General features: G+C 38.5%; 1 protein-coding gene across 2 annotated transcripts; it reads right to left on the minus strand.

Moving 5' to 3' along the window:
- Nucleotides 1-7,849: 7,849 nt before the first annotated feature.
- On the minus strand, nucleotides 7,850-55,370 carry EMC2 (ER membrane protein complex subunit 2). Of its 2 annotated transcripts, none has more exons than XM_050891956.1 (11): nucleotides 55,326-55,370; nucleotides 47,697-47,810; nucleotides 44,196-44,260; nucleotides 39,784-39,869; nucleotides 36,858-36,915; nucleotides 23,172-23,257; nucleotides 22,949-23,008; nucleotides 20,382-20,463; nucleotides 19,117-19,227; nucleotides 16,583-16,687; nucleotides 7,850-10,439 (listed from the first exon to the last, which is right to left on the minus strand). In XM_050891956.1, exons 1-11 carry the CDS (start codon nucleotides 55,363-55,365, stop codon nucleotides 10,353-10,355), a joined length of 894 nt encoding a protein of 297 aa, XP_050747913.1. In that variant the 5' UTR covers nucleotides 55,366-55,370; the 3' UTR covers nucleotides 7,850-10,352. The 2 variants fall into 2 exon arrangements, with proteins under 2 accessions (XP_050747913.1, XP_050747914.1); XM_050891957.1 differs by lacking the exon at nucleotides 55,326-55,370 and adding an exon at nucleotides 53,434-53,454.
- Nucleotides 55,371-72,089: the final 16,719 nt, after the last annotated feature.

The following is a 72,089-nucleotide window of genomic DNA, read 5'->3' on the forward strand; positions in this document are numbered from 1 at the left end:
TAAGCAGTGTATTAATTTCATGGTGACACCTATGAGCAGGGATTTTTTGGGCACAACAGATTCCATTGATCTTATTTTACATCTGAGAAATCTGAAGCAGAAAAATCCTAAATTACTGAATTGCATCATGTTGCAGAGCCAAGTCAATAACAAAACTCACAAAGTGGCAGCTGCTTCATGCTAGTCACAAAACTATATCATTGCCCACATTTTAGCAAGATTTCTCTCATTGTAACAGATTGAGTAACTCCTCTTCCACTCTACTAGGGCAAAAACAATTAATCAAAGATAATTTCCAGCAAACTTACCTATCTTCTGCATACAGATTTCAGCAGAGAGATTTTAAACTACTTAAGGGGGGGAAAAAGGAATAACCCCACAGACAGAATGACTGTCTGACTGAGATAAGACATGTTACTGATAACACAAAGATCAGCATTTACAGGTGCCTTCTACAGAAAGATCGGCATAATAGGGAAACCTATTTACTCAGCCCCGCTAAAATCATATACAAAGAACAAAAGCCGCCAACCTTAAGTAGGTAAGAAAAATAAACTAATGTTTTAAGATCTGTGCTGAAATGGCATGCATCTTCCTTACCAGCACAAGTTACATCATCTGTCCTCTTGCCACCAAGCAATGTGGTAAGTTAATTGATTGTAAACAAGTGAAGATGCATCTGTATGTCTGAAAGATAATTCACTTTATTCAAGCTCAGTTATCACTTCAGTAGTTTGCTGATATCTGGAGTTCTCCATGAAAGAAAGGCAAAGTATCTAAGCACGGTTTCTTCTCCTTTCAAACTGCCAAGAGAAGCAAGACTTAACTAGGTTGGCCCATCTCTCCAGCTCCTACTGACTCGTACAGAAGCAAGGACCTTTCTTCTCACCCTTCTCTTCCTTTATGCTTCTTAGAAGTAATTTTCCATGCCTTGTTTACACAATACAGAATTTAAATTATCAGAAGCACCAAAATAATTTATTTAAGTTTTTTCTCTATGTTCCTCCTTAAAAAGAAATCTCTGCCAGGCCAACTTACTTCCTGGCTTCCCCCTTTTTTCACGGCCATTACCTGAGCTGCAGCCTGCCCCTGCAAATGTCCACGTGTAATGACTTTATTGGGCAACCATCAGTGGATAAAGCTGGGAACTGGGCTCTGCAGAGACAGCAAGGATTTCAGAAGTTTCTTCACCTGCTGTATCTCCACTTGAGGAGCCTGGGCTGAATTTGGTCCCTGTAGGTAGCTGGGTCTGTACTGCCTTCTCTCGGATTTTCACCTGGGGTTCTCTCCTTCACTCGTTCTTTGGGACAGAACCAGTTGTGCATGAGCTTTCTCTCACCAGCCACCACTCCCTCCTGCCTCCACCTTGACTCTACTCTGAAAAAAGAAGTGATGCTTCCCCTCCTGCCTCCTCCCAAGAGCGGCCACAACTCAAGAGCTGTCTCTTCCTCCAGAGAGGAAAAGATGATAGCCAGGACGAGCAGCTGGGTGCTGCTCTTACAGTGAGCTAGAAAGGAGAAGAGGGAAGGCTATAGGGAACAGAGCTGCCCAAACCCACATGTGAACCCTGACCTTTCCCTCGCTAGATTCTGTTGGAACAGAAAGCTGTGCACAGAGAAGGCAGACAGGCTGCTCAGAGTAAAACAGCCCACCTTCGCCTTTTCAGACACAGGCAAAGCTCCATAAAATTGGCTGTTCTGTGCAGCTGCCTGCGTTGCCTGCTGTCCTCAGCTCCCTCGAAGCTCAGAGAAACCATTCACATCCACACAACACAAAGTGCGTTAGCAAGCAAGGAAAGGAAGCAAGTGCCGAGAGCAGATGCGTGTTTTCCTTTCCCTGTGAAGTTCCAGATTTGTTAACTGAAAAAGAGGCAAGTTACTTGGTCATTTTTAATGCCTGTGAGCCACTGTATATTAAATAAATTGTAAAGTCCACGTCCTGGTTGTGAAAGATTGCAATTAATAGTGTAGTCATTAGGACCCATAAAAGCCAGATGCTTTCCACAGAAAAGCATTTATTTCACTGGAGCTTTCTCAGGGTTGGGTTTATTTTAGGGAATTTTAGTGAGAGAGAAACACAACCTATCAAAGCTAATTGGCCAATCTCTCCTGTTGAGTTCTCCCATTTTTCCAACTGTCTGTGGGCCAGAGACTGACTCAGCAACATGATGGTTAGGTCACTTGCCGGGAATACAAGAAACTCAAGTTCGAAATCTCTCTCTTAATCAGGTAGACAACATAAACCTCCATCTCCTACAACCCAGGGAAATGACTCAGTTGTTAGGTTACTGGTAATCCAGTGTGAAGTCAACCTTGTGGGTATGGCTTTTTCAGCAGTGAAAAGGTTTCTGTTTTTTTCTAATACAGAACAAAACCAGAAGTCAAACCTCAATTTTATTGTAAAACAAAATTCTTGCATTCTAGCCAGTCCTCAGTAATATCACTTCCCATTTAAGTAGTCTTCTTCATTCAGGGTGTTTGTGCTCTCCTCCCTCCCACCCCCATGGTAGCACTGAAGCGTTGGTTCCACAGCTTTCTTCAGATCACTGGGGACCTGACAGGACGGACATCCTCCCAACACCTTTGATTCTTCTGTTTCGTTTACCTGAAGTGATCAGAAATAAGTGAACATAGCCAGTATCTGGCAGCCTTCTGGTATTTTTTGCTCACTGCCGAAGAACACGCTCTCAGTTCTCACCCACCACTGAAAAGGAAACAGGACAAAACAACAGCAAAAACACCACCTTGGTGTGACCAGACGCCATCCCGCAGTTCTCAGGCGTGTCATGGTTGGCTACAGCATACGGACAGAAACCCTGCCCCAAAGAACCACCGCAAAAGATGTAACTGGTGGGAGGTAACAGGCGAGAGACTGCAGGAATGGACGGAGCATGAAGAAAAAAGACCACATGGCTCCAAAGCCCAGCAGAACACAGGCTTTCTTACATCTTCTCTATTTCAAGTAGACCTTTTACCTCAATAACTTCTACCATTTCCAGTCTCTGCAGCCTTTCTTGCATTAATTTTGTTTAAAATGTTGTTCTTACTGCATTAGTCAGCAGTCACTTTTGTGGCTTTCTTCCTACGAATTTACAGATAGATGGCCATATATGAAAAGGCACTTTTCAATTGCTTACAAATACACAGCTAGGGCGATTTAGACAACTATCTATTCTGCTTCCACTTAAGAGTCTGGCAAATGAAGGACACAAAAGAAAAGAAAAAAAGTTGGTGCCTAAATTTAAGAATCGAATCCATGTCTAAGCACTTAAGCACTTAAATATGTGGTCTGATTTTCAAAAAAATTTGGAATCAAAAAAGTGCCAGCAAGGCCAAATGGGAGCCGATGACTTGGAGAATTCCATCCCTTATTTTGTTGCCTAAATAGCAATCCAGGAATAGGGCCCAGGAGCTCATTTTAAACAAAATATTTGTATGTATGCTGGCTAGAGCTGGAGGGAATAAATCAGATCATTGATCCCCTCTGAACTGGCAAATCGCTGGAATTTTTAAAAAAGCACTATTCATGTTATACAGGCATTCAGAAGATAGAATATGACAGTTGGGCATTGAAAGGACACGAGAAAGGTTGTTCTTGTCCTAAAGAGAGATGTTAGAGCTGGGTAACAGGCCGTACCGCCTTGGCACAGAAGGCCCAGGTGCTCTCAACCCAGAACCCACCTAAGACACTGCTCCTTGCACTAACCTCAGCCACCCACCAGCCTGTCCGGCTCATACCCCAAAAAATTCACTTTCCGTTATGTAGTTAGACAGCTGAAACACAGATATCAGCCAGCCTAAATGAATTTTCTTTGCAGAGGGCTTTTTCTTCAGCAAACTTTACAGAAAAAAAAAAAAGGGCCTAAGAAAAAAACAGACAGAAATCTCTTGCTAGACTTCTTCATCCAATTGCCTCCCAAAGTGATGGTATCACGTATCGATTTGCTCTCTAAGTTGCTCCCAAATGACCGCATCTACATCTCTCCTTTACTGAGAAGATGGTTTGTACGTGCCTTGACCTTCCTTGAAACTACTCTGATAATAGGTGTAGCTGTTTCTTTCATATGGCTAATCAGGCTCGAAATTACCTGAATATGGGAGCTTCCCAAGAGGAGTAAATTATCTGTATTAGCAAAGGCGCCTTTCTCAGCCTGGGCGGTGCCTACACTTAACTAAATCAAAGTTTACCTAAAAGCTTGTTAGAGCTTTTGGCTCCATACAGACATCGCATTTCTGGGAAGTTTTGATCAAAAAGCTTGGCATGGCTACAGTTACAATATTGTTACAAGTCACTAAATGTTACTGATATGTTTAAAACAGAAATTCTGTGTTCATTTTATATACAATTTATCTCAATTGCAGTCAGCAAGACCAAGGTATTTACAGGTTTTTCAGAATTTTCATCCTCCCTTTGAATCTTTCAAACATACTTCCAGCTTACAATAAAGCCTACTAATAACGCCCAAGCAGCCCATACAATAATCATTCAATAAAAAAAAGTAAAGGAATAACAGTGTTGATTACAGAATTAAAAGGACGCAGCAGGTATTGACTTTTAATAGACCTATTAATAATTTTTCATTGTTTTCATTCTTGATCTAACTTAAACACAACAAACTGCAGCAGCTGTCCAGGGAAAGAGATACTGTTCTACTGGGTAGTTTTCTTACGTCGCTGCCCACATTGTGATCTATCCACATTTACATGATTTTCAGTCTAAACTGAAACAAATATTCTCAGACGGCCAGTGACAGCTTTGAGTGTCATATCTGTATTTAATGGAATAAAAACCACAAACCAACTTGTCAGACACACCACTGTGTGAAGCTCAATTACCTAAATAAACAGAGGTAATGGTTAATTTTACTTGCTGCTCACTTTTTTGAAACTGCCTCAGTGTTGATTTTTGCAGTCTCTTCCCGGAAGGATTACATCTGCCTGGTTTAAAGTTTCACTTCCAAACATCACGTCCAAAACCTAAAAGCTTGCTACAGAAAAACTGTATAAATTTGGGAAAAGATCCTTCGTTCTTTGGGGAAAATCAGCCTTGATCCTAAGAGGAATCTTATTTAAGCAAGCCCCGTCTGTTGGACAAGTAGCTGTTCTATTGCCGATGCAAATAGGTCGTGACCTGCCACGATGGAAGCCCATCAGGAACTTTTCCCAAGTGAGCAGTCACTCTAAATGTGTCTTTCTCCCCTGGCAGCCCTGAGGCAGATGCCTACGTGCTAGCTAGCCAAACGGCATGAGGAACCCTAACATCAACAAGGTCACATTGAAAGCAGTTAAAGTACATTGGGATGAGGAAAGAAACATTTTCGCACTACAATTTCAAATTTTTTTTTTAAACACAGCCTTACACCTCTCATTATTTATGCAATGCAAAAGCGCAGCATATTTTGTCATCTTCTACAGGGAAGAGAACTACTGGACCTATGCTGACTCACACAAGCTGAAAAGGTGGCTCTTCCTCCCTCCAGCCATCCCTTTGACCTTGGATAAAGGGCCTCCCATCTGGAAGTGTTTTCCCTAAGTTATTCACTCCATGCTCTTTCACACACACACACAAAAAGGCCCAGTGACTGCGAGAACTAAACCGCAGTCACCATGACACCATGAGTAATAGATCTTTCTATACACTTGCATGTCGTTCCGCATGGATAAAATCCACCCTCTTCTTTACATTCTTTGTCGAGCACCCAAAAAGGAGCTAAGCAGACTGCAGATGTTTAACAGGACAGGTCTCTTGTCTGATGTCCTTTCAGTCCAAGGCAAAGGCTTATGCGCTGACCTTTAGGTGCGCACTGGTGAGTGAGTGCACCGAAGCTAAGAATGTGCAAAACCTTCACAGATCCAGGATCAATCCAGCAAACTGATCCGTCTGTACCCTCACCTCCGCACCTAGCCCCAGTGAAACTCGTCGGGCACCACATCGGCACGAATCTTCCGCGAGATTCCTGCTGCGCAGAGGCCAAGGGGAGGAAAGTAAAATAGACGACAGTCCCTAGCAGGGGCAAAAACCTGCAGGCAGATTCATGCCCAGGCGCAGCCCTACCAACAGCTGGGTGGAGACTCAGGTGCTGTGTTGGGTCTCTAGGCGGACATACCTGAGCACCTACTCTGTAGGCTCTGGGCTGTGCTGTGCAGTCTTGTTGCGCCCTTTTCAGTTGCAATGGTGCCTGCTCACCAGGAACGCTCACCTCTGGCATCCTAAGTGCAGATGAATGGCATTTTCTTTGCGACTTGACATAGGAAGTCCTACTATGGCATACGGGTTGAACCGGCCTTCGTGCTGCTCTCCAGCCTTTCTTCCTTCTAGACAAGCATTAAAAGGATTGCACTGCTTTATACAGGGGATTTCCTCATCACAGAACAAAATAAATTCACCTACGAAGTGCACTGATAAAGGTCTTCCATTTCACATCCAGCAGCTGAAAAACAACTTTCTCTACCAGAGGTGTTTTTTGGGGGGTTGGGGTTTGGGTGGTTTTTTTGTGGGGTGGTGCTTGGGGGTTTTGGGGGTGGGTTTTTTGTGGTTTGGTTGGTTGGTTGGTTTTGTTTGGGGGTTTGTTGTTTGGGTTTTTTTGTTTGGCTGGGTTTTTTTACAAGACAGGTAGATTAATGACCATTTATTTCTGAAAACTAGTCTCTGGGTTGAATCCAACTTCCAGCTGGTGCCTATCAAGAGGATACACCTCTGTAAGGGTGCAGAGTCATTCCAGATACGACTAGTGACTAATTTCAAGTACTTTATTCTCCATGTAGACTCAAGTATCTGTAGCTAAGCAATAGTTAGTCTTAAAATTCTATTCATGCACTGAGCAATGCAAGTAATAAGCAATATTTCGAGACATATTAAGCAGTATTAGTTTTCTAGACAAAACCACATTCAAGAACTGTTCTAACGCTCCTCCACTCTGACACCAACTAGAGGGAGGGCGGGAGAACTGTCTTTTCCCTGCATACCGGGGTACGTGCACATTGCATAGCACTGTTTCACTGGAATCTGTATGGTTTAGGTTTTTACAGAGTTGGTCTTAGAGCTGAATATATGGAAGCTCTTAAGTTACAAGAAGAAGAATTATTATTGCAAACCTGACTACAGCTACAGTTGGTGTTCTTGGAAGATGAGGGTGCAAGTAACAAGAAGCTAACAAATTCATGCCAGTAAGTCAAGTTTAATTTGCTTTCCTTTTCCCCTCCCTTCTAAAGCTGGCTGAAATACAAGTTCCACTGTAAATGCAGTGACTAGCAAACACGGATGCCATCACAAATACAGCGCTGCCAAGAGGAAGTCCTCCGTTGACTAATAACAGAGTTTCCAATAGCAACTGCAAGATATTTTGGGCACTGAACTGAAGAGATTTAGTGATATGTTCTAAACAAGATGTGTTTTTTGCAGCTACAGAATATGAATTGTATAACATTTGGACAAAAGGTTTTTAAGAAGTCACTGGTCACTTGTATTACAAAGGCAGAATCAGAGGTTTTGCTGGCTCTTCAATGACCTTTACGTCAACAGATAACACTAAGCTCTCCCTGTCAAGCCTCTTATCAAAGTATGGCTGCAAAAAACAAAGACACAAGTCATCGCCATACAGTTTGGCATTGCAAAGGTCTCAAGTTTTGGCTGTTGACTGAAACAATATGAAAACATAGCCTTTTATTTTGGAAAGAGGAGAGTGCATGCTTGGTAATAATATTTTTGTGTAGCATTTGTCACTGTCAGAGCACAATGCAGAACATAATCAAGTTCATTTGTTAACTAAGTAACCCATTCTTTGAAAATCTATTCTTTAATGCAAGACAGCATCAGTGACATATTACAAAATCATTTACTAGAACTGGAAAATTACTTTTATAAAGATCACATTATATCACAGCTTCTCTTCTGTACCTTTTGCTTGCTGACAGTGCAGGGCATTTCATAGTTACTTCCTCTGCAGACACAGGATTTTTAAATTTTCTTTTTTCATTTGAATACGGAAAAACCCCTGAATTTCCATTGCTGCAATTCAATAGTTCTATCAAAGACTGCCCATGCATTTTCATAGGAGTAATTTATTTTATCTTCGAAGTAAATACAAATTTGTCAGAAATATCTGCTAGGTCAATTTGTTAGCTCTACTATGTGGGAATTATGCCAAAATACAAGCACAAATCAGTGTTAAATAGTAATTTCAAAAAGATGCTAAGCAGTAGTGAAAACTAGAAGGTTCTAAGCAGCCAAATGAGATGAAATTTGTCATCAAATCACTGAAAACAAGAAACAGAACAAACTTCCTTACAGAGAAACTGATATAATATATGCTCATGTTTGACACTGTTATGTTAAAAGTTGCCTCTGAATAAAACATTATATATGATGCTTTCCAGCAGCATAGATGCCTGCTGCACAAGAACACTGCACTGCTGTTTTTTTAATAGCTTGGAGGTAAAATGTTATGCACCGCTAAGTAATTTTAGTCTACAGTACAGCTTCCCACCACTTTTAATTTTAGAATGCAACCAAGTTATCTGAGTTGTAGGTAAAATAAAAAAAGACTAATGAGGGTTTAAAACTCTAGATGGCACACTCATACAGTAAAAGACTATAAATCTGAACAGAAATACAGAGGTTTGCCTATGATATTTTCTTGGTTTTCCACCTGAAACATACATAATCTATCTGCAAATACTATTCGGAGGCCAGTTTGTGAATTACTATTATAAAAGGGTCTGCGCTATTTCCCCAAGTTAGAATTGGGTGTTTTAATATAATACTATGCAGTATTTGCAGTTTTGTATTTCAACAGTACTGAATTAAGTTAATTTAAGATTCCACATACAATTCATTCTCAGGGCACAGCACCCATCCTGTCACACTACCATATTCCAACTTACTTCATGGATAATGGGAATGAGATCTTGCACGTTTCTTAAAGGCACAGTCTCATGCAACAACCAGTTCAGTTATACACATTTTTAGGCTTTGAACTCACAGGGGAAGTTTTTGTTGCTGCTTTCTTTTTAAGCAGGAGCTCAGCTTTGTTTTATTACACCAAGTCCAGGATCATAAAATGGACATTTTAATACACAGCCTTTAACCTACCCATCTATATAGAGCAGGCAGTATAAACTCTGAAACTCAAATCAGCTTGGATGGTGGTAACAGTCATGAAAATGACATGGCAATATTTTTATTAGAATTTGTCAAGGGTATGTTGCTGCTGTTATGCAATCTTACTGAAGCCATAATAAACGGAATGATAGCTGTGCAACTGAATTGCCATCTGAACAACACCCACAATGATCAGAACTGCAAAATGCATGAATTAGGGTGTTTGACTAATTATCTGAGTAAATAAACAAGCACTTAAAGACAAATACAATATAGATTTACAGTGTGCTAGATCCTTCATCCTAATGGTGTAAAAACACTTTTATCCTCCAGTAACTACAAGGCAGTTGAACAAGCTATCTCATCCATACAGCGCAGTAACACTTGGTTACTGTGGGGAAGCTAATATACCATAGCTTACACCACAGTGAAGGGGTACCCATACCGTAGGTACAAAATTAGTACAGACCAGCATGCAGCCCTGCATTCAGATGGTTTTGAAATTCATGATGTGGAACACATGTACAACAAAGGACACACAGAAGGAATAAAAGAAGTGCACATGCATATACTGATTGGAGAACTCCATGGACATGGAAGCATTTGCCCACAAAGCCACACAGAAGAATGTCTTTGGCCTTAAGCCAGTACAAGAGCACCTCTGAAGCAAAGTACACAAATAAGTTTTCTCCATTGCTACAGTACTGGATATCAACTCACTAATAAAACCACTAACGTCAACTTTTTTCTCTAATAAAGTGTATTCATAATCACTCCTTGCTGTATGGTAAACATTTACGAGAAAGTGTACATCTGTAGCATGCTTTTACTCTTAAATATGCAAATAAGATTAAAATTTCTAACATATGTTATTCATCTACATATATAAATTCATAATTTCCATTTGCGAGTCCAATAAATCACTGTAATTTTTTTTAATCATTTAACAAGTTTATTTCTACAAATTATGGCTTAAAAGCAGGTACTGTAGATACAAAAATCTGAAAAGACTGATGTGCAGCACATGTCATTTCGTTATGTTGTCTATGTGGATCAGTTATTCATTTCAGTGGGTATTCATGACATTTCTCAGCAGCAATAAATAGGCATTTTACTTTTCATAAAACATTATTTTAGATAGCATGTTAATCAATACAAAATTAACTTTTAACAGCACTAAAATAACATAACCCATAGGTCATTACAGGTTGATCATGGAATTGGAAAATTTAATATTGGATCCCTGTGCCAACCTAAGATTGAGTGATTTGCAGGGTCTCCAACATGTCTTCCACTGCCTTCAAAGAGTATTTAGTTTCTTTCTTACTGCGACCTGCAAACTAAACAACAACAAAAAAGGATTGTTATTTGTCATATATCAGAAATTCTGCGCATAGATCCTGTGCAAATAACAGTTCTAAACATCAAGTACCAAAAATTAACTCTACTACAGACTTAAAAGCACAGCCTCTTTATTGTTTCACTAAAACTCAGCATTTTTACTAGAACACAAGCTATATCGCCCTTCCTCTAGTAAGTAATGAAAAATACAACAGAACTCCTTAATTTCACTCATATCACCCATGAATCTGGATATTCAGCACTAATAAATATTCCACTTTGAAATTTAAACATTTATCTAAATAGAGATATTCCTGCTGTTTTGTTTGCTCCGTAAACTTTAACATAAGTTTTATTTCAGACGATTTTTTAATGTGATCCAAATTAGATTACATTCATAATTTAAATAGTAGCAAGACTTGGACCTGTTATTGAAGCTAATCTGTTTTCTATTTTTGTTATAGTGAGACAGAGAAAGTTCTACTTACTAAAATCTACTATAAAATAATCCAGTCATCATATAATTGTATTTTATGGTTCAAAGTAACTGTGAGTAATGACCTTGTATTTGATTTTAACCTACTATTACAACAGCAATTTCAGAGAGCATTTGAAATAAAGTCTGTCTTGGTAACAAAGAAAGATACAGCTTAATAAATACTATTTATGGCTTTAGATGCCCTAAGACACATGCAGCCAAGTTTGGAAAAGAAAGGGGTAGAAGGGTAGGAAATGTCGATCACCCCACGCTGACCTCAAAAGGGTTTTTCTAACTGTACTGACAATTCCCATCACTCATCAGCCATATCTAACACCGTGGATTTATTGACTAGGTTGGTCTTCAGTCAAATGAAACTCTCAACCATTTTTAATACACCTGCATTAAAAAGTTTTGCATTTCGGGTTGGGAGGGGTGGTAAAGAAATTACAGAAGCAGTAACTATAACTTGCTGCTAGTAAAATAGCCTATTCTCTACCTAAATGTTAACATCTAAACACTCAATAAATTTTCAATTTAATGTTTTTTATTTCAAATACCACTGGTGTCTCACATAGTTAGTCCTTGATTTATAATGTGTCCCTTCTCTCTTGTAATTAACTTAATTTAGCAAACTCTTCATGACCTGTTAAGAAAGATTAAGTCATCAAACCCAGGTAATATCACACCAGCCACAAGCTGCAGGACCTGTTAACCTGCTTTTGACCCCTATGCTACAATCTAACATTGGGATTCCCAATCAGTACTGAGTTCTTAAAAAAAATAGTTTTGGCACAGTAAATGAAAAGCTATTTCAAACTAAATAGTTAGGAGAATGAAATGTTGTTATTGTGACAACACTTAATAGTTAAGAGACATACTGAAAACACCATATCTTCGTATTTCGTATTTCCAGATGATGAACTGATATGCCATGTTTTGACTCTAGTAGTATGTATAAACCCATTCTTCAGGTTGTGCAGTTTCCATAGTGACCTGCAATAGTCAACTTCAGAGGAAAATCAAAGATTTCTTAAACCTCCCAGGTGAGAGAAGTAACTTTCGCTTAATACAATATCCTCTTTTTGTTCACACTAAACAAGAATAATCCCAAGCAGATACCTGGGGAGTCCAAGTCCTTTCATAAAAACAAGCAAATGAGAAAGCAGAACTCAAAATCCTCAACTGAAAAACTGTTTCGAATTCAAAGCATTCAGAGATTTCAATAAAAAGCACAGAAGCCTGAATATACTGTGGTCAAAAAGCATGCTCGGCAAGACACACAGAAAGCACGCAATGGAAAGCTTCAAAATAAGAAGAATTTTACTTATTTTACTTCTTTTCAGGGACATTGAAAGCAAAACTGACATAAGACATTAGTTTAAAAAATGTTACTTGCTAATTTCAAGAGTGGTTGCTTTCATGATACTGACATGTACTTTAAGCTGAACAAATAAAACCAAACTCTGCGTCATAACAAACAGAAGTATACTTGGAAATGTAATCACTTCAAATTTGCCCTGACGAACAATTATTTTGTCTATTCTGCCATTACACAGCAATTTGACTGATTGAGCCGGAATCCATTTCTTAAAATCATGATTTAATTTTCTGTTTCCCAAATGGTTTGTAACAAAATCACCTCTCTCCAACCATAAATAACATGTGGATTGCTAACACAGAAGAATTTAGCAATGTACCCAAGAAGCATGTATCTGGAAAATTACTACGAGTAGGATCGCCTTAAAGATTTTTCTGAGCATTAATCAAACTTGCCTGCCTATGCTGAAACGCTTCTGCCAGAGGACATGCTAAACCAATTACCTAATTGAAGAGCACTAGGTAGCCATATTTGGTTTCGATGTTAAAGTAACTGTGACTCATATTCTCAGTCAGAACAGATACACGTTCTTCACAGGGTCTGCACAGAGAGAATAATCCAGTTTCCCAGTGCTAAGGCAAAACTAAGCTTATAACAATAATAAACTTAAAATAATTCTTTTAATAACAAGTACTTCTCTAACATCTGAAATAAAAGATTAAAATTAAATTTTATTTGTTTTTTTATCACCCAGTCAATTAAATTTAAGTGGCCTAGAGAATAATGACCTTTTTCTTCAGAGCATGTGTTAGCAGCCAGGAATTCCAGCTCCATACAGCAGCCCTAGCTACAAAACCTTCCTGTCTTCCTGGAAAAGTTTACATTTCTCCTAGATTAGGCACAGATGAGAAGTACTAATCAGCATGGAGGGTTACATATTTAACATCAAAATAAGTATATTAACCAGATGAAGTGTCAAATATCTGTGCTTTTCAGAAAATTACTTAATTCAACTATTCTTTATCACCATGTTTTCCTGTAAAGAAACTGCTGCACAGTGTGACCAACATTAGTGAAAGTAAAGTTTTCTTTTTACACCCAAAGACTGTTTTCTTTAAATGACAATAAACTAAAAAGCTGCTCTGATTTCATACAGGAATGCACAGGAAAAGCAAAAATCAAGTGCCAAAGCAAACTGCTTGAATGAGAGAATAAATTGAAAGAAGGGGACCAGTGAAAATATTTCAAGTAAATTGCATATAAAATAAAAAAATGCAACTATAGCCAGTGCTGAATTTGAAAAAATAAAGGCAATTTTCCAAATTACTGAGCAAACTGCTGGTAATTCAAGTTCATTCAGATGAATGAATCCAATTCAAATCCAGACTGAAAACGAGGGAAGATCTCACTGCAAGACAATTGCTCGAAAGTAACTTTTTGAATTAATAACTTCATATTTTAAAGTCACAAATTCATACAATTTGTCTAGGCACCCAAGTCAGGATTCCAAATGCATCTTATTCTCTAGAACATGACTACCAGAAAAATTGTATTTAACAGTATAAGAAGGTCCAACTAATAAAACAAGTCAATGCCAAACTCAACAAGCTCTTAAGGCTCTTATTACACTTTACAAAGTGCTTTGGATAATGCAAGAAAAGTGGGGAGGATTTCTAGAGATAATGTAAGTATCTAGCTTAAAACCTGGCTAGACAACCCTCCACTAATGGAGGAAGGCTGTAAGGACTTCCACTGGCACAAGCAACCAAGGTTTCATCCTTAGGTCCAAAAGATGACCATTTCCAACCGCTCAAAACGTTAAGGGAGCAACAAATCAATACTGACTCATAGGGGAAACTGCCACCTACTACATCACCAAACACCATTTGCTGTAGCAGTTGGATGTTGTAAGTCTCTGACATACACACTGGAGTGGCCAAACCCTTCTGCAGTCAAGTAACAAGCGCAGTAGGGTTGGGCTGGGGCAGTCCTGTCCAGCTGTAGCCACGAGAGCTTCTTGTGGTACTTCTGTGAAGAGGAAGGGGCTGTTTACGCCCTTTGCTTGCCAAATCCTAGCTTGAGCACTTACATTTTCTGTATAGCTAAATTACCCCTATGATTCCAGTCAGATATGGTGTTTGTCACTTTATGTCCCAAACAGCTAAAAAGAGCAGCTGAAGTATGCAATGTATCACAAAAGTATGAAGTCACAAAGAAGTTATGACATGTGTTTTAAATATATATTAGTTGTGTTAACGTGATCTGTTCTGGTAAGCATCAACCAAAAATGCTTAATGTAGGATCCAAAAGAGCTTCACAGAATGCACTGGAATTGCACTGTCCAGTAAAAACAAACAAACAAACAAAAACCAAAACCCCACACACACCCAGAACCCCCCCCAACACCGCCACCACTCCCAATAGAAGTCATATTTTGTTAGAGATATGGTGATGTTAACAGAAAGCCATGTGGAGAGAGAAAAAAAAAAAAAGAAAAAAAAGGCATGCTTATCTGGCTGTGAGTCAAGTAACTACAAACTGTCATAATTAAACTTTCATTATATTTAGAACCACGAGATGCCTATTTCTAGGTCTTAATCTTGGTATACCACCATTCCACAGCCAACACTGGTTTTACATTTCCACCCTGATGCACCCTGAAAGGGGCTGTTTCCCAAAAGCGCTAACAGGTCTCTACTGGTGCTTTGAACTGGAAACTTCAGCTGTAATAATCACTTAAAACATGTTTAAAACCACTCTAATCTAAGCAGTTCATTTTATTAAGATGTAAAGCATGGAATAATAGTTTTCGCTCAAAATTCACACATCTTTTAAAATCTGTTTTGTTCTATCAGTGGTGAATCCACTATGTATCCTGTTCTTCAAGAGCTTTTGGGGGTTTTTTTGGGTTGTGTTTTTTTTTTTTTTTTTTTAAATCCTGCAATACTTGAGTTTTCCATCAATGTTGTGCTTACAGGAATGTCAGACATACTGCGGTCAAAAGAAGTCCTGCTTATTTATGGGACATCAGACAAAGTTGGCAATTCATACACACCTTACTGTCATGAGCAGGTAAATGGTTTATTAATGAAAAGCAGGGAGTCATTTAAAGAGCAAAACAGAAAAATAAACTTTAGGCGCACAAGTATAAAATGCTTAATTATGTCCTCAGGGATACAATATTCTTCACTGTAAAGTACAGTCAGAAGCTACAGGGCCAATCAGGGGAAATGGAACATAGTTCAAAGTTGTAATATATCAAAAACATGTCAGCCACAAGAAGCTGCACTCTTGGCAATGAATCGACATACGGTGTATTAAGAAAACTGCGTTGGCCATAAAAAAAAATCCTGATTTAATTCCATAATAGATGGAGCTGGTCAAAAGGCCGTTTGGTAGTATTAACTGTGAAACAGTAGCAGCAAGAGAAAAATTAAATATTGGGTTCTGATACTGAAATATTACAGAGAGAAAAGAGCGTTACATGTATATAAAGTCTTTGCATTTAATACCAACATTTTTGCTCAGAAAAAGTTCTGGGGAGAACTGGACAGTACGATGTTGATGTTCAGGATTACTTATGCATCAACTTTGATTGGCAGATCATTAAGAATAGCTGTAACGGAGTCAAATAGACATACTATGTTTGGGACGCATGGACAGCAGAACCTATGAGCTAAAACCTGTTTTTATTCATAGTTACAGAAAAAATATAGGGGCTTATAATACAAAAGCAAACATAGATATTTATGCATAACTTTTCAAACAGCTGAAAAGACTCCTAATGACTTCAGTAAGCTTTGATTGTGGCCTACAAAGTCTATATTTTCACAATTCAACGGGCATTTTTCTATAAAACTACACAAAACCAACTTCAGTCACAATTACTAAGGTAATTATTAGGAACACCATTAAATATGATTTTGAAAGGTCAGAATAAACTGAAGGAAAATAAAATTCTAGAATTTTCATTTGTTTTCTAGTAAAATAGAAGTAGATGACCAAGTCACTCTAAGAATTAAGACATATCAAGTTTTATTAAAATACTTAGCTGTAGAACTGAGTCTTGGAGGTCAACATTACACTAGTGTACATTCAGTTAATGTTAGTAGAAAAAATTCTGTTTAAAGCTAATAAGTAAATACTACTAATTAACAACTGTAAAATATCAACCTTATGTTAATTAAGGCTTCCAGTAAATCAAACAGAAATAGAACGCAAAAAATCCAAGCAAATTATGCTGATTTACACGTCGTATCTAACCTCTTGAACAGCAGTTGATAAAAGTGCAGAAAAGGACTACAGAGCATGTCAAGAGTATCATAAAACAGTGATGTACTAACCTGGTATGCTCTGTTTATTTGGTTAGCTGCCCAGCTGGCATATTTCATATTATCTTTTTTCATTTTTGCACTTGCTTTTGGATTGGAAGCAATATGGCTGGCAGACTAGGAATACAAAAATAAAACCAGTGTAACTATAAAATATATGTGCATGAAATAAACTGAGAGCATTCAGCACCTTTGCATTCAGAGCCCCACACACAGTGATAGCGGAAAAAGAGAAAAAATAAAAACAGTTAGTGGTAAACAGCATCCAAATAAGAGTTAGCTAAACTTTTTAAACAATTGTTTGTTCTAATTAAAGCTAAAATAGACTTCAGTTCAGCTGTGTACCAAGTTAGGAACCAAACCTGGACATGATCAGCTAATCCAATTTGCTTTTCCTAAAGTGAGAGTTATAAATTAGTTTTCCCCATTCAATTTGTTACCAGAAACGATATAAAATACATCACTTGTGTGTCCAAACTGCCATTAAAAACATGACATTTTTCCCTGTGGCATCAGAAAACACATTTTAAAAGCAAGTAAGACTCTATACATAAACTATGCCCATCTTCACCTGAAAAAATAAAAAAGATTATTTAAGAACCGAACTCATCTCAGAGACTTTTCCACTTATATAAATAAAGCCACTTTGCAAGGAATCATTGCTACTCCCTCCCAGAACATCTTTCTGAGTGTAAAAGTACTTGAATGCAAAGAACTACAGAACCCTACTCTCACCCATCAATGAAGAACCTTCAGAGAAGATTTTAAAAAGGAGCATGGAAGCAAATGTCTACATGAATACTACATTTCAAACTCAAAGAACGTTCCCTTACAGCTATTTCCCTGAAACTACCTCCAGAAATGGGAAAGGAGTGGGATTGTCAAAGAAGCAGCCTCCACAAACTCAGGAACGCATTCTCTGAAGCCATGCCCACATGAATTGAATTTGTGATCTAGTACAAGGTCAGGATCCTAAGATGAGGCATAATTCCCTCTGGTTTCCTGAATTCGATGAAGTACTGACCAGTTTCCTCAGCAGATATGGCTGAAAGCCTTTGTGGGGAATTTACCAGGGTTATGGACATTCTTTCGGGGGACTACAAACACTGGGCATGTCTGTCAAGTACAAAAGCAGCAGCCACAGCAAAATCAGATCCTAAAGCCTGGAAACAGCATTACAAAGAAACTAGGAGCCAAAGGGTAGATACAGAAGCAGTGATGGCAAGTTATGCTTGCAAAAACCACCTGGTGAAATGTGACAGCAGCCAGCCGAGCAAAACTGAAGAACTGAAACAGAGCATACGTGCATTTTTTGCAGTACTGCACTTGCATTATACAAATCAGTGTTTATGTGTATGACTTTTAGGCACCGCCAAAACAAAAAGTTTCTCAAACGCCTGGGTCATATTATCTCAAGGTTGCCAGCCAAATCATCATAGATAACAGGCTCTAAATCTACCTTACAGACTGAAAATAACAGGCAGGACATAAGATCTGACAGAGGACAAGCCAAGATTGGCCATAATAAACCCCCAGGCCTGTTCTAGAATCAATGCAGAAGTCTATATGTATACACACCTTAAAAATCAGTTTAGGCCAATAAACAGATTTGCTACAAAACTTACTCCTAAAAAGCTAAATGATGTAAGGAACAGCAAGGAGCCAGTCTTTTCTCCTTCTTGAACATACAATCACCAACCCAAGAATCTCTGCAGATGGGCTAAGAAGATTATGTCTAAATCTCTTTGAGTCTTAAAGGTGATGCCTAACAAGTCCTTGAAAGGAAGCTCCTATTGCCTGGTATTTATAGGAAGCCTCAAAGTTATCTGCCTGATGTGTCTCTGTAAACTGCCCCCCTCCCAAGAGACAAAAGGGTGGCCTAGATTTAAAAAAAAAAAAATATATATATATGGAACCTTTCTGGTTTTGTCCCTAAAAAGATCTTTTAAAAGATTTAAGATCTAAGATCTAAAGGAAGATCTTCAACAGAGGCCTCAGTATCTTTGGAGAAACTGAAGAACTGGTGCCAGTACATCCTACCCGTAGTTACTGTAGTCATAGCCACACTCAAGCCGACAATGCTGTGCAAGCTAAAGACTCGTTTTGAAATTTAAAGTAGAAAGCTGTATTTAGAAGTTGGAGTGAGAAAAAACAAAGAAAAAAAAAAAACCAGGCTGGTAAAAAAAAAAAAAAAGAGAGAGAACGGAAGGAAAGCGGCCATCATACTGTGTTGGTACTCTTCAGCAGTTCACCATCCTGTAGGAAAGGAGTATGACTTTAAATCCTTTTTCACGAAGTTACCTTCATGTGCCAATAATTATAATTCTTTGGAAAACACGGGCAAGACTTAAAGGTTAAGAGCACTTTAAGTAAGGAGTACTTACTGGCACAAAATTGTCCATAGTCAGTATTTAAAACCAGTGTTAATAATCTGAGCTATTAAGTTAAACCAACAGAAAAAAACCCCCAGCAAATGGTAAAGAATAACAAACATGCATAAAAACACATTCAAAATGATAACATGGAAAATATATAATCGTGCTTACCATGTAAAGTCCAAACAAAGCTCTCATATTTCTGTTGTTAAGCTTCAGTGCTTGTGCAAAATACTTTCTTGATAGCTCAAGGTTTTCAAGCCCACCTTGAGTGTATTTAACCTGTAAAAATTATAAGCTCCTGAAACTTGCACGTCATCCATACCTCAGGCATTCACTCTTGAAGCAAAGATACTATGAAACTTCACTTCAGGTTTGTTTCACATGATATTTCAAATCAGGTGAGTCCTACCAAAGGCCAAATACTGGCTTGGGAGAAATCCAAGCTCTTTTCAATATATAAATTTTAAAATATTTAACTATAGGAGGGAAAAAGCCAGCATTAATTTAATTAATTTATTGCTACAAGAATAAAAAGTGATCATTTTGCACCTATACATACTTACAACCTTGGGATAGTCTCTTATGAAAAGTAACACAAGCTTTAAATCTAAAGCTAGACTCTGAATACTATAAATCCATACTAACTCTATATTCCTTCAGCATGCATTACACCAGTACACAAAACAATATAATGCCTTCCATTATCTACTCAACTGCAAAATAGTGCACGAAGTTTAGAAGATTACTCCATTGTTTTTCTAGTCATTTTGCCTGTTATTAGATCAACAAAGAGAGGGATAAATACTAGAAGATATGCTTCACAGTCTTTCTACCAGAAAGCTATTTAGAACTTCAAGTTTTAATGTTAACCCAATTTTACCAATATTAACAAAGCAAATTAAATCCTGTCTAAGCAGTTAACTATAATTCCTAGTATAATTTAGGAAAAAAATAATATACATCTGAAAAAGGAGTGCAAACGGCTAAAAAACTCGAGCTAAAACTTCTAAGGGCCCTCTCTCTTCCCAGTGCTCTTTCAGGCAAAATTTCCTATGTGGATTCCAAGATCTGGCTCCACAATAACAGGCAATATATCATAACCTCCTAGGCAGCATTGTTATGGAAAAGTTTAACTTCTCATGCACTTAATTTGAAAATTGCATAAACACTTCAACAAGAATAGCTCATTTAAAACAAATTTTTACCTTCAGTATTTCCTGCCCTTACTCTTATATTTAGCCTAGTCACACTGAGTAAGAAAACACAGTTTTCTTAACATGTTAAGTTCTATGAGAAGTTAACATTCTCTGTGTACTCTCTTAAATCTCCTAGGGAAAAATTAAAGAAACCATTTTTATTCCATTTTCACCACTTCAGTAACATAAAAACAGAATATGTATTCAAACATAATTGATTTTTCTGAAAATACCTACTTCAGCATATTGCTGACAATATAAGTGGTTGTGTGGATTAGTCATCATAAGCTCCTCTAAGCAGAAGGCTGCCTTTGCATAGCTGAGGAATATAAAAAAAACAGTGACAAAATGACACAGAGTATACAGTTCTTTGCTTCGGTTTCTTTACAGCACAAAAAAAGTCTTACTTTCCCCCCTGTAACTTCACGTGATGCACAATTAAGAAAAATGTTTTCTTTTAAAATGATGCTTGAAACCTCAAGTTACTATTTTTATATCATAGATAGTGAAAAATATACAAAATTTAATAGTCTAGGTATATATGGAACAGCTCATGGAAAGCATTTAATATATTCATTTCTTATTAATAAGTGCCATTTCTTATCAACAAGAGTGATGAGTAGAAACAGGCATTAGGTACTTAAGACATTGAACTCGGACTACAAAATAGTTCATTTTTTTCTACAAGAAAGTTCAGCTACCTGAGGATTCACAAACCAAGCTACAGACCAGAGCACTTACACAGTCAGTTAAGTTCATCTGCTTACAGTCAATCACAGAAGTGAGACCGAAAAAACTTACTAAGAACAGTTCTAAAAATCAAACAGTTCAAATCTATATATGAAAATAGCATACCAGTCCAAACAGGCAACAACTTATCATTTGAAAAGAAAAGGCTAGTATTTGTTCTTTAAATGAAAGCTTTCAGAAAGAATTAAAAAGTCAAGCTCAAAATGTAGGTTTATTTAATTATAACAATCTTAGCTTCATAATCTTTCAACTAATAGAGTTTCCTGCAGAATTTGTATCTTCTACAGATATGTGACAGCACTGTTGCACAGAGTTTACGTGATAGGATTCCAAAATTCAGACACGCAATGTTTATAATGACAGTGTGGGTAGATATTTAATATCAGACTAAAAGCAATTTAGCAATTATGAGACAATATTAAACCATATAATCCGTAAAATCTTATTTCATAAAAGTGAATATATTGTGGTTTTCTCCTGTGCACATTATGATAGTCGCGTCTGTATTTCAAATCTTAATTTAGAGATAAAAGGATAGCCACCTCTTCTCCAAAAGCAGAAGCCACAGTCCTCATAACAGAACAGAGCATAGAATTGAGGACTATATAAACCTTGTACATCTAAGTATGTTTATGAACAACGGTAACAGCATGGTGATTTCACAAGCGAGACTAAATTTGTGACACTGATAAAACAAGTAAGCTGATGAATTGTCTCCTTTTTTAAAAATTAACTTTTACTTGCTTTTTAGCCAAGTTCCCAATTTTTTTCCCATTTAATCATCAAAATAATAATAATAATGATGCTCGTAAAAGTACAGTGAGCACAGTCAATTCTTTCAATGAACTGGAGAAAGTTCTACATATTATTTTTTATTGGAATTACAGACCAAGACAAATACAAGCAAAAGCAATTTCTTTCTCAGGTTTTATTACACAATTTTGTAATAAAGATTATAGCAAAAAAACCCCAAACCCAGTAATGGAATACGTATGTTTGCACCACTCTATCATTCACTTTTGTACTGACAGATTTGACAAGCTTAAATATCTTTCTAACCATTTAAAAAAAAAAAAAAAAAAAAGCTATTTTCTTGGAAAAGTGGCTGGTGAATTTCCCAAAACAAATGGAAATCTGGATATCAAAATTCTAGATTATTCCTTAAGTCAGCATTTGAATGAGTTTAATAATTATTTTCTTTGAGAATGGGGTGGAAGGAGAGGTGATGGGGGAACAATTTTTTCATCACATTGAGAATGGCTATTTCTTCCTTGAGAATTTGATTCTTTCACTACTCTCTGGAAAGGAAGGTAGGAAACAATGTGATATAATTCAGGCTGGGCTGAAGAACTAAAGAACGGGAAAAAAAAGATACGTCTTTGGGTGGAGGTTAGAATTAATGCTGTGATATTAGAAAACTTGAACTAAGGCTTTGAGCTAATCCTCTCACACTGGGATTTCCTCCTGTCACTACAGCAATAAAAAAAAAACCTAACAAAAACATTAAATATCCAATAAGCAAGTTACTACAACATTCAGCATTCTTGATGGTATTGGGTTTTGTACCCAGGCGACCAGATGCCTCTAACTCTGGATCCATGTTTTGTTTTGTTTTGTTTTTTTAAAGGTTACTAAAAGTTCTTGCAGAGGCAGGGTAAAAGAAAATCAGAATATCAGTTACCATGATCAATTGATTTCAGAAGTAAAGAATTCAAAATCTATAACTAGTAAAAAACATTACTTGAATGAAAAATTATGGGAAATAAGTGCTGTTCCCTGCTACACGTAAACCACTTCTTTTAAAATATTGGATTTAAAAAAATGACTGAAACATACAGGTAATTAAGTAAACTTTCTCTTCTAAAAATCAAATGCCTTCTTAAAGCATTTGGTAGTCAAATAAGGTTAGTAATTATTTCCTATTGATGCTTTTTATATTGGAAATGAGACAGCATACTTTCTAACACTAGTCCTTCAAAAAAAATCAGGTCTTTGACTTACACAGAGTAGGTTTCAATTTAACAGATTTTATGTGAACTTAGCAAACAACTTACTCATGTTCATTGATGTAAAGTTCTGCAAGTTCATGCCAAGCTTCTTGGTCTCCAACAAACCTGTATAGAGAAGACAAGAGAGGGAAAAAAGGAAAGAATGTGCAAGGGATTCTGTAAATGACCAGCATGGAAGCAAAAGCGTAAATCAAATGCAAATTCCATTTTAATTAAAAAGATTTATCAGAATAGGAAAACACAATCTGTATTCTTGTAAGACACTCACTGTTCCAGATACTCATTCAGCTCTCGGATGGCCTCAAGATTTTTCCCCTGGGCTTTTCGAATGGCAATCTTACGCTTTCTTGCCGCCTATGGGTTGACATTAATAAAGGATTAGGGTCTCATAATTCCCTGGGTTTTTGTAAAGAAAGCAATTTGACTGTGCAAATTATTATCTCAATACCAGTGGAATTCCACTGCAGAGCAACTGCTAGGTTGAAGTTTATAAACATACCCTATGACATCCCACTGAGAGACTGAAAACCTCCTCTTACAATCACATTATGTATGCTTTTCTTTGCAGGCACAAACTGTATGCATTATTTCATTCAAATAAATGACTGTCCAGATTCTGATAATTACAAAACAGCAGGGGATGCTAATCTTCAGCCATTCTAAAGACCCCCACCTTGTCATTCACAAGATCCATGACTATAGAGGGGAGATGGTGACTGAGTCTTAGAGAATCCCACAGATGCATCTTGGTTGCCACTGTACAAATATGGCTTTCAGCCATTTTTAAAGATTCTTGTTGGAGTGCTGAATGCCATCGTTAATTAATGTTGAATACACACCGATTTCATAAACAAGTCTCTCATCATTCCTGGAGCACAAAGTAGGCTCTTCAATGTAAAGGGAATACAAAATAGCCACTTCAATGGCAAAACTGAGCAGTACTTCAATATGTGGGTGGAAAATGTATTTCAACATAAAAAATATGAAAACAAGTTATAAGAATTATAACGTATTTAAATTTTGAACTCTATAAAAGTTGTTACAGACCACCAGGAGAAAAGATACACAGAATTTTAATAGTTGATTATTCTGTACTTCAAACCAATATTCCAGTTTCTGAAGTATGTTGGTTACTGTTCTCTAAAAGCAGTTTTCAGACATCTAGGAGCTGTGAATCAAGATACACTTGAGCTGTAATTCAAAACAACGGACATCTTCCCAGCAGTGTGACAGAGTTTGGAGCAAACAGCACTACACCTCAGCCAGTCTGAAAGTCATCAGATCGGGAATCTGACAGAATGAAAGTAAAACCAAACTCCAGTGTAACATGCCTCAAAGAACAAACACCATCAGCCTCCTGCCTTGCCTATAACCCCTGTTCTCCTGGGTGATCACAACCGCTGTAGTCAGACATGAGAAGACAGATGTGTGGTGTGCATGATGTGTCTGTGTGTACATACACACTCATATGCCATTTCTCCATGAGATAATATTAATAAAAAAAAAGCACACTCTTCTGGCAACAAAATCCCACTGCTTATTCCCCTCATAGCTCTCATCCCATTTCATATCTTATAAAGAGGTTATACAGTTGGGTATCACCTTACGGAAGCCTTGACAGCACGGGAATGGACAACTGTTCAAAACCTCAATCGATTTTAATCTTTGAATTTAAGATAACTCTGAAATTAGTTTCTTCATAATGTACCTTCCTAAGATCACAGTCACATATATGCCGAAAGTTCTTGTATTTTTACAGTATTTTAAACATAATCATTCTCTTAAATAATTTCTTATCCTTTGATCACCACTTGAACAAATTAATTGCTTCCAGAAGAAGAGGAAAGTGTAGCATTTAAGTAAACTAGTTCAAGCTACCAAAACAGCACAGCTAGAAACACTTTTAACACTAACTGTAGGTTTATTCTTTCCTTTGAGTTCATCCCCTCCACCTCCCCCACAAACATATATTTGATGAAAATTCAGTGAAAATGACTCAAGTGAGGAAAAAATATTTCACTCTTCTGCTTAAACGCAAGGCACAGGCAGAGAGAAAATTCATCAGAACAATCAGAAGACAAATTAGGACACAGGCAGTGTGGTGGGTTTAGCCACAGTCATTTTGTTTTCCACTGCTGCTTTGTCAAACTGCAACCTGTGAAGTTACGTTCATCATTCTACTTTTACTGGGAGACATTTGGCTAAAAGCCATAACTGACTCCGGAAATTTTAACTGCTGACCACATTTATCACTATAAAATAAACAGTGTTTGTTATTGTTATTTTTGAGTTTTTAAAATAAAGATAACAGCGTAATTAAACTTATTTTTTTAAAATATAAAGTGCTTATCCCGCATGCTTATCATATTGCTACTATTACTAAACAAAAAAAACCAAAACGAAATAAGAACACCAAAACCATTGTTCTCTACCACATTTTATGAAGAGGTCTGAAAGCATTTCGTAAAGCAGGTCAGCACCCTTGCTATGGTGGGAACACCAGGGCAGTGTTAAACTCACTACCCAAGGCTGATATTATACACAGCCCAGTGACCTGCCCACTGAGCCCGAAACATGAAAGAAGGGAAAGTGGGGATAACAGCGTACACAGCCAAAGGAGCGTATCGTGCAATTACGGCTTACGAAGACAGAAGTTTTTTTGCAGGTAACAGACTATCTACTTTAAAATGTAGCTTTTGGATTAAAAATTCAGTTGTTATTTTCAAAATTTAAAGAAAAAACAATCAAGAGACTGACCAAAACTAAACTGCTTGAGAACTGAAATAATCTGTTTAATATATAAAATCAATCAATGTATCTGACAACTTAATTTGCAATGGCAAACAGGAACAGCCTACATAAGCCACCCTCCTTTTTTGTTTCTAATGCAACTCCCTCAATCGCATGCAAGTCAGTCCTCCAAAAGAATCTGGAAACAGATTTTCTCCACGGCTGCTTTATTTCTTAACCACAGCACTCCCAAGTAACGTAAATCACTGGAACCTCAAGACATTAATTTATGAAAAGCTACAACTGTTTCTAGTCACAAATATAAACTGATGTTTACCTATAACAAGCATGTCATCTAATGCAATCAAATAATGAGGATAAAAGGATTAGACATAATTAACATGTTCTGATGGTAGCACTTAGGAGTTAAATGAATTGCATATACATTTGATGGAATTTATCTGCTTCTAAACTGCACCAAATCCCACAACATTTCTGCAAAATTACACTTTTTGTTTCTTATTTGAGGAAAAATATTATTTAAAACTTCCTTTTTTATCCACCTTCCTTATCACCAAAAATAAAGCAGCATCTGGGCTTGAAATCTGCACTCTCTTCACCCTCAAATAAACTTTCAAAAATGCTGGGATAAGTTTATTTACAGAAAACTCTTAGTTTACAAAAAAGAGGCTCAGCCACTCAAAACAGTGCTGACATTCAGAGGATGAACAAAATGTTGTATAGTAGCACAGAATTTTTGAAAGTCTCTTTAAAACCGCTGGGAAGAAGTCAGTGAGGACATAGGGTTTTTTTAAAGCAATTACTAACATTTTTCCATCACAAAACCAACACAAATATTCTGAACGCATTGCCAAGAGACAGACACATAGGTGTTCAGTAGATCTGAAGTATTCAGATCTGTGATTCCTAGGAGTGATAAGACAGGCTAAAAAAAAGACATGAAAACAGACTACTATTGTTTTTATCTGTATTCACAGACTACTCTCCCATCTGACTTTCTAGTTTTTCTTTGAATCATAAAGACTATTAGGGTTTTTTTTAAATAAAAACTGAAATTCAATGACTCCAGTAGTCAATGCTTTAAGAAAAACATATATGAAAAGGCCTGCACTAAAAGCAAGACATGGGCCATTTTGTGTGCTGTAAACTTCTAATTCTTACTCTGATTTATATTGTCCCTGAGCCCCTGTCTAGCTTGCTGTGTGTATCAGCTTCCTCCTCAGTGAGCTGGGGCTCGCACTCAGCATGCTTACTTAGCATCCTGAGGAAAGCAGCATAACTAACAACAATTTACACACATAGCATCATTTTTTCTTTATTTCCATCAAATTAAACACAATGTTTTATGGTGCAGAACCACTGCCAACACTAATAACCACTTTACCAGATTAAAAACCCAGTTGTTTGATGTGGAAAGCCAGCCTCCCACAAATTCTACAGAAGCTTTACCTAGCATTTATTTCATATATCGATTTATTACCTGCCTTAGTATCAGCTGATATAAGAAAACCAGGCAATTTCATATGTTTTATTATGTTTCAGGCCTTTTTTTAGTAAAAATCTCACATTTCAAAATATAAGCTCATTTTTAGGGGACCTATTGCAAGGTACTAAAAAACTGTGAAATGCAGAGTACAGATATGTTCAATCATTAATTTCAAGTCCACTAAGAATATTCATGAGAAACTTACTTTTAACTACAAGATTTGAGATTATTTTGAAATCTACAAAGCATACTAAAATAGTCGTAACAATCACTTTAACAAAGATAGAAAAATGACGTTCAAGAGTTACATTTTGGTTCTTTGCATCACAACAGTAAGATTTTTAAGAACAACGCTGATACAAAAATGAACTCAATCTCCTTCCTCCTTACACCTTAAATCAAAAGGAAAAGACAAAACTTTCAGTGCTGCAACAAGATCTGCAGTGTTTGACCATGCAGAACCTATGGCATGGAATTCCCCCTATCAATTTTCCAGAGTTTAAACAAAACACTAGAATGATTATTGGCTGATTCTGTAAATCCAGCATTCTTAATCGAAAGATATATGCCATCTTAAAGAAACGCTTATACCATAATCAGTATCATATGGACTAAGGTACTTCAGTATGTCATGTATTTATTAAACAGTGAACCTTTCTAAGCCATTTCTTTTAAAGACTAATAATCCCCAATCTGGCACAAGAACTAATCCTCCATTTGTCATGATTCTTTTTAATTAGCATTAAGTAGACTCAAAGTGAAGTGAGGAGTTGAACATTTATCAACTTCTGCATTTGATTAGTAAAACATACCAAGAGAGAGTCTAAGATTGTTCTAAATTTCATGGTTGCAAAGAAAGTATTATAGTAGGAGAATTTTCAGGCACTGACACCTCTAAGAAAGGAACGATTTCATATCCGTATAACTGCTGCAGCGTTAAACAAATTATATTTTGCATCTTAAAAAGAAATTCTTTGATTTTTTAAATTTGTTTTTGTCAAGGACTTAACATTCGAGCCAATGTGCGTTTGGTCTAAGGTTACATTAAAATAATTTCCTTCAAATTGAAATATGCAAATCAAAACAGAAGTGTAAACAACTACAACAAAGCTAAAGGGAACGAATTACACAGATGTCAAAAAATACCACATAATCTGAATACAACCACAATCACAAATGTACTCTTACCAGACTTAGAGTTTTTTCTCTTACATGAATCTATGCAGGCGCAGAGCTGCTGAGCTGAAGCTGCTGCTTTAGGGATAATGTCAAAGCATAAGTAGCAATGGTGAACATAACTTTTTACAGGATTTTAGGGGCAATCCAATGAACAAGTCTAACACCAGCACAGAGCAAATTGGTAGAAGCTACAAAGGCTAAAAAGCTAAAGCCTGGAACTGGAGAACATGAAAAATGTAATATACCAAGGAAGAGTAAGAACAGTTTACACAGAGGAAAGTAAGGCTTCCCTAATCTACTGGAGTTCTTCAAAGGAGTCACTAAGAGTGTGGATGAATAAAGATCCATTTAAAAGTCAACTTCAACTTCAAAAATAATTTCAACAAGCTCTCTCACTCTGAAGCCAAAAGCTCTGAAGGAAACTAAGCTGTCACAGTGTAAGAGGGGAAGGTCTTCATGTGGATAAATAAATTAGTCAAAAGAAATAAAATAGAGGAGAAAAGAGTTCTTGTCTACCAGTGAGTTCTCTGCACTGAGAATCCCAGTCACCTGTATTAAAAACTACTGCCCAGCATCTTCATAAGAGATCTAACCAGGGAATTAACAGTGATGTGCTAGAATTAATTGATGATAATGAGTTATATAAGTATAAAGAACAAAAGTAAACTGCAAAGAATAGCAATCACAACAGTGAATGTCAGCATGATAAAACAGCCCCTGAAATTTGATCTAGATAAAGGGTTGCATATAGGGTAAAACAATACTAATTTAATGTACGCAGAAAAGCTGTCTGAATTCGCTCAGTTAGGAAGCAGACGCTGGAGTTGCAATGAACAGTTCTATAAAAAGTCAGTTCAATGTTCAGAAGAGGTCTTAAAAAAACCACCCCAAAACCCAAAATCCACAAAACTGTGATACTGGAATTATCAGAAAAGAATGTAGAAGAGAACACATCAGTGGCATCATTTGGCCATTGTATAATTCCATAATGCTCTCGCATTTTTAATACTGACTGCAGTTCTGTCCTCTCCTTCCTCATCCAAATATAGAAAAAAAACCAGAAAGGACACTCACAACAGCAGCAAAGTTTCAGGGCACAGAATGGCAACAAGAACTGCTAGACAGATTAGGACTTCTCAGCTTAGAGGGAAGAAAAACGCAAAAGATCCCTAAAATCATGAGCACGAATAAAGTGAACAGAAAACAACTGTTGACTGTAACAGATGAATTAGGGATATCAAATAAAATTGTTACGTTGAAAGTTCGGGAAAAAAAAAATGAGGAGAGATTTGCCTAATCCATGAAAAAATTATGAAATTTCCTTTCTGAATGATGTTGTAGACACAAGCACATCAAACTTATACAAGTTCAAAAAGAAGTTAAAAAAAAAAAATCAATGCAGAAATTTCATGAAGAGCTATTAAAAACAGAGTTACCACTTCTGGCGCAGGAAAACTGTAACATGAAGATGAATAGAAACTGGCAGAACAGACCAGAGCATACTGTGATTGCCCCATTCTTATACACTTCTCCCGGTATCTGTTATTGGTCACTGTCAGGACAAGTAAAATGGACTTTTGGCACGACTCCAGTATAGCTGTTCTTATGTTCTCAAATATTTAATTTCAAGGGATAAAATCTCCACCAATGTTTAAAAGTGCTACGCTCACAAAAATAAAACATGGGAAAAATGCTGGAATGCACTCTGCTGTCTCACTTTACCAATCATGACTGAACAAGAAGCAAAAAAAACCTTGCAAAGGTAAACGATGCTCGAACTGTCAAAAGAAAAAAACATTCCTTTAGGATCCACATAGTGCATCCCCAGCTTAACCATCAGTCCTCCCTGGGGACTATCTGAAGCAGCAGCCGTAGCTCTTCATACCTCTCACCAACTCCATCCTGCATCAGACACAGTGCCAAACTATCTTTTTCAATTCCCTTTAAAACTACCACTACACATATTTAAGTTTAGGACTAGTTGTGTCTTTCCTGGCAGTGCTAGCAATATATTTAATGAAACATACACGTCACCTCAGAAAATTCCCCCTATTAGTAGATACTTCATTTGGTGAGCAATTTTCCTTTTTGCAACTTAAAGCGTCCTGTAGATAAATGTACAAAGCTGCAAGAACTTCACAGGAGGCCTCTGTTCAAAATGAATGCACAGGACTGCAGGAGTTTTAAAGATTTATCCCTGTTCAGATGATAAATAGATATCCAGTGCTCAGACTTAGTGCTCATTATTCTCATCTTATTTAGTAGAGACAAGGAACTGGGGGAAAAAGTCACCTATACAGTCAAGATGGCAGTAATGCACAATGATAGAAAGAGACGCTAGGAAGAATGAACTCAGATATTCATGATACATAATTGCTGCCTATTTACATGATACTAAGTACTAAGATTTTGCTCTGAATCTTTCTAGTATCTGGATTCCCACATGTCTTCAACCACCTCCTGTGCCTCTTCTGAAACATGTCCAGCTTGGCTAGAAAAAGAATCTCAAAATAGTATAGGAAAGTGTAACTTCATGTGACCATATGCATACACTTGTTCCTGCCCACTCCCATAAACAACAGAGGAGTTAGTGAAGTATTTTATGAACCCTGAAAGACAACAACTTCACCCAGAACACTATCTTGTTCTGAAAATTCTAATTTTTAATTGTTCGTTCACACAATTATATTACTAGGCCCATGAAGTTAATGAGATTATCCACATGCCCTAAGCTAAGCAACCATATACAGTGTCTAGTTCTATTAAAAGCTTCTTTGAAAAAGCAGCAAGAAAACCAGTAGAAGAATTATCCCATTAAAGACATCAGATCTTCTGTGGATTAGAATTAAGGCAGAACTTTGTGCCTTATCTCGCTTTCCCCTGGTGTTGACTAAGTGCTCTGCAATCTTCTTGATGGCTGAGTTGACGAATCAGGAGAAACTGCAGATGCACTAGGATGACAGTGGAGTGGGCTAGACACCAACCTACGTCTTGAACACATGAATAAAATTTCCTTTCTCATCATCAACCTACTTTGCACTCCTGGACAGGCCACCTCGAGAAGGGCCCAACTGATAAAAATATTTAGCTATTTAATTAAAATAGAAGGGTCTACATTCAAATTGCTCCCCAAAAGCAGAATCTTTGCCAGGGTAAAATAATGCAAAAAGGCATTCAACTTAATCTGATACAGACATATACACAGTTTAAAAATTCCTCATTTAATATTCATTACAGAATTGAAATCAATAGCAAAATCAGAGAGCTAACTGCCTGCTTTGGAACGGAGGCCTAAATAATTTTGCAGAGCTGGGCTTTCATCTGCTCTCCATATGTAAAATGTCAGTACTATTTCATCTCACATGGCTGCTGGGGGACAAATGAGAGGAAAAAAAACATTCAAGATACTACTTCCATTTGTAAGGTTCTTATGTACAAGCCCCATTCCCAGAAATGAGGACTTATGCAGCAAACAGAAAATACAGATATATCAATTCCATGCAAATTTCCTACTGAATTTCACACAAGCAATCCATCCAAAACACAAACCTCAATGTAGTATCCACACCACTAATAAAGATACTGAGAACACTGTGAAGATCAACTTGAGATTTAAAAATGCCTTACATTTTATATTGCAACATTATATCAAAGTTTAGCCATTATATTACCTGAATTTACAAAGGATACAGCTAAATAATAACTACTTACTTCAAAAGACTACCAGTCATTTTAAGGGCAGGAAGATTCTGGCATTTTTTAAGTAGCATGCTTGAGCATTCAGCCTTATCTCCAGAAGATATGAAGTGTATGTGGGTTTTCTTTAGTGAAAGAACAGAAATTCCATCTTGCAGAACCACAAGTTTGGTTACTTCCAGCATTCAAATGGTATATGCCTTTAGTATTAGAGCTAAAACAGTTACTAACAGAACTAATACACACCAGGTACTACAGGGAATAAGAGACATTTCACCAGTAGGTCTCAAAGTTATTTACTGACAGCAGAAAACACAGTGCCTCAAGGCAAAATGTGACTTTTTAATTATTTTTTTTTTTTAGGGAAGGGGGAAAAAAAAGGCACCCAAGACAAACATTAATGCAAATCCCGCTGTTCTGATCTCCTACCCACCCTTCAAGCCATCTGTTCCCCTACATCTGATCTGACTTGTCCTGTTAACCAACGACCTAACCTTCCATTACCTGTTCCTCTCTCTTTTGGTCCTCACAGTTCTACTTCCTTCTCTTTCTACTCAGTTCCTTCTGCATGTTTTTTTTCCTTCTCCTGCTCATTGCTTGGGTGCAACTCAGAAAAGAAAGGAGTCTCCCTCCTTTCTGCCCCTTTCCCACAGCCCTACAGCCGTGAAGAGTAACTGCAAGGAAGTCCTGCTTAGTCTCTGTAGCCTGGGATACATCACGCTTAATACAAATGAAATTTTAAGAAGATGTATTTAATAAAAATTCCAGCAGTCTCTACTGAGAACATGAAGCAAAGATTTTCAAATGCCTGTGACTTAGCCAGTTTGGGTGTTTTTCTCATAGTATAATAAAAGCTGCATTCTAACCAAGAGCTCTTTTCCTGTTGGTATCCAAGGCTTCCCTCCAAAGCAGAGCAGGATGAGGATTTCTCAATGAAATACATTAACAGTAAAAACAAACAAAAAAGTCCTTTCTAGCAACCCTGCTAAAAAAAACAATGTCCCCCTTATTTTGTTCTGAGAAACAGACTAAGCATTTCATCTGAAGATCTACAAACAACTCAGCCACTGTTTGGCACCAGTATAAAGATTTTCAGTTGGATACTACCCTAAATTTCAATTAATAAAAAAGTCCTTACAATGGAGAATGTTATGCAGCCTTAATAACAGAGTAATCTGCCAGCTACAGCTCTAATAAGCCTTCATTTCAACCAAAATGGACAAGAATGGAAAAGGTTCCCATTCTTATCCTATTAAAATGCACACAAGTTGTGCTTTTCACAGGAGTCACATTTCATTCATTAAACTCTCTAGAGAAGGGACAGACCCTTACTCAACGCCTACATGCTTTGAAAAATGAAACACTATCTCTGAATTGACAACATTAACGTTGCTCATTGTCAAATGAGTCATCTTTTTCAGCAAGTAAGCTCATAGTGAGATAAAACATTGAGAGATGATCACCTTTTAAAAAGAGTACTTTGAAATAAAGATAACAGTATTTTATTTCATTTCTTAGGATAGAATTCAGAGTTTTGCATGCAACAAAACCTCATCCAAAAGTGTAAATGTCCCTTACATAATTTGAGTTCAAAGTTCACTTTTCATAATGGAAAAGACTGCTAGGTGTCTAAAATAAGTAATTTTTTGAAAAAGCTTTTTCCATGCTTCTATTTGAAACTGTCAGTCGATGCAAAGCATGATTTTTACATGATTTCGTGTGAACAAATGTCTATGTTTCACTTACAGCACCTGCCAAAAAGTTTAATGTATATAAGCAACTCCATGTGTCAGCAAACCAGAAGAAATTGCTATAAGGTAAGGTGAGTGCCAAGACAAACTTAGCAACAGTTTCTTTTTTAAAATCTCAAAATGTTTATTTTCCTACAGCAGCCACATGTGTGCATGGAAATAATTAACAGGTAAAGGACACAAAGAAATCTGCACATGACAATTTATCAAAACTTTCTATTTAACTTTCAGTCTTCACATGCAAGGCTTAGCCAACCTATTCTATAGTTATATAGCAAGGAACCTTTGCTTTGCATTTAACACGCCACTTCTGTTCTCAGATCTTAAGAAAACCAATAGATCATGCAGCTGTTCTAATATTTACATCTTATGCTTCTAAATATTATCATTTTATGGATCTTTACGATTTTGTTGAGAAAATCCAAATTAGGTAATAGACATGCATATTACTTATTTAAATATATCATTTTGTTCTATAAAACTATTCAGCAAACCACTCACATGATGTTAGCCGTGTTGAGACAACTGAAGAGTAAAACTGTCAAAAATGCACACTTCAAAGATCTGTGGTCCACAGAAGTCATTGTAATATGGTGCTCCATTTTCCACTGGCTTCAGCAAAAAGTCATAAAATGTGCACCTAGGTGACCTATTCTTGTGGCTTCACTGTAGATGGGTTCCATCTTGTTTTAACATGACTCTGAAGACTTAGTATCTCTGGAACTCTTTGGGCCATACACTGATAAAATTCATCAACATTTATTGCAGACAGCTATGCACGTTGTGCTCTAATTTCTACTCAAAAACACTATAGATTTTCAAAGGACAACTGCGGATCACCTACATTTGTCTCACAGAACATAGTTAAAGTAGTACTGCTCTAGGGAGAGTGAAAAATAAGAGTGAAGAATTGAAACGGTTCTTTTTACCCCTGCACAAAAAATATGACTTCTATCACTGCTAAAAGACACAGACTTTAACCTACCACTGTCATCTGAGTGCTCAACTTGGTATTAACGTTTTCAGATGCGTTGCCTTGAAAATAATTTTCTGGTTTGGTGGTGTGTTGGTTTTGGCTGGGATTTTTCACTACTTCCCATCGGCAGGCAGGTGTTCAGCCACCTCCAGGAAAGCAGGGCTCCATCATGCGTAATGGTTACTTGGGAAGACAAACGCCATCACTCCGAATGTCCCGCCTTCCTTCCTCTTCCCCAAGCGTTTTGTGTTGCTGAGCATGACATCATATGGTATGGAATATCCCTTTGGGCAGTTGGGGTCAGCTGTCCCAGCTGTGTCCCCTCCCAACTTCTTGTGCACCCCCACGCTACTCGCTGGTGGGGTGGTGTGAGAAGCAGCAAAGGCCTTGACTCTGTGTGAGCACTGCTCAGCAGTAACAAAAACATCCCTGAATTACCAACACTGTTTCCAGCAGAAATCCAAACCATAGCCCATACTAGCTACTATGAAGAAAATTAACTCTATCCCAGCCAAAACCAGCACAGGTGGTTTTAGGTGTTTTTTGGTTGTTGGGTTTTTTTAATTTGTTTTGTGGGGTTTTTTTAATGGTTTACTTAGTTGAAGTGATGGTACTTTATCTATATCCAGCTCTGGCATACCCTATTTACCCCCAGTTACCTGTGTTTCTGTGGGTTTTCCCCTCCTGAATAGCAGACCACATCAAATAAGCTGACTGAAGAAAGGCAGAGGTTCAAAATGCACCAAGGAACGTTTACATGAGACTGCCAAAACATCTGCAATAGCCCAAGTATTACATATACATAGAAGTTTACCCAATAAATAGAAACAGTTCCTCGAAACCAAGTAACACAGACAAACAACAAACAGACAATGATTAATAATAATTAACTGACTTCGCAACATGTGATATAAAAATTTGGAACTCCATAGTTTCTTCATGTCCCTAGTTTTATCCTTGTAGAAAAAAATGCATGAAAATATATTGCTACAAGTTTCCCTAGACTTTCATTTGGCATTGTCCTGGTTTCAGCTGGGATACAGTTAACTCTCCTCTTAGTAGCTGGTACAGTGCTCTGTTTTGGATTTAGTGTGAGAATTATGTTGATAACACACTGATGTTTTAGTTGTTGCTAAGTAGCGCTTATCTTAAGCCAAGGACTTTTCAGTTTCCCATGCTCTGCCAGCAAGCAGGTGGGCAAGAAGCTGGGAGGGAGCAGAGCCGGGGCAGCTGACCTGAACTAGCCAAAGGGGTATTCCATACCATGGAACGTCATGCCCAGTATATAAACAGGGGGGAGTTGGCCAGGAGGGGCGGATCACGGCTCTGGCATCGGTCAGCGGGTGGTGAGCAATTGCATTGTGCATCACTGGATTCCCCGCCCCCCCCCCCCTTTTTTTGTTATATTCCTTTTCATTACTATTATTATTATATTTCATTATTATTATTGTTAATGTTATATTTTACTTTAGTTATTAAACTGTTCTTATCTCAACCCACGAGTTCTGCCTTCTTTCCCGATTCTCCTCCCCATCCCACCGGGAGCGGGGGTGGGGGAGAGGAGGAGGAGTGAGGCAGTGGCTGTGTGGTGCTTGGCTGCTGACTGGGGTTAAACCATGACAGGCATCTAACAGCTCAAGATGGCTTACACAACAAGTATTCAAAAAATGCTTAAAAGAAAAGTACAATCTGTCTCAGATTTTGTTTTGTATGATTGGCAAGCTTTATAGTAATTTAATTCAAAAGCTAGTAAAATGTCCCAGACAATAAATCAAAATAACTGCTATTCAAACACTACCTGAGTGTATTCATACGTAATCTTTAAGTAAGTTTAAGCGTTAGGAAGACAGAAGACACATGGCAGACTATACTGGTCCTTTAAATACTGAATATTCAGGGCAAATTTCCAAATTCAGTGTTTAAGCAGGTATTACATCATGCCTTCTCACCATGAAATGAATCTCATTTGTTCTAATGAAAGCAACACGGGTTATTATACTAGGAAACTAACGAAAACAAATATAGACACATGTTTTTCCACAGTGAAACCCACAAAATGTTACCACAATTTCAAACAACAAACCAATGCAGTTCAGAAAAATCTTTTAAACTTACTGTGTTAGTTGAATCTTCTTGTAAAATTCTATCATATAACTGGATGGCATCATCATACCTGTTCAAAGAAATTATTCGCATTTATTTCTGCTAAGACAGAACGCCTGACTTTTTGACCGTCCTTGCAATAGTTAATAACCCTCCTGCACTTTTTATACTGAATCTATTTAAGCAAACTATATTAATACAAACTTCTCTTGAGTAAGTGCTAAATATGAACAGCAGTATTTTATGTCACCAAGTTAAAAAAATACATAACTGCTTCATGGAATATTATTTCAGCAGCAACTTATATATTTTACACCCAATTTCTTACTCTCCTATCTGTTCTCTTTTTCTGTACCCAATAGGTCCAATCACCACATCTCAACTCTCCCTTTCACCTCTCCCAAGAAACAGAAACCTCAAAATTTGAAAGGCCATCCAAAATAATGACTTTTCACTTCATTATTGTAATTTAAAACTTCATGTAAGTTTCTTCTGTTATGATTTTATAAAGTATAAGCAGCCGCATACAGTAAACTGGAGGGATTCACACAAGAGTTCACCCCTACGCTATACCATAAATCTTGAAAGAAAATGTTTTCCACTATCACTACATAGGTTTTATTAATTAATTCTGCTATTTGAAGTATGGTCAAAACAGGTTACTCCAGCTGCTATAAATGCTTTAAACCTTCTGGGAAACAGATCTGTGTGTTCAGCCAGCTGTGTACATGACCCAAACTGGACAAATGAAATAATTCAATTCAAAACACATTTGACTACACAGCTGTTATGCTATCACCACATAACTAGGGCATACTTTGTGTCTTCATGTATAGCTTGACAAGTAGTTTTTCAGAGGTACTGCTGATTGATTTTGATGCTACACACATCCTTCTCACCTTGGACACCCATTTACACACTCTCGCTGCTCCCTAAGCACTGCTGACATTAGCATAGCTTAGCTGTCCAGTCCAGTTACCATAAGGTATGAGAACAAATGTGAAAGGAAGCACAAAAGCAGAAACAAGTAGAAGGTGACTGCTACAGAGTTGAGCAGACGTGCTGTAAAATGCTGTATTCATGTTCCCTGTTAGTTGCTACTTTATCCAATGTGTTTTATAAGACTGAACAGGATGGCCATAATCCCAACTTTACAGGGTGAAGTTCCAGAATACCATTCTTTTGATTAGCAAGTGTCTACAGGGATGCCTCATTCTATACAAATGTTCTTCACTGTTTCCTCTTCCTGCTGGGGAAGGCAGGATCTTATCAACTCCTAGAAGTCACTTAGAATTTAAGAAGCTTACTTCTTCAACTGAAAATGAGATCCCTCCAGCCTAAGTCTCCCTAGGCTTCATTCACATTCGGTGGAGAGAGACAGGCTTCTTCAGGGCATGGCTTAGAGCACCTGCACATGGGTTCCTGTTCAAGACAATCTAAAGCTGAAGCCTTTCTTCTCTGACTTCTGGAGAAAATCTATGAAGATGAAACCTCAGCTTTCGTTAATGCCTCTGCTCCCCTGATATTCCAATCTCAAGGATCTAACCTGACAGAGATGTTTTGTCAAGAATTTTTACGAGTGCTTTTGGAAAACTGTGGCTCAATCTCACTTCATTGCTGAAACAACACATAACGTTTGTGCAGCAGTCACCTCCCACAAAGGTCTGTTCCCATGCAATAACATCTTCAATGCAGTCACATAAGCCTGAACAGAATTATGATCTTTTGCACTTCTAAACAGGTTTGGGGAAGGGAGGAAAATCTGCTGCCATTCTCTCACTGTCTCCTACGCCACATTAAATGAAGACAGAAAGAGAGCTAAGTTTAATGGAAATTCTTCATAAATGTGTATTTGATATAAAGCGAGTGTGAAACATGGAACATCCAGTTGCCCCAAGACTGCTCCCGTGGTTGTGGAGTCCAGTTATCCACTCCTTTTGATCCAAGCAATGGACATTCATTGGTGGCTCATATCAAGTAACATTTTAAAAGTCAATTTTGCAAGGATGCAATGGATGAAGAACATCTGCTAAATAAATAAATTACCAAAAAAAAGCATTTAGGAGTTTACTTCTAAGTTCCAATTCCTTTGTATCAAGATGGCCTAAAAGTTCCAAATCTCACCAACTCCATATGCAAAATGTGGCATGGAACAGATTTGCTAGCATTCAAAGGCACTGGAAGCTGGAAGTCCTTCTCAACACCCAAGACAAGTGCTTTAGAACAGAATGTTGATATCAAAGATGTATCCAAAGGAGAAAGGCAGACAATAAAGGTCAACCTCAAGCCCTGAGGTCATTCCTCTTGGAAAACGGTAAAGTTTTAAGCTGTTCATTATTTTAATAATTCCTTTTAAACTTAGTATGTTATAACCCTTCTATAGGTCATTTCAAAAAGGTCAGTCTGACTTTTAGGTTCTGCCATTCTATTCCATATGGTTTTTTGAGTTGTTTCTATAACTAATTCTATCGATTTAATCCTTATTAAGTTCTACTGGATCTATCCACATTCAGAAAACAAGGGAAAAGAACTACATCCCGCAGTAATGAGGAGCATAGGAGAACAATGAAGGCAAAAAAATGTTGGCACTGACTTTCATATGCTACTCTAGCTCTGTGAGATGAAATGTATACCTCTCAGACTTTGTTAAAAAAGTGCCTAGTGTTTTACTGTATAATGACTTATGCTGTTGAGCAAGAGATCTTTTTAATCTATGAAGTCTGATGGGAAGATTGCAAAAATGTAACACCGCATAGTACATGCAAAAATGCAATAAAAATGTCCAAACATTATAATACGATCATGCACATCATCATTTTCTATAAAGAAATTGCCCAGCATTGCTTTACCGTGTTTTTATAGTGCCCGAATTCCTTTTAAAGAAATAGCAAGCACCTTTCCACATAGAAAGCACATTTTTTTTAAATTCAGGTGTTACCTTTCCATAGCTTCAAATCTCATTCCAGTTAATCGTTTAACTCTGTGGCTCCCAGGAAACTGCCGTCTTAGTTCCTGAAGACAAAACTATACAAATAATATAAAAAATACTATTGTGAATATAATTATTTACATGGAAGCTGGAAGGAAAAAAAAAAAAGTCCTTGGCTGATGAATTCAACAACCTGAAACGGCACTTCTAAGTAAAAGCAAATACCAATTTTTGAAATAAGCAATAAAATGTATTGATAAAGAGAACCTCAGAAACTGAAATTTTGTCTCTTAGAAGACTAATTCTAAGAAATATCTTCCATACAGGTCATTAGATCGTCAGGCCTTCTTTGAAATAGTTACTTGTCTAGAAAATTGAACTCACCTACTAAAACAGTTCTGATACTGTTAAAACTTGAAGTCTACTTTAGTTGCCTCATAATAACACAAGACAGTAAAAAAACAAAATAAAGCCAGTAAGAGCTTATGTGATGCTTCTTTAATAAATGGATATCTTACAATGGAACAAACTATGCTAATACTATGTTCTGTGTTTATTTTTAAAATAAAAATTGAAATCCAAAGAAAATGTTTGTCACTGGCTTGGGTTGAGCCTGCTGGCAGAAGAGGCATAGCTTCTAACTCCTGAAATCAATGAGACACCTGGGCTGGATAAAAGAAATTCATCACAGGCAGATTTCTCTGGATTAAAGAAAAAAGATGTTTGGTAGAGGGATTGAGTCACAACTCCCCAGAGCAAACTAACTCTAGCCATATCATGAATGTGGCTAGATAGCATTGCAAAGTTTGTAGCTGACTCATTACAGTGGGAGGCAGGACAGTCCCCAGGCTCTCAAAAAGACCAGTGGTTTGAATCACATTAAAAGCTTCACACAGAACCCTCCTTTTCCAGGCGTTTGTTTATACAACTCAGCTGATAAACTTGTTCTTCAGACCTAAGGTTCTAGCAGAGGCCTATCTACATAATCTGTTCCATCTAATCACATCTACTGGTCAAAGGAAAAATACAGAAGCAAATCAGTAAAAATTAGTAGGTTCCCTCTCTGTTTCTGTAGATAAACAGGTTGCTAGAGCACAGCAAAGAGAAATATTCACATTTGTCCACATGTAAAAAAAATAGACAAGAGAGAAAGGAAACAGTAATCAAACATGTAATGCTTAGCCTCAAGTAAGCACAGAATATTTTCATCATGATCATCTTAGTTTCCAATGAACCAAGATCTCAACAATGCATTTTCACATAGCAAGACTCAGGTTTAGTACAGAAACAGTTTACTGGCACTTTGAGTGATATCTAGGGGAATTGCTGCTGCTCTGGACAACAAATTATCATAAAAAACTACATGTACTTAGCAGCACGTTACATGACATCTGAACTAATCTGTGAACGTTCTTAAGAGACAAGAAAACTTACACAAAACTCCAGAAAAGTAGTTTCATTCCAGCTTTTACAATACAAACAACCTTCTAGATTTTAAAAAGAACTTTTGCAGACACTAAATACACCCTCTGGCCCAGTGATCTGAGAATCCCGAAGGACAGTGATTTTCAGTATAAAAACATGCACTGCTTTTCTCCAATAAAATTTTTAAATGTCAAAAATTGTAACATTTGCAATAATACTAAACTCCACAACCTGCAGATGGACTTTTACATCTAGAAAAACCGCATCGACAACATAAAAAAAGCTGATGAAGCAGCACTCAAATGCAGGAGTACTACAAGACCAGAATTGTTCATATCAGATCTGACTACATGATCATTATTCAACCGAATACAGCAGCCGCAAGCCCAAAATAAACTCCTGTAGATTAAGACATCAGACACAATAAAGTGACATGAAAAGTTGTGAGATAGTCATGAACAACTCACTGCAACACTTCTGAAAACAAAAGTGCATGAATAAACTACACTAGCTATATCTTCAAAATGTTCTGGACTCAGCAGCACCAAATGTCGTCTTTTTAATTTAACCTGTAATCCCCATAATCATTTATGTTATTGAGGACTGGTTCTGCACTATGTCAATAATCTACTTTCAAGATTCTCTCAGAAACGCAGTAGTTACAATGGCAAATCTCATTTGTATGTGAAACTTTAATTTGCTTTCTGATTTTTTTTAATCATGTTGGGTTTTAATTTTAAAGGTCTGACAAAGGCAAATAAATACAAAGCTGGACTTCAGCATGTAAAACACTGGTACTGCAAGTGCCTGCCAACAGTAGGTGATTTCACTAAAACATGCACGTGAAGAACTGGCTGATTGCAGTAGGGGCATGCATTACACATAGACATTTTGTGCAGGACAGAGAGGACAACAGTAATAAAAAGAGGAAAGAAAAAGAAAAAACAAAAGTCAGACAAACGACTCTGAAAACCATCTCAGTCTCCTCATTTGGAGCAGATGAGACCTATCCCCCTAAGCAAAATGCATCACAGCTGTCAAAAGCCCACTGCTAAAAACCAGAAGTTCCAAAGCTGTTTGTCTACTTTGGGGCTACAGCGTAGCAAAAAGCCACATACAATGTTGACTTGTTTGAATTAACTACATCTTTATTATAAATCAATCAGATTTAAAAAAAATAAAAAAAACAACTAAGTTTCCCTCTAAGCTTTTAACCTCCTTTCTGAGCTGCATATAAAATGTTGCACTCCCTCATCTCAAGCAATATTCCTTAGAGGGCACAGAAACTGAAATTTAAAATCCCTGCCAGGGTTAGCAAAAATAAATAGTGTTTCACAACTGATCTTTCAACACTGGCTCCCTCAACAATTTTGTGAAAGTCTTCCTAAAAAGACCCTGAAAATAAAGACCAAAACTGTTTTAGATATAAATCAGAACACAGAAATATATTTATTTAAACAGTAAGCCTATTTGTTTTTGTTTAAACAGACAGCTATACTACAACAGTACTTTCTTCTGAGGAACAAAAGAAAGGGAAGTTCAGTGGGTTCATGACAAGTTTAGTGTGTTGTGATGTATTTTCCAGCATACTCCATTTTACCACATACATATGGGATGCAAGATAAACTTGTCTAGTTCTGCCTACTTTCAAATTGCCCTTCTCCCAACTACATCCTCTAGTCTAACTCCTTGTATATCACAGACCATTAAGTTTCACCCAAATGACATCACATGAAGCTCAAAGACTTTATGGGGTATTTTGCCACCTGACAGAGAACAAGGCACTGCAAGAGTAATCCCCATGAAAGACCTGGACTCCTGAAAATATCTTTCTTTTTACTACAGAATAAGCTCAAGCTTGCTGGCTTTCAGAGCACAAGACAAGCTCATGTTTTTTTCCCAGCGTTTTGTGAAGGAGGGATAAAAAGATTATTAAAATTTGCCTGCAAAACACACTTTTGCATTTTTCAGTTGCTGCTTTTAAAGGATTAGCTAAGCTTGGTTGGGTTTTTTGTTTGTTTCAGTGTTTTTTCATTTTTAATCTAGTGATACAGTTCTAAATAAACTCATTTTATCTAAATTGTTATTTGTATAATTCAAATAAATTTGCATACAAATTGACTAAACCCAAATTTCCATTAACAATATTTTTATCAAGAACCACTGAATAATTTGGACTGAAAGGGACCTTTGGAGGTCACCTGCTCCAAAACCCCTCTCAAAACAGAGCCAGCTTCCAAGTGCCATACCACAATCCATTTCCGAGCATCTCCAAAGGAGATTCCACAGCTTCTCTGTGCCACTTGTCCCAAAGTGTTCACTAACCCCATTGTTAAAAACTTTTTCCTAATATCTAATTGGACTTTCCTTTGTTGCAGCTTACATCTCTCGCACTTGTCTCTTGCTGCACATCTACAAAAATCTGTCTCCACCTTCTTTATACCTTCCCATTAGTACATAATCAAAGACAGCAATGAAATCCCTTCTTAGCTTTCTCAAGCCTTAACAAAGCGAGACCTCTCAGCCTTTGCTTATACATTATGCAGTCTAGCTCCTTATTCATCTTGAAGACTTGCTCCAATATGTCAATGACTTTCTTTGATGATGGCCAACATGACATATAATATGATATGCATGACAGGACATTTTACCTCAAAACATTCAAAAAACCAATATAATTTGAGAGGTTTTCAATAAACAAACACTCTTTGTGCAATATGGCAACTTCAGTATTATTCTTGACATTTAGCCCACATCAGAGTAGTTGTAAATATTTTCATGGCTATTGGAAGAGACATGATCTGTCTAAACAAAAGTTACACATTAGAGAAGGTGGGCGGAGGCGGTTTCTACCCAGCAGTGTATTTCTCGATAGATACGCTACAAGTCCAAGCTATGGAGTTCAGAATACCCTATAACTGTCCAAAGAACTATCTGGAAGAGATACCCAGGAAGAAAATTTAAGGTTTGAGGGAAAAGTCAAACTGAAAACTTACCAATGCCAAATCGTCTCGACTGCAGTCCAGGGCAGCAATCATCACCTGTTCATATATTATCCAAACTGGACAAAAGAGAGACATTAAATGCAGATAACTGATTTTTTTAAGATAATGGGAAACACCTACAATGTAAATAAGATTAATGAATACTGCCTGTATATTTTTCCCCTTCTACTCCTGTGGATCACTACTGAAACAGGGACATTTTAAGAAACTGCTGGAATTAATTAAAAATGCATTTAAGCAATTTTATTGCTTTTAGTAACAAAGTACCTTTTGACATCTTGAAAGGCAAAAAAGCTCTAATTCTCTGCTTTTCCTAACATTATAGCTGCAGTCTTCTAAGCAGATCCCCATTAGGACTTGCTCTCTGATCAGACCTGGAGAACAGCCACTTGGGCTAGAAAGAAAACAAATTTCCCTTAACTGTTTCACTGCTGAAAGTCCAGCAAACGTTGTCTTCTTCCTGGAGTTGAACAATTTCTCTAAATTAACGACAGATTACATTATTTCTGTTCTAGGCCTACCGAGTTCTTGAACATAAAGAACTTCACAGTGTAGCTACACAAGCTGCAGAAAAGAGAGGTTATACTAGAGGGAAGCATGTAATGCGAGTATTAGAAGCACTAAGTGTTTTGAACTCATGTAAATGCAATCAGGTGCACTCAACATTTCATAGAACTGAAACAGAAGCAAATGTCTTCCAAAATAAAAATATGAAAGAAAAATAAAATATGAAAGAAAAATAAAATATGAAATAAAAATAAAATATAAAATAAAAATAACAAAGGCCCTCTCATTTTTAAAAATAGTTTCTATGAAATGAATTTCCACTATTTTTCAAAGAAAATACTATTTCTTGCTAAGTATACAAAAGAAGAGAAACAGGCATTAATCTGCCCGTAACCCCTCTTCCTCACTGGAAATATCTGTAAGACGCATATACTATTTTTATTATATAACATATACATTTTTTCCATGAATGTAAAAATACATACATAGATACAAACAAAATACAGATAATATATAGTTTATATCATGGATATATGTTATGTTTTAAAAAAAAAATTCTAACCACAAGAATAAGATACTTTTATAGTTTATGAAATGGCTCTCCCCATTCGATCAAACCTCTACTTTGATACTCTAACCCTAGCACAGATTAGTGTCAGATATTAGGCAAAAACACACTTGTAAGAGAATCAAGTAACCAGTCCAGAGGGATGTGTTTTTCTAATCTGTACTAGGACTTTATTGTTCAAGCTTAAAAAAAACAACAAAAAAAGCCAAAGGCCTTATTCTTCTACTTTGAAGTCCAGCTCTATAGCTTTGGACTACTGATTGTCCATAAGAAACCCCCAACTTTTCATTAAAATTATGATGTGGATAATAGTATCCCCGCCCCTTAGACTGAATATTCAATAAGTTATTTTTATTTTAAAAACTCTAATAATTATAATTTTTTTTCCCCATTACATTGGATGTCTTCTGCCTGAGGAGGCAAGTTACAGAGATGCCCAAATTATCCACCCCATTGCATTCATTATTTTCCCTTCTATATGCATTCTGAAATTAGCCATTGTAAGTAATAACCAGATATTTTCTCAAAACACATGAAGCAACAAGACTAACATCCATCATATACAACTCATTCACCTTCCATGGCTACCCAAGAAAGAATTCTAGGTCTACTGTAGGTGTTTGGGGGTTTCTTTGGTTGTTGTTTTTTCTGTGTTTGTTTTTAAAACTGTATACAATTGCCATTCTGATACTACTTTTTAAAAAAAAAGATTAAACAGAATGCAAATATGTAAATAAATTTCAGATACTTTTATGCATTGGCTAAGAACCTCAGGAACATTGCAGCTAATTTAGCTAATGAATTCTGAATGTCAAGTTTATGAAAGAATAAAATACACGTATCTTGAAAAGAAGGACAAACTCAACACTGACAAGAAAGGAATGACTCAGCCTGTATTACTGAGAACAGTGTTTCAGAAAGGTATCGGTAAGATCTGAAAGGAATATCAAGCTCCTCAGCAATTTCTTACTAAAATACAATTCTCATAAATTACTAGCAACATGGTAAGAAGAAAGTAAAATCAAGGTTAGTTCTCAGAGTTCTTCTAAAGCAGAGGGAACCTGCCACAACTCTCTTGCAGGTAGGTGTGTTAACCCTACCCATGCAGTGTAAAAGCAAGCATGTTCCTCACAGTTACAGTGCAAGACCCCCTCACAGTGCATTATCTTCTTCAGACGCTGAATCTCCAAATGCACTTCATGACTCACTGCTATGCACAGAGGTGTCTTCAATATATGATACTTTGGGTAGATTATCCATATAATTATATCCAAAAAAATACAACATTTGCAGTGGCCAAGTTCCTTACAATGGAAAGAACTCCAGAACAGAATGACAGCTCGGAAGGTGTAAGACAGAACCAGAGCAAAGCATCGATATAAAACAAATCCTATCTGCAGAATCCCAAACCCAATACTGAAAGATTCCTCACCCGACAAGAAAGGGAGGCAAAGTGTCTTTCTGAAATGACTATGTGGATTTCAATTCCTGGAACACCGTATGAAGTTAGGTATTTGAAATTAAAGTTAACTTACTAAAGCTGAACAAAGTTAATCATATCAAATACTGTAACTTTTATTAGTAAATACAATGCACTACTGTGGCTGCTAAAATCCACTTGGGACTATGTAACAGCAGTTAATAAAATGAAAGAACTACAAGAGAAATGTATTAAAGAATGTCTATATTAAATTACCTGAATTATAAAAAAAGGAAAAAGAAGAAAGAAGAATGAGCATTAAAATAAAAACCTATGTGAGATTAATATGCAAACCATACAATCTTGACAGCATTTTGTTATACTTTATTTTATGCTTATAGTAAAGAGTGCTATTGTATTTTGGCATGTTTCTAAACAATTCTCTTTTAGTAAGAAACCTTATATCCAAGCTTCTGTCTACTGAAATTAGTGTAAGGTAGTTAAAATCCCCTGAAAATAGTAATTTCATGAATAGTGGAAACTTAGACTTACCTGCAACTATAATATCACAAATGTAATGTTATAACAAAAACAGCCTTAATATTAATTCCTGCAGTATGTATGACTTGATTAAGGAATAGCTTTCTCTGTTATAAAAAGATACTTCTCAACTTTTGCCGCAGTGTTGAAGAACAGAAAATCAGTCAAATAACAGCTAGATAACAGTTTCACACTAAGTTTTCACATAATGCCCTAACTACTAATATAGCAAACTAACAGTTCTAGTAGGTAATTTTTCCATCTGTTTTCACTGCAGCCCATATTTGGGAAAGAAATAAAATCTAGGAATTCTGGCAGCCTATTAGACTAGAAAGTAATATATATTTCATCAACATCAGCAGATACAGAGAGGCAACACAGACATACAAAATAGAGGTTGAAAAGAGAAAATAAAATCAGACAATGGAAGTTTTAAAAATAATGATTGTTTACTTACTGTCATCTCCAAGTTTAGATGCATATTCATTAATTAACTCTTCTCCAACATCCACTATCTGTTCACTGTTTCGGTAGTTTTCTTCCCTCCATTTCCTCATTTTATCACGCATATCTGGGGGCAAAGGAGAAAAAAATGAAAAGAAAATATTGAGATTTCCAGATAGTAATGGAATTTGAATTCTATTTCTGCAAAATTTGCATATGAAGAATGGGTTTAGAGAGCAATAGATCTAAAAAAGTGACTTCTACTAATATTAGAAAACTACTAGAGAACAGATAGATGTACCAGACCTCTGAAACTGTAGCACACAAACTGTGCTCATGGTCTAATATTATCAATTCAACTTCTAAGTTTACACTCTCTCAGGTTAGTAACATATGCAGTAAAAAAACCCCTTATACCTAGTTATCCAATAAATAATAAAATTTAACGGACATTTCCCATGGTTAGGAAAAATAGGCTACGAGAGATTTCTCCCAAGTCGCTTCACACTTGTATTTACAAACAATACTAAAATTGCATTTCTGCTCCAGGTGAATAAATATTCACTTGAAGTATTAGAAAAACTATGAGAGCTCAATCACTGCTCACATTTATCATTGTAAGCAAAACGCCGTGGACTTCCACTTGAAAAAGAACCTACATGCTCCTATGGAAAGGACCCACAAGAAAGGCAGACATGGAAGTGAAGGCTTTCTACACCAGGGAAGTGCCCAAAGGTATAGAAATTATCACTATCTAGGTAAGACAGAAAACACGATTTATTTTATCACTAGGATTTTTGTTTCAAGAGTACATTTACTATGGATCAGACTTCCAAGAGAGCAGGCATACTCATGAAGTCAGCTAGAGAGCACTACCTAGCCTAGGTTTTATTTATCCTCTGGATCAGGAAATTGCTAAGAATGTGATTTTATATACACATATACATTTATATACATGTAGATGTTCCATATACAAGAACAAATTTTGAGGAGACTTAAGGAAAATAGTTTTCATTAATAGATAGTGGCTTTACTAATATGAAGGTACCACAACAACTGTTACCAATATTTTTTTTAAACTTTACAACAACTGGAAAAACAAACACAACGATAGATCTGAACAGCCAGTTTTTCTTGCACTTCAAAATGCATAGTTAACATAACTGACAGTTAAAAATTAAGCACTGAACTTTCTTCCATCTACCTGAAGTGATCTCGGATCGCTCATAAGACTGTCATTGTGCCACATTTTGTATTTTGAAATTCAACCAAAACCACCACAGGGTTACATTTCATATGCATGGGTAAAGTTAAATGGTTCTAGACACATGATGGTCCCTGGAAATTCAAAGTTAGACAGCAAGAATGTGAGAGAACACAAACATGCGCAAAAGCTGACAAGCTAAACGCATAAAAATAAGCAAGCTGTCTGATTTCTACCCACTCATTTACTTGGAAATTATTGATGCCTCCATTCCAGTGTGATTCCAAATGGAATAGTGTCTAAATTATGTATTAACAGAACACACATCTACCATTCATCACCAAAGTACAGCATTTACAGCGATGGAAAAAAACTGCAGGACAGAGAATAGTGTATCAGCTGATGACTGAAAAATAAAGTAACAACAACAAAAATGTTCCCATTAATGTGAAGCTATCGAGAGGCTTGTTAGTTTTAGAAATACTGAATTTTAAGTAAAAGGTAGAAGAAAGAAAATGCTAAAAACTGCAGTAAAACTTACGCAAGGCTTTTGACAATGTTGTCAAACAATGAATGTTTTACTAAGAAAGCTATCAAAAGAGTCAGCCAATAATAATTTAAGTCTTGGAGGCAAATCTACATACAGCACATAATACAAGGTTGGGCAGTAGCAATCGGGGATTTTAGAAAAAAAAAATTGTTAAAGAAATGTCTAGTTTTAAATACAATTACTCCTGTCATGTAAATAGGCTGGTCCCAAGCAAATGATACATTTGTTTTAGTCTTAGGTTCTCCTAAATTAGGAGGCTTTGCACATATAAATCAAAACATTACAAGTTCAAAGGAGCAGACACACTTGCCACAATGTTTGCTGTTCCCTAAAAACACGCAAGCAGTCTACAGCAAGCCAAAAGAAATAACTTGCGTTTTATTTTTGTGTCTGTTAAGGCATCAGTTAATTTGTCCTGAGCAACCAGATATGAAGTAATCCTCTTATAATTACTTATACTTTGATTGTTTAGTTCGATCATAGTTTTCAAGTCCTTGATATCTAAAAGCACCTGATGAAATGAAGGAAGTTACCCTTATTAGTAGAGACATACATCGCACACTCCAAAATGTTACCTTGACATGTAACAACTGCTACCACCGGCAGTCACTCAGGGACCCCATAACCATTATATTTCCAGGGCTCATTTGTACATTGTTCTTCTGTTACGGACACCAAATCTTCCACCACACCTCAGCTCCACCCAGTCTCATCTTACAAAATATGAATCAAACCAAAAAACTCACAAATCCACCAATTCAACAAGCTTGCCTAACCGCACAGGGTGTGCAATGGCCTGGCGACTGCTCCCTGCGGGTCTCCAGCCCCCGCCTTACCCGGATTCCTGACCGGTACTCTGCAGGTGCGGGCAGAGGCAAAGGCAGCTCAGCTGGGCACTGCGGATGCTGCCTCTAACCGTAACAACTCAGCTTTCAAAGTGGCCTCAACTAATATCCCAGCATCTCACCTTTGCCTGTTGTAATCCCACAAATTCATATATAAAATCCAGAGTAAACTGAACTGTCCCTTTGATTACAACTGAAAATTAGGAATACCTAAAAGCAAGCAAACACAGCATGGAACACAACAAAAACACTTCACCAACACTTAACTGCACACAGATTATGACAGAGATAAAATGTTAGACTCTTTTCTATTTCCTAGATTCTCTCCATACAAACTAAGTATGAATTCAGTTTCTAAGTCATAGGAAGGAAGCAATTTCGTCACCTAAAGTGGACTCTAATGACTAGAGACATTAAAGATAGAAGTGTTCAGTTTTTAAATTCGTTTGGGATTTTCTCTTTGTTATGTATCATGTTCCCCAATACATACATCTACAAGAAAATAGCCTCACATATACAGACTGTTAAATTTCATCTTATAAAGCATTTTATGATATTTTCAAAAATTACAAAGAACTCCTTGAAAAAAGTCTCACATGAACATGTAACAGAAACTCTTAATGTGCCACTACTTAAGCAGCAGAATTTTCAATATAGAAAACAGTAATACTGATTTAATGATCCAGAAAACTTAAGGAACTTAAGCAACAGTCATCGTGAGCTATTAAAAATCTTCCAAAATATTCTTTTCACTTGTTTTCAATTTATATTAAAAGAAATCTAGTTTAGAGAATATGCCATCCCTTTCTCTTTTTGGTTTTGATATCCAGTGAAGAAGAACTATTGACTGAAACAAGAGTTGCCACGACAGCATTCAAAGATTTCCAGAAAGTCCGTCTATCACTAGCCAAAAGTCACTGTTTCATTTTAGCTGGGTTTGAGATGTTAATACTACTATGCTTTTGTACAAGGTAGAGAAAGAAAAGAAAACCTGGTTTATTTTGTCCAATTCTGACAATGTCAGATGAGTTTTCTGTGAAATCCAATTGTTATTTTATTAGTTCTTGACTATCATGACTGCTGCTTGTTTGCAGATCACGCTAATTCTGCACAGGCAAGCTAACTTGTGTGCTCCAAAACCTGCTCATAAAATGAAGTTATACAGGTGTATTTTTTTTCCTTTTTTTTTTTTTTTAATATTTCCACTTGTGGGCCAAATTCATCTTTAAGGTATCACTGAAACCATGTTAAATATTTATGAACAGTCTCTATAAAGTTCTACACAGCTTAAGAGACTCCTATAAGAGGCTGCACATCACCAGTTAAAACTGACATGCAACCTACTACATCATGCTTCTTTGCCAGACCTGCAATTCTTGGCTCCCTGTCACTCCACATAGTTTCTAATTCTTGTAAATATGAAGGAAGCAGGAAACACAACACCATTTTCTACAGGATAATTAGCAACAGTGACCAAAAAAAAGGAGCAACATACCACCCTCGTCTCAAATAAGCAAGCTGTAAAATATATGATGCATATCCACATATAAGCATTTCTTTTAATACCATAGCACCCTGAAGCCACGTTTGGATCATCTAAGTCCGTTGATCAAGACCCTGAAGTTAGATGAGAGGTCTTCCTGCTTCACAGATTTCAAAATACACATTAAAGCTTGAGACACAGCAGCAGACAAAGTAAAGAAAGAAAAATAAAGACAACAGCTCCAACAGTAGAAAAAACAGTTATTTTCAGTTATCTTTCCTAACCATCTGTACAATGCATTTACCTAACATAAAATTTAATTGTGGTTAAACTCCCACCTTTGTCACAAAGAACCCGAGTGAAAAGCAAAGCAAGGTACAAACTGTATTTCATTTGTCTCACATTATTCTTCTGCCCTAACCTCCAATCAGTTTCATCTTTGAGCAATATGTAAGTAAAAACCATCTTGCTTAGAAAGGGCTAAGTATATAAAGGACATTTTTCAGATAAATACCAACCATACACCTGGTTTAATAGAAATTAAGCACTTTAGACAAATTCAAGATGAGCTACATTAAACTCCTAGAACTGTGTTCAAGTTCTTTGCTAGGGACTAGGTCACAATGCTGCTGGGATCACCCCACCCATGAAAAGCCTCATTGCACCAGGGATCTGTTAAAGTACACATGGAGAAGGGAGAAAAGCCTTCTTCTCTGAGAAGAGTCTTTGCGTGGTCTGTTGCAGGACTCCATTCATTTTCACTTTACTTTGCATCTCTTAAACTAGAGGAAAAAAAATACAGAATTTTTCATATGTGTGCTTCTAAAGCGGAGACAGCCCCTTGTACCAACTGTCTTGGTTTCGGCTAGGACAGAGTTAATTTTTTTCTTAGTAGCTGGTACAGTGCTGTGTTTTGGATTTAATGTGAGAATAATGTTGATAACACACTGATGTTTTAGTTGTTGCTAAGTAGCGCTTATCTTAAGCCAAGGACTTTTCAGTTTCCCATGCTCTGCCAGCAAGCAGGTGTGCAAGAAGCTGGGAGGGAGCAGAGCCGGGGCAGCTGACCTGAACTAGCCAAAGGGGTATTCCATACCATGGAACGTCATGCCCAGTATATAAACAGGGGGAGGAGTTGGCGGGGGGGGCAGATCGCCGCTCTGCCATCGGTCAGCGGGTGGTGAGCAATTGCGTTGTGCATCACTTGTCTTTTCTTGGGTTTTATTTCTCTTTTTTTTTGTTACATTCCTTTTCATTACAATTATTATTACTATATTATTATTACCAGATATTATTATATTTTATTTTACTTTAGTTATTAAACTGTTCTTATCTCAATCCACAAATCTTACCTTTTTTTTCTGATCCTCCTCCCCACCCCACTGGGAGGGGGGAGGGGGAAGCGGCTGCGTGGTGCTTGGTTGCTGGCTGGGGTTAAACCACGACACCAACACAGATCTTCCCCTACACTCCAACTCTTTCATTTGGATGTAAACTGGAAGATACCAACTGAGAAGTTGAGACGATAAAACTCCCCAGCTGGTCCCCAAAGATTTCTCATCCAACATACCCACATGCAAAACCATGCACCTAGCACAATGCCACAAATGTCAATCAAAACTCTTGGAAATAGAATATGGGGGTTATTTCTAAGAGTAGGACGCTCACCTCAGTATGAATTAGCCGAGTCCAAAAGCAGTAAGCTTGAGCATCCTATACCTGGCCTTTACATTAGAGGATAAAGACACCAACTCTGCAGTACTCTCAGCCAAAATGATCTAGGGCTAACTGTACAGAAACATATCCACAGTGCATGTTACGTATCCTGTGAAAAATCTCATTTCTTCTTCCAATCACTGACACCTGAGAACAACAGGAGGAAAAAAACCCTACATCTCTGTTTTTTGTAACAATGTATGTTCAAGCAAAATAAAAACTGGAAAAGTTCTTTACACAAGCTGTTTTAGAGCAACTTCTGGGAAAGCCTCAGTAACACCAGTAATGCTCCATGCAACTTCCCTTCCTGTACAGTGGCCTGCCTGCTCTCTATCCACGCTGAGCTTCACAACCGCTATACCTTCTCACAAGAGATATAAAAGAACGGGCAACCAAGCTTTTCCCAAAGTGCTAAATTAATCTAATGACATCATGGTGATGCAACCGAACATCAGGGCAAAACTACCTATAAACTGACCACCAGGCCAGCTGGCAGGAAAGCCCTCTTCTTCATCCTTAATCATTCAGTTACAGCACTGTTTTCTTCAATACCAGCTAAAATATTTTCTGAGATTAATGCAATTTGAGCTGAAAACTGAGTATTTCAAATTCCATTTTGTTTTGCTTCAGAGTCCTACAGAAAAAGGTGCAGGAAAGACAGCATGGGCACTTTTTCTGATGGGCAAGTTAGTGGCACCTGCTAAAATACATCCCATGCAATGTTCCTCCTCTTCCCCCCATACTACAAAACCAAACTAACCAATAATCGATGCTCGGGGAATTATTCTATTGCTTAATTATTTCTTCACAGATTAGCAGTAAATAAATAAAAAAACAAAGATCACACAGCTTCTCTCTGCATTATCTTCTCTACTGTATAATGCTTGTAACGTATGGGACCACCTAGCTAAAGGTTCCCCCTTTATTGCCAAAATTATGGAGAAGCCTTAATTTATTCCCGAGAGGAGACTGTAATGGGCTTGAGTGCTGTATGAACTCACATTTGAACACGTACTGCTTACAAGAAAAGAACCATCGAGAATGTCAGGTAAACCTCAGAAAGTATTGCTATATGAAAAATAAATAATCATTATGATCAAACCGATATGAAAGCTACAAAGATCTGGGGAGCAGGATTTTCAGAAACTTTTCTGTCACTTCAGAGCTTCTGGGAGTTCCTCCACGAACGCTTATCATCAACTTTTAGGAAAACATCAGGTAACTTCCAGGCGCTCCAAAAGGTGAATTATGACACAAACCGCTGGCCCAACCAAGAGGCCATTTCTTCTTGCAAGCATTTGGGGGGCGCGGAAGCAGGGGCGGGAGGAACGCCCGGCCGCCCTCCTCTGGGGAAACGGGGGGCCGTCCCCACAAAGCGGAGGCAGCGGCTGGAGGGCCCCGCCCGCACCGGCGCTTGGGGAGAGCACCCCAGCAGGGAAGCTCACCCCGCCGCACACCGGGGACAGGCACGGGGCCCTCCCCGCTCTCTGGGCGATGTGCGCGTTACAAGCCGGCGGACCTGCGGTCACCGAGGGGCCGAGCACAGGTCGCCAACTCCGCTTCTTCGGCAACGCCGCCCCGCTTGTGCCGGCCGGCCACCCACAGCCCGCGGAGCCCCGGCAGCTGCCAGAACCGCCGCCCCCCGGCCCCGCCCGGGTACCGCCACCGCCCGGCACCGGCTGCCGGGCCACAGGCGCCGGCCTGTCCCGGGCCCGCCGCGCAGCGGGGCTCCGCGGCACCGCGCAGGTGCGGGCACCGGCGCCCCGACCCTGCGCCCGGCGGTCGGTCGGCCCGGGCCCTCGCCCGGCCCCGGCCGGGAGGCCGCCGGCTGGCCGCGACGTTACCTTCCCAAGTCACGTCGTACATCTCCGACACCTTCGCCATCTTGGCGGCCGCCCGCGTGACGCGCCGCCGTGACGGCCCCGGCCCTCATTGGCGGGGAGGGCGGGCGGCGTCCCGCGGCGGGGCCGGCCCGGCGCAGCGGCCCGGCGGGGCTCGGGGCCCGGGGCCCGGGACCCGCCTGACGCCCGGCCCGCCCGACGGCCGGCCCGCCTGCGCAATCCCGCCGGGGCCGCCGCGGGGCTGCCGCCGCCGCCTCCCTCAGAGGCGAGGCCGGCAGGATACGGCCTGAAGCTGCGGGGCGCGAGTCCCCGGAGAACCGGCGTTGGCCAGGGCGGAGCATTAAAAAGCTGGCACTTGTCCCGTCGGGGCTTTGGGGGTTTGTTTAATCTGTGCTTGCTTCGAGAGGGCAGTGACCACGGGAGGCGTGTGATCGCCGTTTCCGTGGCACCCTGTGCGTGTCCCCGCGGCCGGAGAGGCCTGGCTTAGCTGAATTAGAACGTGCAGAGCCTAAACTGGAGATGGCACAAAGGGCTGCAGATTAATTTCTCCTATTTTATAATCCACATAAACTTCCCACATCCAGTTGGCATGGTGCAAAGCTTTACACTTCGCATACATGCCGCATGAGGAGGCGCCGGCTTGGGTTTGTTTTCAGCTTGGGAACTGCCAGTGCGTTTCATGCCCCTGGGCTCCTGGAGGCGGGATGAACCATCAAGGATGAACCATCCGTGTCTCGGTGTCTCCTCCAGCCGCCCCATGTGCAGTGAACCACCACAGCGACAAATTTCTGGTGATAAGCTGGAGAAGCCCTGAGGAGGCCGACAGCCGGGAGCGGGGCCAGGGGCCTGCTGCCGGCTGTGCCCACCTCTGTCTCCTCTCCAGCATTTATTTTCCAACACTGTGGCTTATGCTGACCACCAGTCACGGAGATGAAGGGTTTCGTAGTAAAGAAGGCTCCCGATTTCACTAGTGTGTAGTTGTTAAGAAATAAATGTATCTTCCCCTGAAGATGTTCAAAAAATGGCGATGGATTTTTAACTTCATGTATGCTGAAGGAACTGGTTTTCAGAAAATATCACCAGAACCCTACTTGTCTGACATTCAACTCTGACAAGATCTCTCAGACTCCATACTCAAAATTAATCCTCTAGCTCCATCAACAAATGGTACCCTAGTATCAAGAAAGCTGTTTCTGTATTTATTGCATTGCTTCCTCTGAACTAGAATAAACTACTAATTCTTAATACAATCATCTGCAGTGTAATTACATATAATGACTTCGACAGCTAAAAGGCCTCAACTGGAATTCAAATGGTGGTCTAGAAAAACTGTGTATGCCTAATTTTTCTTCCCTCGAAAGCAGTTTTTGATCTTCTAAGTCACTGAATTGTTTAGACCTTGCATAGCACAGCTGTACTTCCAGCTAATTTTACAATGCCAGTGTCTGTATTATCTGAATACTTCCAAAAACTTTTATGTATTTATTCTCACAGTATTCCTATGAGTAGGGAACTATTACTCCTGTTTTACAAGTAAAGGAATGAATGCAGAATGGTTATGTGCCAGATCCATAAAGGATTTAGCACACACCCGCTCTGCACATTACAGGGTAACACTGAAATAGCTGAGGTAAAATGAGAAAGTAGCTTGCAGAGTTCAGTGCTGCTGGATTGCTGAGCTAGCTGTAATGCCTAATGTGTGACACAGACAGAACTTTTAAGCACATAAATCCAAAATTTTCATCCTTTTAAAAGCCCTGTCAGCTGCCACCTAATGCTGAAGGAACTGAAATTTGAGAAATGTGTGTTTGAAGTGTTTCGGAGGGATTCGGACTTTCAGTTCCCCGGACATCTAGCTCTGTGCTTCTGCACCTGCCCACAACTTTCTGTCTCGGCAGGAGGCAGGAGACGGTACCTCACAGGCGCTCAGTCCAGTTACTGTTTGCAGCAATAACTCTGATCTCTCTCCTAGATAGATTTAGACAGCTCCCCGGTTATGCTGGATTGCTTCCTAGGATATGCAGCCCTCCACCTGCACTGTAAGGGAGATTGGATCCTGTAAGTGTTGCCTGCTGTCTTTTTTGGACGTAGTCTTGAACAACTTGCTGAAATCACATACGCTGTGTTCTGCTGAGCTCAAAACTGACCCTTCCACTGCATTCCTCTGCTCTTACTGTGGAGGAGAAAACCATCCACACTCACCAGGAGACGGGAATTATAGTTACAATATCCCACTATGCCAGATACTGTTATAGTTGGAAACAGAAATGTTTTTGGTATTAAGCTTTTTCTTCTTGGCAACTAAAACACTGGTTTTGAAAGCTGTTTTCTAATGCCAAGGAGCTCCATCACTTAATTCAAAGTTTAAAGTATTTTGCTAATAAAGCTTAAAATGCTCTAAAAAGGGAATAGTCATGTGAAATCTCTTTTCTGGATCTGTCATGTTCTGCTCTTGTGCCACTTCTGGAGGAACCAACCGGAAAGGTAGTGGTCCAAATCTCACATAGTAATGGTAAATGCAAGGTGTTTTGAGGAAACTATTTAAAAGTGCAGAAAACTCACAATAAGCTTTTTGTAGGTAGCACAGCTACTTCTACGTATTACCAAATGAAAACGAAAAAAAAAAAGAATTAACAAAAATCCTTTTTTGCTCTGTTTCCTATTAAAAAACCTTTCTCTTTTATTATGAAACCCATCAGTCAGTTCAATAATAATTCAATCAGAATTACGGTTCAGAGAAGTGATACCTACCAAGGAAAAAGAACATAGTAATTTAATTTACAGCTTACCAATATAGCAAAGCATGGAAGTCTGTGTGCTGTGCCTGAGATAGGGGGCATACAGAGATATTTGGGCTCATCACCTAATAGGATGTAGAACCTATTTTATTTCAGTAATCTTGGGGGGTTAGTTTAGTAATGTAGCAATGGTGGCATCCTTCAAGTAGGTAGGAGATGGGAGAAAACAACTCCGGGACAGTCGTGGCGCAAAGATGAATGTACACGTGTAGGATCCATGTATGCTGTGAATGAATAAAGTGATAATTTGTCTTCTGTGTGAACCAAATGATTCATTTACTTGATAAGATGTACTTTCCCACTGTGCAGGAGTATGGACAAACTTCATTTTATGTATGGCGTGTTTACAGATACTATTAACTTGTGTAGTGATGGTAAAGATGAGTCTCAGAGGATAAATTAGTGGATGAAAAATACAGGACATTCAAGAAATTTGAATCATGCAACTTAAGGACTCTGTGCTTTAATGTAGCTGCCTTTGAGCCTGATCCTACTCGGCATTCATTTATTAACATTGGAGCTTCAGATATTTTCTTACATCAAGTTTAAAATTTCCCAACATGAAAGAAAAGTAGGTAAGAAAATAAATGAATAGATTTGCTTTAAGGGAATTACTATGATGGATAATATATAGAGGAGACCATTTTAACATGCTTTTAAGTTTTATCACAGCATCACCACAAATAAGAAACCCAAAGTAAAAATTTTCTAAGTAATCTTGAAAAATTTGGAGGTTTTTCCTTATTTTGACTAGCACAAACTATTATATATTGGAACATATGTAGCAAAGCAGTAACATTTTGAATTTCTAATTCAGCGTTAGCATTTACAGTCAATTTAAAATGAATTCCCTCTTTCTGACTCCTAAACTAAAGGACAAAAGGAGACCATAGCTGGAGGAGTTTTTTATCCTTAAGCTATAAATCTTCCTGGCTATTGACACTCACAAATGGAGAACACACCAGAATTACATCATTCAGCGTGCCATGAAAAAAGACAAAGAGGACACACTTCTGGAAAGCTGGGGAAAACAAGAAATATAAATCAGCTTGATGAATTGACAACGTTAACAATCCTTAAGCAAGTCAAACAGCACTTCCTCTACGGCTTGATACTCTAAACTGTATCCTGAGAGCCTCCTGAGATTGATTTTAAAATGGCAGTGAAGTGAGCAAACACCACAGATCCAAGTTTCTGAGTTCATATGATAAGGTAGTATGCGCTTCAATTTTAGCATTTACTAGCTGAGTATACACAAGCTTGAAACTGCTGCCCCAAAGACAGCTCTCTGCGTACTTATTTCGGAGAGTCTTAACTAGATCCTGTGGGCATTAATTAAATGTAAGAATACATTAATAGTAATATGCTGCAGAGGCTTAAATTTGGTGCCGGCAGCTGTTATTTCCTATAGCTAAAGTGAACAGATTTGCAGTAAGGAGTAGCCTTTGCGAGGGGCAGGTGGGGAGGGGGCTGAGGAGGGGGCGGCCGGCTGGGGCACAGCCCGGGGCCAGCGCGGGCACCCCGAGTGCCTGCTGGCCTCCTTTTCCTCCTGGTGCATGCCAAGAACGGGGCCAGCCCTGCTGGGAGATGGGCAGAGTCAGGCCCTGCCGCCCCCGTCCTCCTCGACAGCAGTGCCGGGCGCGGGAGGGAGCAATGCGTGCGAATTACAGGCTGACCTAATGCCACAGTTTTCATCTGATTTCTCTTCCGCTGCCCAGGCAGTGTGAATGTGCCACTCTCCTTAAGCAGGCCTGCAGGGCTTGGCAGGCTCGTGCTTGCTCGTAGCAAGCAGCAATACCCCTCTAAGGGCAGAGCAGAAGGAATAAATGTCTCGCCCGCGTGCCTGCCGGGATGAGTGCTTCTCTCTTGCACAAGAAACGAGGTCGAGAAGCGGCGGGATCGGAGAGGGCCCCTCTCCTGGGGCAGCAGACGTGCCAGCGCTCCTGAGCCATCGGCTGTAGGGGAAGCGGATGGGGAAGAGCCGGAGGGAGGGCTCGGGGCAGGGGGTCTGCAGCTGAGCGGGTCCCAGGGACTTCCTTCAGAGGTGGTGGGGGACACCGCAGGCAGCTCTATGCCTGCGGGCCTGCGGCCGAGAGGGGTCGGATGTTCCCTCCTGCACTCACCTCTCCAGCTCCCAGCCCGGTTACTCATCTCCTCATAGCTGCAGTAGTGTGTCATATACATTTGGGGTCTTTTTTGACTGACTTGAAATAAATTGTACTGAAGTTAAGGGAATTCCAGCGTTCTCCTCGGGCTGAAGTCTGCTCTCAGAATGTTTTTTTAACGCCCTCCTGACACCCTGACCATTTACAAATCTTCTCATTTCTGAACCACGTGTCTGTCTCACAAAGAATTCTCCTGTGCTTTCCTCCAATCCTTATTTATTAACTTAGTTCATTTTTCCAAGTTCTCTCCTTGTGTTCAGCTACGTCTCATTATTTTTGCGATGTTTCTGAGGTGATTTTGTCAGGACAACCACTGAACTTGGAGGGGAAATGATCTCTTCGTAGGGCAGCATCTTTTATTCATGGATACAGTGGTTTGTGTTTCTACCCTTAAAAAGAAAGGTAAACTGTAGTGGAAACAGGGACTGGTTTTCATACCTGCCAAGGCAAAATGATAGTGACAACTTGTCGGCGGTAGCTAATCCATTCTCGCTTCAGCAGCAGCAGAAATGACTTCCATGCTGTTCCTTGAGCAAGGCGTCTCCTCATACTGAGGAAAATAAGAAGTGTCTGTATACATGTTTCTCATCTCAGTATTAGAGATGAGAAGATCAAAATACAGGGAGCTGATGTGACTTACCTCAACTCCTGAACAAAACAAAAGACTTACCCCCCCATTCATGCACAATCTAATTGTCCAATTTGAAAGTCCTTATTCCTGGTTTTGACCATATTGCTATTTGGTATTCACACACATTGGTTTTATGCGCTGCTCACAACGTATGCTGCCAGGTCCTGCTGCAATTAGGGTAGGTTTGTGAGGTGTCAAACTTCAACATTGATTTTTCTAGGTATTCCAGCCCTTCTCCTGCCTTGGCTTCTTAGAAACTAGTGGCAATGTATACCTTGTTATTTGTCATTTAACCCCTCATTTCCCTTACAAACTGTTCCAGGCTGCTTGGCCAACATTTATGAGTTTCCACACTGCCAGCTAGCTGCTGTTTTACCAGTCCAACCAATTGCTGTCACACTCCAAGTCACTGGTTAGAAAAGTAGAGTCCGTCTCCAAAGGATGGGGCATGTCTGGAGGAGCTACAGTGAACATCACCATTGCAGTAGTAATGCACATCAGTATTGGCAGCAGCCTCCTCAGCTGCATTTTTATTCTACCAGAGCCATGAGCACGCCAAACATATGAAACAGCTCAACTGGGAATCAAAAGAAATTCATTGGAAGGCCAAGAATGCCTTGACTACATACCCTGCTACAAAAACCTGAATTAGATACTTGCTGGTTCTCTGAACGCTAATCTGCTGATTGCTTCATCCTGTTCTTCTTCAGCCTGGTGCTTCTTTTTGGAGGCAGAAGCAAACTAGAAGAGCAGTGGTAGAACATGGACACTGCAATAGCAGGTATCCCTCGCAAGTGCAGAGCTGTGTGCTCTGAACCTGCTCCATGAGATGGCCTGGGGAGTTTCTCCGCAGACGGTTTTCATAGTGCAGCTTCAGCCACACCCCGAGCTACCGGGCAGTCTCAATTTCTGCCCTCTTTGCTTGATTTTGGAAGAAAATTTTCAAAGAGGGGAGGAAGTTTTCTCATGGATTGATAATGAAAACAGAGTTAAGGAGGATTCTGACTTTCCTGGGATGTCACTAGCTTTGATTAGGGATAGAAACTTTAGTGGATGATTTACACATCTCCCCCGCTTTGCCACATCCTTGGCAGTATGGCTGCCAAATGAGAGAAATGACATTTTAAAAGCACAAGCGAAGCAGAAAATGCCTCATAATAATCTAAACTGTGATTCTAATTACTATGACATTGTTACACACTAGAGCTGTTACATAAGATTTAAAAAGAACATACAATACATTATTATAATCTGCATGAGTGAGTGTTAATGGGCTGCAGCTTCAGAAAAAAAAGTTAATCAAAATAAGGCTGTGATTTTGCCTACAAATAATATGACTCCTTCAATGGAAACTGTTCATGTTAAAAGTCAGCAGCAGAAGGGTTCATCTCACTTCACTTTAAATGCATACAGTCTAGATGTCTATATACAAGCTATTTATCTCAGGTTTAAATTATAGTCAGTGGAGCAAATTATGCATTTGTGGGGTGCATCTCATCCTAAAGTAAGTGTCCAAGGCATAAGCTAAATCACAACCTAAAAGCAACTCTTTCTTTCCATTAACTGTAAAGGCAATCGAGAGGACTAGCTCAGCTGCAGATGTCTTCATTGACAATGTCTATGTTTAGTTCGATGAGTTCTCCCTAGAGGAGTATCTCTTGTCCTTGCTTGAGCCTTGCTACAGCCACTGAAAATGGGAAAGAGGAAACAATGCTTTTAGCAAATCTCTCTCTCTTAGGGAATGAGTCATTAAAGTTCTCAACACAAAGCTCCTGAGAGTCTTCTTTCTTTGCCCCAGTGATGTTCTTCCTTTCTCTCACCTTTGTAAAGAAGTGACATTGGCAAATTTTTATACATCTACTAATTGGTGAGTTAAGGAAATATGGAAAAAAAGCCCCCTTTGTTCATGTGAGTATTTTGCAGTTACCAGACTTGTAAAAGAGTGTCTTTGAAGAAAGTTCTTCCCTGGTGTGAAGTGCCACCATGCTTTTCCAGCCAGGAACCTGTGAAATACTTATGTTCCTAACCAGATGATCAGCTTGAAAGAGAGCAATGGAGCCCTGACTAGTGAAAGAGATCTTTTATATCAGCCATAACCATGTCCTGCTTACAGGAGAATTGCTATCCACCAAGATAGGACACCAAGGAAAAAAAATGGTGAGGATAATTTAGTGCTGTAAAAGACTGCTTGGGCAGATTATGGAGTCTTTGTCACTGAAGGGTATTAAGAACAGACAAAATAGGAATGATTGCATTAGGGGATGGATTTCATGTTTCTATGACTTCCTATGTTATTTGTATGAAAAAGAAGAAAACAGCTTACCTTCTGATATGACTGTAGTTGCTTTGCCTTCCAGTGTTCACCTCTGAATTACCTATCTTGGAAATGTGTAGGCATGATAAAGCCATAAAATGCAAACTGTAGCTTTGTAATACTCAAGACAGGATACAAGAGGAAAGGAGGAGAAACTATACGTACTTAATTTAAAACAAAACACTGAATGAACTATTTTTATTTCACACTGAAACCGCATGGCGTTTTGTGGGGTGAGCTGCCTGCCGATCAACATGAATATGGCATTGCTGCTGCAGATGGCCAGAGGATGAACCCTGGTGGTCATACCATGGGTGCCGAAGAAGCTCAGCAACTGCGAGGCCAAGGCTATCCCTTCTTCTTTCACACTTGTTCACTGGAGAAAAGATGGGAAGGGAAAGTAGAAAGCAAAGGGAAAAGATGGTAGAGGGCATCTCTTCTAGGGGGACCATACTTAAGCCATAGATAAGATTAGCCAGCAAGGCTGGTGTAGAGTTGCCTGTCTTGTCCAGACCTATTGTCTCATCCCTGAGAACACAGTGTGTCCTCAATTGTGCTGGTACAACTGTTTGCTGGTTCTCAACCAGTAAATATAGGCAGGTGAAAATTAACCCAAAAAGAACTTAAAAAAAGCTGGATCATTTGCTCCAGCTCAGGGCCAGGGATCTAGTCTCTTGGTTAAGTTAACGGTATTGAAGGAGCAATACACTGTGGCCAAGGATACGAAAAAATGGCTAAGGATTTCCTTACACATGGAATGATGAATCCCTTCTGTAGTGGAACTGCAGCTGGATGGTGTGACTATTCTCCTCTTGAACTTTAATTTTATACACACTTCAGTTTTGGAATTATTCTGCATTTTAGTTTTGCCGAGCCTCATTTGCACATTATTTTAGCATTTAAAAGAAAACACTTGTTTGCTTTTGGCACAGCTGACTGCGGGCTTGTTTAGCTTTCTTTATCACATATTTTGCCAGTTTAATAAAATTCAGTGTTTGTTGAACAATTTATTGCTGTAAATGCAATTGCAATGAAATGGAAAGCCTCAAGACATTACTGAAATATTACAAACCACCGAGCAATATGTACAGGCCTCAGAAATAGCATTCCATGATCTCAAAATTGCAGGCAGAAAAAACTCCAATTAAATCAATACTTAATTCAGCAGAAAAATCAATGTTTTATACGCTACCAGACTTAGAATTTATCAGGGATAACATCTGCCCTACAGATCACCATCTTCTTCAATGCAGTATTGCAATAGTAGGAGCACTTCCAGTCTGCAGAATAGCACATGAGTTAGCAGGTGACTTCTTGAAAGGATAACTATGTGTGGCATGAATGTGAACACATACATACTCAGAGTGCCATATGGGCTATATTTATTTGGTGTATATATGCATAGGAGAAAGAAGTATATGTGTTACATTTCATATAATAAAACAGGTGTTGTTGCTTTTTGTAAAACACTTTTTGTCCTTCTCATGCTTTTCTGTGAAGGCAGAAGAAGTAAGCAGGAAAAAAATGTGAAGAATTTCAATAACAAAAGGTGCTATAAAAATGCTATTGACCATAAAGTGATCCTGAAAAATTTGTAATTATTATACACTAAAGTTCCAGTGTGACTTTCCTAATTTCCCTAGTCTCTTGAACTAGGACCTGCATTGCCTTTGGGAGCCCTTTCCAGATTTTCAGATCAGCTAATGAGTTCATCAGTATCCAGATATTATTCCAATAATAAAAAAAATTACCTCCAGTTTCCCATATGTTGCAAAAAGGTAAAGCAGGTCATCATCGTATATATAGTATTTATAATATTGGCATTCAAGTGACTCTGGAAACCATGCCTTCTTGCCTCTAGCCTTCTCAGTGAATAATCCACCACCATTCTGCAACTATTACAGACTGTAATAGTATGCACTGGGTGGATGCACTTTGTGTATATTTGGCTTCTTAAGTCCTGGCAGGAGAAGCTAGATGGAATTCCTCAAAATAACAGGAGGCACCTGCACCCTATTGAGAATGTTATTAGTGGGAGAGAATAAAGATCTCAGCTTGTCCAAGGGTCTGCGTGTCTTATCTGCTCCAAACACAGATGTTGTGTATCTTGCCAATGCCTCCCAGGCTGGTGCTTGCTTCATGGTCCCCAGGGCTCTTAAAGAACCTCTTATGGTTCACTTATTCACTGGCTTCTTTGGTGAACGGGCAAATAATGAGTATATTTGTACTATCTATGATTGATAGTACTGCAGTTTGTAAGCCCCATTCTCTGAAAGCCAGACTCTAGTATTTATCACTCAGAGGTTAACAACTTTTAAAACAGCATCACAAATCTGTACTAATACATGCAAGGGTTTTTCAAGAACAGATGCTAGTCTTGACTGGCTTTCAGATCATGATGATCTGCTGGCATAAGCCCTCTAATTTGTGTGCTTTGATAGTAGAGTGATGGGTAGACTTTGTAGGTTGACTGAGGGATAGGAGATCATTTGGGGCAACAGATTTTCCAAATCTCTCACATTTTGTCACTGTGCTCCAGATCTTCTGGCCTTGAACATCTTGGAAAATTCGCCAAAGTTGTTCAGCTTCTCTCTGACCATCTGCCTGCCTCACAAACATTTGGTCCACATTCCAAGAAATTCTTCTGGTGGATCTGTGGTTGTTGCTTCATACCACATGACTAGTTTTTGTCCTTTGATTTACAGCACTTCTGTGTATATTTTCTTTAAGATGATACAATCATTTCACATCTATTGTAACAGGAACCTTGCCATGGCACTCCCAAAGTGAAGAATGGGTTGTGGACTTTTTCTAGTCCCACAAGGATCCTTTTGCCTACTGGCCTACTCTTCCAAGGCTTGAAACTAACACTGCACTTACCTTTCAGTTCTACCCTTCTGCTCTCTGCCATCGCACATCTATTAATCTTTAACAAGGGCTCCTCTGTAAGGCAGATCTGCCTTTTCTTAGCGTGGATCTTACGTTCCATTTTCTTCTATTCTCCCAGCTTCCTGAGTATCATTCTGCCTTTTGTTCTTTCTGATGAACTCCTAAATATCATCATGATTTCTACTTAAGCTGTGATCATCGACTATCTCCACCATATTTCTTCTCTACTTCTTGATACAGAATCTCCTTTCTCTTCCATCTTTTGTTTCTCCTTTTCATTCTACCATGAAGGAAATACGCTAATAATTCTCCTTTTTCTTCTGTGTTGTCCTCCTGGTCACATGGTGGGTTACTGTTACCACGCACAGATCAGTTTTTCAGGTCTTTTCATCAATATGTATCTGCAAATCTTGTTTTTCCTCTCCTGTTTTCCATTATGTGCCTCTCTTGACTTCACTGTGGACTCCGGAGACGTTTCTGGATCTTTTCTTCCCTGGGGCCTCAGGTGACCTGCTTTGGCACAAACTCCTGTTGCATGCTCAATGGTAACATTCAACCCACAACTGTTGTGTGCAGATAATCTTCATTATCTCTGCAATTTTCCAGATCTCTTCCACTTCTCTAGCAGCTACTGTCTTCTCTTCTCTGTCTTACCAGTAAAAAACCCACCACAACAACCATAAAAACCAGAACCTCCCCCAACCTCTCCCTCCTTCTGTTGTCTGCCTGCTGTTGTCCTTAGTTAAAGGACTCAGGTATTGGCAAATCAAGTTTCAAGTTTCCCTGATTCAAAAGAAATATTTCACTTTGGAAATAAAACATTTGACAATGGCAAATCTAAAAGTTGCAGAGCTTTTCCTTCCACAAAAACATTAACAGTGATAACCATACTGGTTGAGGATGAAAATGGACCACTGATAATCCGAATCTCCTGCCTGTTCTACGATGAGGCCTTGTTATTACAAGGAAGGGACTTCCATCTATCAAAGTCCACTCAAGTGTCCAACAGAGAGTTTGCCTGCATTAAATCCTGACAGCAGTTGATGAATCCCCTATGCACCTATGGAGGAGATCCTATGTGCTTCCCAAATGTGACCTGATTAGCTTCTGCATTGCTTACCATGTGTGCATAGCCAGAAATCAGAGGAGTATCTGCCCTCTTTACACTTCACACCACGCTTAAGTAGCCCCAGCTTTGTAACAGCCCCGTTGCAATAATAAAAAATTGTATGAGGTGCTGATATAATGCACTTCAGTATATATTTCTTTGCAAGCTACTGTACAAATGGATGTATCTTATTTCATTTTCCGTATGGAGGCTGATAAGCATGAGGAAGTATTTCCTAAATTCCCTAACAAGCTACTTTTTATGCTGAAATATATCTGCAGGCCCTTCTTTGGTATTTTGTCACATCTCGCTAGGTTTTGGTAAAGGCCAGTAGCACAGAGTTGAAGTGAATATTATGCCTTTCCAAAACTGTATAAGCATACATCCAACTTTCTTGGAAATTCAAGGGCATAGTCTCTGACCAGATATTTTCACACACCTGCTACTTTTGTTTTATGTCCTAAGTAATAAAAAATTAGTTACATTAATACCATTGTGAGAAGATCAAGCAAATACACAACCAAGACCTACCTAGGTTTTAATGAGATCGTGCTGGAAGTATGAGTTAAAAATGCATTATTTGTCCTTTAAGTCCAATGATGAATTCTATTGTCTTTTTTTAACTAAATATTTCCTCTGCATTTCTTTTTTATTACTCATTTGCTGTTCCATGGAACTGCAATTTTTGGAAAAGGCAGCAGTGAATGTAAAAATGCATGATGTGTCCTTAGAGATGGGTAAATAGAATGCTGGTGTAGGATCTGTAAAAATTAACATCTTTGAAGGACGTCAAAATGAATTGCATGTGGCCATTTTTTAAATTTCTGTTTCATTCATCTCCAGGTCTTAAATCTTAGTATCTCCAGATGATTGTGAGTGGCTATGCATCCAGACTTACCAGGGAACCCAAACACTTCTATAACCACATAAAATAATCAACTGCCTTTTGTCTAACTACAACTTTTCTCAAAAGGGCCAAAGTATAAGCGAAGTTATAATCTCAAGCTGCACTCCAGACCTGCCTCAAACACAGCTTTGACGTCAACAGCCCTTCCTTGCAAAACAACTGCTTGTCTTCCAGCTTCTGAAAGCAAGCCACAGATGGAAACTTTGACCAGGGAGGAACACAGCTTATGTGCTGAAATTGCTTGTTGTCGAAACCAAGAGAAACTGTGCATATGTCTTTAGCCTAGTTCCACAGGCAAGAGGAAAAAAATGGTGAATATATACATTTTAACAGCCCTTCTCAAGCGTAAGAAACCGTACTGTGTTGTCATTTACGCTCATAACATCTCTTGAAGAACTGGCATCATCGAAACAGAAGTGAGAGCTGATGGCTAGATCACCCCTAACTATAATAACAACCATCTGGAGGTTAGGAGAGAAAAATCTCCAAGATACTCCTACAAGGGAGTTGCCTCTAGTGAATGAACCACAGGACCTGAACTCAAACCCAGATGCCAGGGTGCGAGAGCTTTCTGGTGAAAGACCCCTTGTAGTGAGAATTAAGAGGGTTGTTGAAACTTCATGTACTTCTCTGGTAATACTCATGCTTGTGGGCGATGCTATTCGGACTGTCGTATTCTGTATCCTGAAATTCTTGGTGAAAGAACTGCATTTACCGTGGGTGAGGTCTCAGAGGCTGTGCTCTGACGTGGTCCTCACTGGCTACTCCCATACAAGTAAACCCATGTGCGCAGGACCATTCTTTGGTACTGAAGCAAACTGGCATTGAATGGTCTGCATCTCTACTGCTAAACTCTCTTGCCCTCCAAAACATGGTGGCCGCATCCAAACTGCAATGGTCTCTGGCCTCTTCCTGAATTGCACCCAGGAATTAATTGGGAGATTGCTAGCTGACCTTGGACACAGCCATCCCAGGGACCATTCTGGCAATTTAATAGTGGAGGTAGTTGATTTCCTGCTCCTGGGAACACTGTTTGATTTACTAACCTAGACATAGTCATTGAATACCATTTAGAAGAGTGAATGAGACTACTGGCACATGTAAATTCAGAGATATGGCGGAGATCAAAGGAACAGCAATCAGTTACTGAGCTCAGATACTGACTGGTGAGTGGCAGTGGATTTGTGACATCCTTGCTTTTAGACGATAATATGGATTGTTGCTGTATTATTTTAAATTTTTTTTTGAGTATTCATAGCTTTAATATTTTTTCTGCCTGTACAAGCATATTATAGATCTAAGGGAAAAATTTTCACTTTCAGTAAATGTTTTTTTACTCTGTGACTGATCCTACAAATATTATTTCCAGGGTATGTTCATACTCAATGGGTAGAAAAGTAGAAAAACATGTCCTTCAATGTTTAGAGGAATGAATTGGCTATGCTTGCACTCAGTTCTCCTAGATGCATCAAGGAGGGCTTTGATTGCAAAAACCAAGCAGAATCTGGACCAGTACACATGTAACAAATTATTTAGTCATCAGCACTTTGCTTGGCAAATAGATGGCTGCTAAAAATAATAGTTGTTACTGTCTTCCCCTCAATTGCACAGTAGTTCTACAATGAGTACCAGAGATGCATTAGTACAGCAATTGAAAGTTTCAACCACAACATTCTTCTCAAAGGTATCACTGCTAGAAACCCCAGGGTCATTAAGTGGAAAGGAACAAGAACTTATTCCACTACATGAACCGCAAACTATTTCTGAACTAAAAATGTGCAAAAGTTGTCAAAAAAGTAGCTACTGTGAACCTCACCATACATAAAGTGTTGTCACAGGATCACTTCTTGGCTGAGTAGTTCAGACTGTTGCTCAAAAAATATTTTACTTCTGAAAATCAGAATGAAAGAAAAAATCTCTACTGATGAAGGGAATTTATCATTAGCTTCAGTATCATCTTCCATTTTGCTCAGTATTTATTTCAGTTTACATTTACTGACAGTTTAGGTAAAATGTTTTACAATCTGATGACAAACTAGTAAGTATGATCTCATGAAATAGTTGATGTTCACTAGTGTATTGAAGAGGTCCACAGATAATGTGTGGGATTTATTTGGTCCTGAATTTACTGGGCTTGATCCTACGCAATAAATTTAATTTCTATTTCTATAAATGGCAAGAGTTTGCAATATACTGCAATATATTTTTCCAGTAAATCAGAAGCAAGAGGCAATATGTTAATACTGCCCAAAGGGTTAATATTAAGTCATCTAGAGCTATCCAGTGTGCTCTTTTTACCTCTCAGACAATTTGTATTCCATATTTTTGTTATGAAGAGACAACATGCTATATTACCAGCACAAATAGTTTCTTAGGTCATCCTATGGATCTCACTTTGTTCTGCTGTGATCCTGATGCATCAAGCACAGTTTATGTACTAATAAAATGATGGAATGGTATATTTAGGCATTTGCAGGGAGTTCACATGAAATGGTCCAACCTGTATTAAAGTGGGCAATTTTTAGATAGAATGTGTTTTACTGTATCGATACTTCCTGCTAGTAAACAAGAAAATTAACATTTTCATAACTGTAAAAATCAAGGAATGTCTAAATGCCTTAGAAATTACAGCTTAGGGTGCTAGAGATGGTATGAGAGCTGTTTGTAACTCTTAGTTTGTAATTTGTGTGGATTTACTGCTTGTATTTTTACATACAGTTAATGATATGAGTTCTTAGCAAGTGTAACTGAAACTTTTATGATCTGGGTCAAACTCAGTATGCATTGATATTCTACCAGTGCCTTTTTACTGTTCTCATTTTCTGTCTTTATTCAGTAACACGAATGCCTTTTGTTTCTGTAGGAGAGGATCTGCCCAAAATCCTTTGGAGAACCAAAAGAGTACTGACGTCCCATGGATGCCAAAAGAAGCTGTACCTAAATATCCGTAATAATTCTAAGCAAAGACCTTCGAATTTGTGCCATATTTACTTTCATTTTACATTCCTCTCTTCAGACTATCAAAATGTCTTGATTTTTTTCCTTCCCTCGTTGAGAGACATCACCTTTTATTTTTCAGAAGGTGAAAAAATTGTGTAGAAGTAATTTTAAGCAGAGAAAAAGAGCTCTTTTGTCCTGCTAGGGAGTTCTAACTGAACTTCTTTAGTCACAGCTATGAGAAAACTTGGCTGAAGTTTGAAAACTGAGATGCCACTGCTAAATTGACTAGACAGCTATAACGGTTACATTTGACTGAAAAATCACTTCTGAAAATACTCACTGGACATCTGTCAAGAAGCACCTCCTCACTCATGATCTCACATAGGAAATGGGAAGGGCATATATTATTTATCTGCTGAGTTTGATAAAGCTGAGACTGAAAAAGCAATTGTATAAAGAAGACTGCACATCCCTTGTTGCTATGTTCAGAACAAATTTCTCCCCCAAATTGTTACCTTATCCTGAGGGAGAGGGTGGAAAATCCTGCAGGAGCTAAATGCAGTTAGTCAGATGCTGGACTACACAGTGAACATTTTAAAAGGTCAGTATGCACAAGAAGCAGTGTAGTTACAATATCACCTTGGCCTCATTGTTCTGCCTGTGTATTCTGTGAGAGCAATGTGTGCAGAACACAGGGGAACAAACACATACCATAGAATCCACACTGCAGTGGAGGGGAGAGTGGTAGTGCCTTGTTTTCAGTTGCAGTTGCTCCATGTTTACAATGCACTTTTGCAATATTTCACTTGTAGGGAACAGATTTACTCAATTTTTTTTGTTTTTTGGTGATGTCGTGGTTTAACCCGAGCCAGCAACTAAGCACCACACAGCTGCTCGCTCACTCCTCCACGCTCCCAGTGGGATGGGGAGGAGAATCAGAAAAAAGAAGTAAAACTTGTGGGTTGAGATGAGAACGGTTTAATAACTAAAGTAAAATAAAATATAATAATGACAA

Source organism: Gymnogyps californianus, chromosome 2 (assembly GCF_018139145.2).
Source record: "Gymnogyps californianus isolate 813 chromosome 2, ASM1813914v2, whole genome shotgun sequence".
In the NCBI taxonomy this organism is placed as follows: Eukaryota; Metazoa; Chordata; class Aves; order Accipitriformes; family Cathartidae; genus Gymnogyps; species Gymnogyps californianus.

What these genes read in the sequence shown, in the direction of transcription:
- EMC2 (XM_050891956.1), bottom strand. Translation starts at nt 55,365, where the DNA reads ATGGCGAAGGTGTCGGAGATGTACGACGTGACTTGGGAAG. An exon ending in ATTGTCAGCAATATGCTGAA is followed by an intron (nt 19,228 to 20,381) that starts GTAGGTATTTTC and finishes TAATTTTTACAG; the next exon opens with GTTAAATACACTCAAGGTGG. An exon ending in AAATAAACAGAGCATACCAG is followed by an intron (nt 10,440 to 16,582) that starts GTTAGTACATCA and finishes GTTGTTGTTTAG; the next exon opens with TTTGCAGGTCGCAGTAAGAA.